Source organism: Thalia democratica, chromosome 1 (genome assembly GCF_965202585.1).
Source record: "Thalia democratica chromosome 1, ktThaDemo2.hap1.1, whole genome shotgun sequence".
Classification (NCBI taxonomy): domain Eukaryota; kingdom Metazoa; phylum Chordata; class Thaliacea; order Salpida; family Salpidae; genus Thalia; species Thalia democratica.
The window spans coordinates 70701143-70773231 of NC_139165.1; the positions used below are offsets into that span (position 1 = coordinate 70701143).

General features: G+C 26.2%; 2 protein-coding genes across 2 annotated transcripts; both read left to right on the plus strand.

Annotated features, from left to right (window-relative positions):
- The first annotated feature begins 7276 nt into the window (after positions 1-7276).
- On the plus strand, positions 7277-21841 carry LOC145830927 (ATP-sensitive inward rectifier potassium channel 1-like). Its single transcript, XM_082938306.1, has 9 exons — positions 7277-7321; positions 13351-13745; positions 13959-14245; positions 16348-16600; positions 16725-16917; positions 17550-17632; positions 18333-18473; positions 18572-18713; positions 19806-21841. Exons 1-9 carry the CDS (start codon positions 7296-7298, stop codon positions 20131-20133), a joined length of 1848 nt encoding a protein of 615 aa, XP_082794432.1. The 5' UTR covers positions 7277-7295; the 3' UTR covers positions 20134-21841.
- A 21390-nt stretch (positions 21842-43231) lies between these two features.
- On the plus strand, positions 43232-46130 carry LOC145849986 (uncharacterized). The gene is made up of 2 exons (XM_082955118.1): positions 43232-45694; positions 45799-46130. Exon 1 carries the CDS (start codon positions 43256-43258, stop codon positions 45689-45691), a length of 2436 nt encoding a protein of 811 aa, XP_082811244.1. The 5' UTR covers positions 43232-43255; the 3' UTR covers positions 45692-45694; positions 45799-46130.
- The last annotated feature ends 25959 nt before the right edge of the window (positions 46131-72089 follow it).

Below are 72089 nucleotides of genomic sequence, written 5' to 3' on the forward strand. Positions count from 1 at the left end.
GAGTTTTTTATAAAGTTATCTTATAACATCAAAGCAAGTTACACAAACTAAAAAAATAACTCAAAATTAACAGTGTTGTAACAAATATTTCAAAGAGTTTACTCAAGGTAAACTTTGCGTCAATTAAATTTTCAAAGTAAATTGTATTTGGCGTACGCAAGACAACAACTTCAGGAGAAACCATTTTGACCAAGCTTAATTGTTTAATGTAAGCACTAATTAACTCTATTAGCCATCGTTTACTTAAACCGCTTTAACTTGCAAATTAACCTGATCAATATCCATGTACACGTTCAATACAGGTTTTCAATGAGAAAAAAAAAACTAAATCAACTAAAAAGAATCAAAATAATTTACGCTTGAATACAATTTTTTTGTATTACGTGTATTTTTAATCAATAAACTTTATGATTAAATTGTTTTAAGGTACTGTGAGCAAAACTATGTACAAACTTATCGTTTTAAGTACTTAAATTAATCTACTGACATTCTGATATAAAATTTTAGAAGCTGTTAATTTATTTGAAGGAAGGGCGTCGCATGAGGTGCAGCTCTGGAGGAGATGCTAAAAAAATATAAATATACTATGGTGTTATGAAAATGTTTAAGTTTTTTTGTTATTTTGTTTACAAACAAGTTGTTGTAGTCAGTAGTACTAAATTAGTTTTTTATAACCAAAGTATGATTTTTTTTCAAATACTTGTAACTTTTTCGCACCCCCTAACAAAATACCACGCGTTGTCACTGTATGACTGTATACCTCCTGTTATATTAAGAATGTACTCCTATAAAGTTTTTAAATATACTTTTTTTTACCTTTTTTTGCTTTGAAAGTAAGCAAAAAGTACATGTTGAGCCATCGTACAATTAATAATCTCATAAAAATGTGTATTTTTGTTTGTTTAAAAACAGCATTAGAGTTTGCTCTAAGTATTACGTTTTTGTATTAACATGAAATGCTAAGATTAATAGTTAGAAAATACTTTTATTTACATTTAATATTTATGATAGTAAGGTTAAAAAAAAAGACCTTAAGAATAAAGTTTAATTTTATGTGTCAGTCAAAACTTCAATAAATAATAAAGCAGGGAGGAAGCAGTTCACAAAACACATCTATAATGGGTACTTACTGCTCAGTTTATAAACAAAAAATAAAATAGTTTATTTCCATATTGATAATTACAAAAAAATTAATTACATTTAAAATTTTAGCAGTTACTAAAAATGGCTTAGATGACTTTAAATGTTTTGCATATTTTATTTATTTTATCCCTTGTAAACTAAAACGTTATGTAATAAGTAAATTACTCACTGCTACCAAAAAACTATTTTTAATCAAACTTCTGCTTTCGTTACTATTAATACCACTTGTCTGTTATGAAACAGCGAGTCAGTTTCTCGTATGTGCAGTTCGTTACAAGCAATGTACAAAAGTGGCAACAAAAACAAATGATGGAAAACAATATCAAGATTTCGATCGATGAGCGTCGCCACACGAAGTAGTCTTTTTGCATGCAAGTACACGCATGAGGGGCTACCTTGAACTTGAGCAATAATTTCTATCCAGTCTGGATGGCACAATAAAAGTGCTTGTGTTTTATGCAGAGCTTCTTTTGCTACAACGCTCGTATCGAATACATTGTTTACTGAATCAACAACTAAGATACTTGCAGTATTAGTTAAAGTATTTTTGAAAAGGTGCGTATAAACTCTTTTGGATATTGATTATAAGTTTTTTTATTGTAAATGGAAAATTTGAGGTAGTATTTTGTTAAACTAGATGAAAGATGCTTACATATTAAATCCTAGATTGTTAACAAAAATATTCGTTGATTTTACATACAATTTTAAATAAAACTCTTTTATTTGCTGTGTTCAACAGCTGTTATTAACTATTTTTTTATGCTACGATATCAGACACTAGTTTTTAAGTTTAAAGTTCTTTAACAAAAAACAATAAATCATTTTTTTATTTTAATAAATATATTATGTGTGATTTTAACTCAAAATTATATATTTTATTTGCTCACATTTTCTGATTGATAATAGGTAGTTAGTAAATGTACGTGAAATACTACATAAAACTAAATATTTATCCAAAATAAAACGATTAATCTATACTTTGTATAAACTAAGCAAGTATTAATTAAAGTCAAACCCTTCTTTAATTCACTAAAATTTTTAAACTGTTTTGAAATTTCGGAAACTTTTTGTTTTATTTCTGTTATAGTTATTTAAAAAGTTTAAATATCTCGCAATTAGCAAATGTATTAAAAATAGCAAATTTTGCATTATCATGTTGTTTGGCTATGTATATTGTAGATGGCATCTTACTGTCAATTAAACACATTCTGTGTGTAATTTAAAAAGTTTAATCAAATTAAGTATCATTTTACTTTTAATTAAATATAACACTTTTTAAAGGCACTAGACCTTTAAGAAATTTATTAGCTTAACTGCAAACTTAGATCCAAACTTGAATTTCTAATCTGAAAATTTTTTTAGTAAGCTGAAAACAGATTTGTTTTTATTTAAAACCAACATTAATAAACGTAAATTAAACTAAGCACTTTCATTAAAATAAAAAAGCGTTGTACTTAAATACTATGATGAACTTAAACGTTTAATAAAAACCCTTTCATCGCTTAAGTTTTACTTAAGTTTGTTAGCATTTGTTAGGAATCTACTAATTTACAAAAAAAACTTTAAGCGCAAAATTTTATTCTTGATTGGATAATTAGTTGTTAAAACAACTTTTGTTATATTATAGTTTTAAAAGTAAAGAATCCTAATGCAACTTTTAAGCAACCATAACAACACTTGAAACTACTGACAGCAGGTCGCAAAGTCACGTGACAATAACAAATGGAACCTTTCAACCTGTCTGTTGTTTTGCATTAAAAGCTGTTGACGTGTGAAGGGTTCTTGACATATCCGATGCAGTGCACATTTACATAAGTTTCCTATCAATACGAGTATTCATCCAATAAGCGTTCTTGTCTGCGGTCGTTAATTACTAATCGGTTTTTCTAGTACCTTAGTTATTTAGATATGTAAACCAACTAAAAATAAGAAAAAGTTGAATTTTATGAAATACTAGGTCTCTCATAAAACTATATTATTTTCTCACTGAAGGATAAAAAATAATAAAGCAGGTTCTGTAGTATTAGATTACATTATTACTGGAGCATCTTTGTTTTTTTTTTGATAATTTCATTACTTTTGTTTCATTAAAACTGTTTCTTTTAAACCGATGTTGAGCTATACTTTAACTTTCTAATATTTCACTCATTGTTTTGGGTTGATAATAAAAAATATTTTCATTATTAGTTAAATAAAATATGGTTAGAAAATATGTATTTGAGTTTTAAACAACACAATTTCATAATATTTTATCTTTTTTTTTATATTGTGTTAAAACATAATATAAATTAAAAATATTAGTAAAGTTATCAAAAACAAAGTTAATCATAATACTAAATTTATAACTTTAAAGAAGTTAAAAGTCAAAATAGTTTAATTCTAAACTTTAAAAGCTACTATTACACCTAAGAAAGAAAATCTTTAAATTCTTTTAATTAAAAAACATCATTTAACTTTTTTTTTCTACCTTTCTGTGTTTCAATCGGTTGTAATTGTAACGTATCATCTAAAATATACAATCAAAAAAAAAATTCAATTTATACTATGTCTTTAATTAAGTACTAGTTATGTTTTTAAATAACTATTGTACTTTGATTTATGCTTGCTAAATAATTTAAGGTATCTAAAGCATAAAGATTAAAAATCTGGTCAAAGCAGCATTATAAAAATATAAGTTAAGTAAACTTTAAGTATTTCTTTTATAACTTTATATATTTAGTATATTTTGACTGTATCTAAAGGAGTTATTTAAACGAGTTATTAATCTTAATTATTTTAGAAATTTTTGGTCATTACTTTTTTTTCCTTTAAGTGTGACTATGTGTATTTTAGGTATTAAAACAATTTTTTTGTAAAGCTATAAAGTTGTAAAACTAATCAATGAAATTTTCATTTAACATATTTATTTTTATAGCTAGTTTAGTTTTCATAGTAATTTACTAAACTTCTATACCAAGTAAGTCTTTTTCATTTACTTGAATATACAATTAAATATTTAGTTCACTTGTTTAAAATATATGATTTTACTGTACAAAACTTTTAGATTAAATTGAAATTTAACTTTTAAAAGAAACTTGGTGCTAAAATATGTTAATATAGTAATCATAAACTAAAAAGTGATCATAATTATTTAAAAAAAAAAGCTTTACTTTTATATCTGATAAATTTTTAAAAACACTTTTGCTTGAGTCAAAAATTTAATTTTTCTGTTAACTTATTAACCTACTAATACAAAGCTCTTAATTAATTTTTACTTTAGTATAATAGTGTTTGCAAATAAAGCAAAAAGTACTGTTATTTTCTAAAAACGTATTTTAATCATCTTAAATTTGTAAAAAAAAAACACACTTTCTTGTTTTCATTAAATTTGAACGACATCGCTTAAAATTTGTTTATATAATAAGTTAAAACGATGAAACATTGAATATTGTTTACAATTTTTAGCAACAGTCGCATATTAACGTAGATAAATAAAGCATTTTAGTTGTAAACTTTCAAGATTGCTTATTTTTATTATAGTTGTTTCATAAAATTATAATTTGTCTCCATAATTAGAACTTCATAATAAAAACGAGTTTATGACACTTTATAAAAGAAACTGTAAAACTGTTTTCAGTTACAAAAGTGTATTTTTGGTTTATTCATGGTTTATCAAAATTAAATCAAATGTTAAAGTCAATGGAGCTATTATGATAAAGGTTATAAACAACACCTTTTTGCGAAAATATTGCTTAGTGTTTATATTACTATACAAGCAATCATTAGAACTTAAATGCAGTATTCATTAGTTATGACTAAATACAACATTAAAAACTGAAAGTATTTAAATAAAACTAAAACCAAAAGGTCTATATTAGCAACTGTACCAAAAAAATTATATTATCTGAAAAAGGTGTTCATGAAGAACAATAAAACTTTATACGTTACTGAGTATTTGCTCAAAGTTAGTCACGTTTTTTTTTTTGTTTTGTTTTGGTGTTTTACTAGACTAAGTGTATGAAAAGGTGTTTGTTTACAACCAGTGTAGCTGCATGACAAATATGTGTTTTGGTTTGTTTTACCTTTTGCTTACGTAATGAGAAAATTTAACTAAATTTACCTACTCAGGCTACTTTCTATGATAGCAAAAGTTTGCATTAAATCAAAGTGTCTTTTTTTCAAGTTTAGTAAGTTTGCAAAAATAAATAAACAATAGGCATGTAGTTGTGAAAAATGTAGTTGTTGTGAATAAAAGCGCATTATACTTATCGAGATAACACGAAAATGACGCTGAACTCATACTCACAAATACAAGTAGCTCATTCATAAATTCTTACTCATGACATACATGCACATTTCTTTATAAAAAATGTTTTGCGATAGTATCGCAAGCGTGTTTGAAAGAATTCTTTTCTATTAAAAAACATCTTTTTTTTATACAGTTTTGATATATTTTTCTCCAAAAGCAGGAAGCAACGCTGCCTAAATTTACATGGAAGGCGAGTTTAGTAACTTTTTTTTGTAGTATATCAATCTACTACTGACTAGTTTTTTAAATCTGTTTCCTTTTAAGTTTTATAAAAGAAAAGTTGTTTTTCTTCAGTTATTACTTTTTCATCAAGTGTAAAAATATCGGAAATGCTGTATAATTTACTTTGTTTTAATACTTGTAGTAGGAAAGTAGTTTCTTGACCTGTTTTTTTAATTCTTTTTTTAGTAGACAACTATATTAAAATAACTCAAAAGTTTAATTTTGTTACTTTTTGAAGTAGGATAAAATTCAAGCTATTTTACTTGGTTTTATTTTGTAAAGAATATTAAGAAAAGTGTTTGACCGTTTTAAGAAACTTAATTTTTGCTAAAAGTATAATATATTAGTGTTTTAAAAATCATTAAATTTCAAGCTGTTAATAAATAAGTTTTAAATAGAATAAAATTTACATAAGTAATAAAAATTTTTCATTACTAAAACCTATTAATCTTAACTTTACGCAATATTTCTGAAAGTATTTTAGACAGAAAACTAGTTTGATATCAATATTAACGCAAATTAACTCTGAAAAATACAATCTTATGTACCATAAATTATAATACGCATGACTCACAAAAAATACGTCATAATAGTGATAGAAAACGTCATCAGAACAATTACTCACTCAGTTAATTTCTGTTCGTCTTACCTTACCAATATTTTATTGTTAGATCTTGAAGTAGGTCAATATTTTTGAAGTTTGCAATTTTCCAAAATAGAAAATTGTTTCTAACCATAATTTTAAAAACTACCACTGAAAAACTCATATAATTTATAAATCTTTAAAATACTATGTGTCCTCTATGTATGCCAATTATTTTAACAAAAGCATTATGTATATAATAACAATATTGCACTCGTAACGTCTATGACGTATAAACTTAAACACTAACGTGTGATAAGAATTAAGTATTTAAGTGTCTGGTAAACCACAAAAAAAATTGCTTCTTTTCAATTTTTAAAAATGTATGTACTCATTCAAACAAACTTTGGTTTTTTTTAATACAAGTTTTCTGACATTTTGAGTATATTTTTTAAATATACACTGGAATAGTACTTTTGTTGAATCGTATTTTATTTAAGCATTTTCTGTTCTTGTAATTAAATTATATTTAGAGTCTTATTAAGCTTTCACAAAACTATAGTAGCTTTAACATTATCAACTGTTTTCAAAAGTATTTTAAATAAAAATGATAGCTTGAATTTGAAACATATTTTAAAAGTTTAGGTAACAATAATCTTTTTTTTTTTTGTACTACTTTTTTTTGGTACCACCTTTTAAGGACCACTCTTGAAAGCTATTGATCAATCTTTATAACTTTAATTAAAAAAACTACCCAAACTAAAGTCCAAATTTTTTAACCAGCTACATCTTATCTTAATCAAATTTATTTTTTGCACAAATTTTATTAAAAGAAATCTATTTATAAACTATTGCAGCAAGTTTCAAGTGTTGTTCGTCAGCACGTAGTTTTTATTTTTGTTTTTCAAAAAGTGATCACAAAGACTTCACGGTATCCCTAAGAGACCTTCCGGACAAATACTCCGAGCAGTTTAAAACTTTTTGTCTTAACTATGCCAAGTGAGAGTGCGCTGCTGCAAGAGAAGCAAAGCACTAAAAAAGGCGCAACTGGAAACCAGCATGGAAAAAACGAACATATCAGTTGAGTTTAGTGAATTATCATTAGCAATGCAAGTATTACTGTTAGCGCAAGTAGTTTAGAGTAGTATATTAAAATCATATATAAACTAGTATATAGTAGTAACTTAGGTTATCATTAGAACTTTATTAATATACTTTTTTGTTACTTCTGTAAAGTAAAGTTTTTTCTTTCATAAATCTAATTTACTATTTTCTAAAATTTATTTATTAACACTACTTTTGTAGTTTTTTTATTCTGTTAACAGTTTTTTTTCATTGCAAACTATAATAGTTATTCTTGTAATTATACTGTTTTTAAATCTTTTTTCATTTTTTTTGTTATCTCCAAGGCATTATTTTTTTTCAATGAAAATTTCAAAATTATATTTTAGACATGGTCAAACTAAAATGTTTTAAGCTCATCAATAAACTCTAAAACAAAACTCGTGATAACAAACTGCCTGCAGTCAGTGGAACTTTTACCATTGTTCATTTGTCAAACTACTTATATTCAAGTCATGGTTGAACAATTATCTCCAAAGCATGTAGCCGGTCGGTTTGTTTTTATTTGTATGATCTCTACAAATGCATAACAAAATTGCAGCAAAAATTTTTGCAAACTAAATTGAAGGTTAAAGATAAAAGCAGCTTGTTTATACTTATTACCCAGTTAAGTTATATGAAAACCAAGAAAACTTATCTTATATAGAGTTTTCTTGCAAAAAATCTTTTTAAAGGTTTTTATGGCAAACAAATAAATTATCAAAGTAGACAAAATATTTAATTAAATTTTAAAACTAGTATTTGAATTTAAAAAAATGAATAAAACATGATATTTTGTGAAAACTACTAAAAAGAGACGTATTACTTCATACATCAACGGTTAACAAATGAAATATAAGAAAATTGCTACTGTGAAAAATTGTTTAACAAAAAACAAAATAAAAAATTTACGTAGCCCTAGGCTTAAGTATGATATTCCAAACGTTATAAATAGGTTTTTCAGACAATTTATCAATATTTTGGTAAACAAACTGTTTGTGTTTTAGTCAAAACTTACTTGATAAATTTCCAAAGTGTTTGGACTAAAAGTATTAAAAGATCTAATCTAACGATTAATGATGTAACTTGTTAGAAACATAAAAGTGTTTATTAATCATGAAGCTCAAAATACATTAGAAAAATAGTTGAATACTTTTTTGGTTTTTTGTGAAATATTTTTAGTTAAATGTCTAAAAGTTATAAACTTAAAAAATGTATCCAAGTTTTATTTAAATTTTCAAGCTGTATACTACTTAATGCTCAAAATATAAGAAATATATAAAACTTTTTTAACTTTCTTTAGATAGTTATTGTTTTTTTATTAGTCTGACCATGTAAATTTTCTTTGTTTTAATCTTATAAATTTAATATAAACTGCCTTTTTTAAGTTTTTTTTTTAATCACAGTACATATATATTAAACTACGTTGAGTTGTTTTTTATAAATGAGTAATATTGAAAACCTCCTTATGCTAGATTTATAGACGTTGTAAAACTTTGCAGCCACTTTTTGTTTAGTTCTTTGGTTCACATTAAAAAAACTGACTTTTTCAAAGTACTTTTTTGTAAGCTGTATGACTTTGTTTCGTTTTCTCTTCCAAACATTTAAACTACTTTAAAATAATTCTAGTCAGTCTCATTAAACAAAATCACAATTGTTGAGCAGAAATATTTTAAATGCTAGTATTAGGTTTAAAATTTTTATTTATGCTCTAGATAAGACGAACAGGTATTGTTTAACGTAGTTTTTATGTGAACGGCTTTACTTAAGAGATCCACTAAGTTTATTTAAATATACAATAATACCAGTTCAAAAAAACAAAATAATAACTTTCATCACATAGAAATTTAAAGCAAAGATTACTAAGCATGATAAATACAGAATACACTTAAGCTTCCTTATTTTTCAAGGTTAATTAGATTAGTGGTCTGAATAGCTATTTCAGAATTTGTATGAAAATATTTTAAGTATATTTAGGTTTTTTTTTAATTTGATTAAACAGTTTGAAACAGTTGCATAAAAAGAATAAAAACTTGGTGCCAAACAATTTTTAGCTTTTTTTTAATTAGGCTTAATTTTAAGGTGACCTTAAAAAAAAACTATTTACAAAAATAAAAAAAGGATTAAATGATACCTTCTATCTAATACAGATTTTTAATTCTTTTTTTTGGTGATTTTTTATTATGACCCTTTTACTTTTCAAATTGTATAAAGCAAATTATTACGAGTTAGTTGATTTTAAATACTTTTCATTGATAAGCTATATAAAAACCTTTTTTTAAACTTTACAGTTATAAGTTTTTTATTAGCTCCTTAGAAGAAAACAAATAAAAATTTCTATAAATAGTTGACCTTTTATATTCTTAGCTTTCAATCGTTTGTGGTTTAATAACAATGTAAAACTACAAGTCAACGTGAATACATGAACCAATGGGAGAAAGCTACTGTAAGTCTTGTAAATTACTATACGTGGACGACACGTTTATTAAAAATTTATTTTATTTTTTATTGAACTTTTCTAGTTCGTAAAAAAATATAATTAAAGAGTGCACAGGACTGCTTTTGTGTGTTTTTTTAACAAAATTTAATCTATAAAATTATTCTACATTTTGTAGCTTATATCAAAGATACACATTCCGTTGTATTATCAGCTTTTTAAACTTTATCTAAAAAATATATATTTAATGATAACAGTGGTAAAGATAACATTAAAGCCTAATCAAAAAGTCATGTGTTTTTGTAACTCCTAAAATATTTGATAAGAAAAATAAATAAAACGTTCTGTAAAAGTCATTTTGTCATTATTCTTTGTTGTTGGTAATACTAAACTAATTAATATTTTTAATTGCTTGTACTTACCGTACGTTTTTATATTGATTAAATAATCCTTTTGTTTAACATTTGCTTAGTTATTTTTGTTTTAAGAAGCAGATTGTTTTTACTATAAAAGCAATTTTTTGCACTAAACCATGTTACGACCGACTTAAAGTTTTTTTTTTTTAATTCATTAGAATAAAAGTCTCATAAGAATTTTACTTGACCTTAACTTTGAAAGTATGGTTGTTCGCTAAAATTTTATTCTAATAGTTGCATCTTTTTTAAATTAAATTATTAATGTTGACATAATATAACCAATTTTGCTTGTTATCATAATTATGAGTAAGTTATTTTATAAACTTAAATGTATAAATTATTAATTTTTTTTTTTAGCCATTTTTTAGTAAAATATTTTTGAAAAGAAGATGTTTTTTGGCTAATCGTTAGTTTGAATTTTTTTATATTTATATATAGTTTAAACTTTAAAGTTCACTTCTAGTTAACATAGAAACTATTCGTTGTCTTATGGTATGTTTAATACATTTTTAAGTAAAACTTATTTATGCTTTTACCATAAAAATTTCATGAGTTTTTGGATTTAAGAGCTTTTAACTAATTATATTATCTTATGGTAACTCACTTTATGTATACACTGTTTTTCTTTTCTTAATTTATGTATCAAGTTTGTAGTTGATTTTGTAACTTCCTTAGGTTTTAAGCAAAAATTACTGGTAACTAAAAAAAAAATCGATGTTATATCTATTTAGACACTAAATCTACACAAAGGTTGCTTTAACTGTTATCAAATTTATTTACTCCTTAGAAATTTTAAGTTTGATTTTTAAAATATTTTTATTAGCAAAAAATAAAAACTACCTTAATTGATTATTATTACTTTAAAAAGTAAATATAATTAAGTAACTAAAGTTTTTTGATAATTGTGTATTTTATAGTGTATAATATATAATTATTTATAATAGTGTCTATATTTAGATTTCTGTTTAGTAACACTTATAAAAATTAAATTCATAAATATTATATTTAATATTCTATTTTAACTATTATTAAGTTGATAGCAGTATTCTAAAAAGGACACCGTAAATTTTTTATTAAATTAGCCTTATGCAACGTTGTTTGATGTATGTTGCAGTTTCCATGCGTCGCTTTTCTAATATTAGATCACTTCAAATTAGTCTCTTAAACGCAGCGTGCACCAAATGCAACGCAAGATTATTGGCTTACGTTGCACCCATAATCCCCTAAATAAAAACTAATTTTCAATCCATGCTCATGGATGCATATTGCTTACATATCAGCTTTTGAGCCAATAGTGTTAAAATCAAATTAGAGCCTTTATTCCAAGCTTACTTCTTGCCAATATGAAAAAATTATGTTGTTTTCTGTTCTTTTCTTATATTTCATGCTAAGTTTAACAACTAAATAACAAGTGAACATTTTTAAATAATCACAATATTTTTGTTATCGTAAAAAGTTTATAACGATAACAAGCAAACGAAATTCATGTACTATGTTTATGCTGCTTTTACACAATCAATAAAAATTGGATTTTGTAGAATGACTTGAATCGACAGAATTTACGTTTATAATTGTATTCAATATTGCATACATTTCTGCTTACTTTTAGTTTTATAAAAACAAAAGTTTACAATATCTTTGTAAAGTTTTTTTGGTTATAAAATAAGGCATGCTTTTATTTTTTACGTCGTTTTCCTATTTTTCAAATTGAATTATTCCCTGCTTGCGCGTATCAGACAGAAATTTATTGGGCAATTAGCGTATGGCATTCACGCTAGAAAGCCTAATTTCAAATTGAATAGAGACACTGATGAAGCGAACGCGTTGGGGGAGAGCATGAGAATCCAATTAAACTTACAAAAGTTCACAGTCTTTCTGGCCGGCGTGAAGACTTTGATTGTTTTGGTTATGACCTGACGTCGTGCGCTTTGTGCGCGCTTGCTTGTTCGTTGCGTCCTGATGACACTTCTAAATGCCAAATTCTTGTATACCTGTGTGGAATATTGGCCCATAGGAATTATGACACGGATTATGAATCAATAACGTCGCATTAAACTTCTGATAGGTCACTCTGTCATCGAGCAAGCTTTGTTATTTTTACACTTACACAAATTGGTTGTGAGTTTTATCTGCTAATACTTTGAGCCTTTGTTAATTTAGATGTCTGAAATTTCTAGCGTTTCTGATGAAAGACGTGTGAGAAAAGCACATGTTTTGATTTTTGCAATTTAAAAATGCATTATTAGATTAACACACTTTAGCTTTTAACATATTTCAACAGTTTCTATGTATTAATATACATAAGAAATAATGAACTACATTTTGTAAAACTTAAAGTGTATGTATTAAAATTTGAATTTCTATTTTTATAACAACGGAATTTTATTACTTTTAAGTTTAGTTTATTTTTTGCATAAAATTATTTTTGACACTAACTATCAAATAAAACTTATAATGTTATTGTTTGTAGACAGTTTGAAAATTTGTGTAAACTGTATACTGATATTTTGTATACTACTGACTAAAAAAAGATATAGTTGATATTTGTTAATTTGTTGTAATACTAAGTTTCAAAAATAAGTAATACCAGTATACCATAAAGTTAACATGAATATAATTCAAATATTTTGATAACATTAGAACACTCTTATACAGTAAAGTATTTCCTTTCGTGCAAACAATAAAACGTTCATGTTTCTTAATTCAGCACAACGTTTTAAAAATCTATAGTTAGAATATAAGACAACTAATTCCTTCAAGTGTAACCATATGTACGTTTCATAAAAAGCTTTTGCTGGAATTTTATTATTTTAACAAAACAAAGTATTCATAACAGCATTTTAATCTTTGTTACCTTTTTGATAAAAAAATATGTGTAAAGTATTATCTATGAATTAATTGGAAAAGTTTGTGTTGTATGAGCATTAAATAAGTTTTTAGATTATTAAGAGAACATGAAATATTATATAATTTATAAATATTTCAAGCCTATAGCAGAAATAACACAAAGTATATTTAAAACTATTTTTATTTTTTGTAATCATTTTTCACTTTGTTTTTTTTAATGCAGATTTAGAATAATAAAAAGCCTTTTTACTTGAAATTACTTTATTTTTACTCGCTCTAATTCTTAAAAACCAATGGCTTCATGTCACGACAGTCTACTTCCGAGCCATCATGAGGAAAACGGCAAGTTTTCCGAAGTCCCCTTCATCGACACCGACGTTCCCCGGTGCTCCAGCGTCGAAGACTTTTCCTCCGGCTCGTCCAACGAGAACAACACCAAGAGCACGGAGCGAGTCGCGTTCACCACGGAGTCTTCGTCGTCGAGGTCGGAGTCGCGATCTCCCCCGAGTCGTGTGAAGGGCTCGAACAACCAGGCACACAGCGAAATGCTGAAAGAGTCCAGGGACGAACTTTTCCAGCTGATTCAAAGTCCGTTGACGCAAGAAACAGCGGTGACAATCACGCCTTGTAAGAAAAGGCAAGAGCGCATAGAAAGTCTGCCTTATGAAATGTCCCCTGATGTTCCGAATGATAATCCCGTTGATGAAGGTGAATTTTCCTTTTATTTTGTTTTTGTTTTGACTGTAATATATAAAAGCTTATTTACGTTAATGACCTTTCGAGGTAGATTTAGTCTTTAAACACTTTGATAGTTACCTTTTCTTTATTTAAAAAATTTACAAACAACAGTTGTTTTCTGTGTCTTATAACACACTTACCTTCCAAAATCTTTATTTTTTGAGACACATACTTTCAAAACAGACAAAAAGAATGCTAAAACCGAAATTGTAAGAAAAACCAGATTCGCCGACAACCTCCCTCAAAAGAAGAAAAAGAACAAAACTTTTTCGTTCCTGAAGAGTGTCCGGTCCAGACAGTCTTCCCAGTCCAACATACTGTGCCGCAACCACAGCGTGCAAATATCTTCCATCAGAGGGGGTACGGACAGGCTGGACAGCTTGGACAAGGCAAAGTACGTCATTCCTCGAGTGGAGTACGGCAGCAGGCTGATTAAAAAGAAGGGAGGCGACTCGAATGTGAGCATAATGGTACGTGGTTTTCTATATTTGTATATTATATGTTTTGTTGATAAAGGAACCGAAGCTCACAAGTGTGCTCAAAAAAGACCTCTTGGTCTTAGTATCTGTTGTAAAATTACATTTTTTTTTCTTTTAGAGCATTAACTTTACTAGCTGTCTTCTGCAAACACTGTGTAAATAATTATTGTATATAAAATTCATTTATTATATGAAGGAGAGAGAGATTTTTAAAACGTTTCATTGTGCATTACATGGTTTGTAAAAAAACTCTGTATAAATTAGTATGGTATGTACAATTCGTTTATAAAAAAAATCTATTTTAAAAACTCCTCCCTTATGCCAGAAAATTTACTTTAACATATGATGAAAAATATTTTTAGAAATACTTCATACTTAAAAGTATTAATATTAAGCTGCAATGTATCTTGCGTGGTCCAATGTAATACGCATGCAAACCTCAACTATTTTGCGCTCTACATGACGAAAGTACAAGCACCTCGCCACCCGAGCACGTATTTTAACACTTTTTTCATGTTCATACAAAAATTATGAATTTATTTCATGTAAGATAAGCTTGATTTGTTATTTGTTGCCGAAGCATGAAAGACTTTTTTTTTCTTTAATCGTTGTCAAATGTTATATTTTGAAAATGACAGTTGACTTTTCCTTCGCATACTTTTTGGCTTAATGTTTATTGTTATTCAGTTTTAAACTTTATATTACGCCTACAGCTTTTTGGATGTTTGATAATAAACAAAGAATAGCTAAAATATTATTTTAAAGTTTGAACCTATTTTCATTTGGCATTATTTTTCTAAAAATAACAAACTTATCCAATAAGCAAACAGAAAAAAATGCTGCTAATTTTAGAGAAAAACTTAATCCAAATCAACACTAACTGATATTTAAACTTATAGCTAATGTTGCTGAAGGCTTTTTACAAAAGCTAAGCTAACTAAACTTATTCTAATTGTTATTTTCAATAGACAAGTCTAAACTATTTTTAACCAACTGCAATAATGTTAATAATTATAAAATAAATAGAAACTAAAGTAAAACACATGCAGAGTTTTGTTGTTAAATAATCTAGAAAAATGTTGTAATAAATATTTTTAACAATGTCTAATTAAAAAAAATGTTTTATCAAAAACTATTTAATTAGTTCAAAATTATGTTCATTAAGTTATAAAAAACTATTGAACTATTGTATTTAACACAAACACACGTTTTTTGGGTAAAAACATCATTTATCTAAAGCATCTAATTAGTTTGTAGTACTGGTATGTGTAATTTTTCAGTTTTTAAAACAAGTTTTGTGAAAGTTATAGTTCAAAACAATAACAAACAAGTTTTTAATGGAGCTAAAGTTAATGAGTTCACTTTTACTTAGATAACTTGACCGTTTGATAAACAACATTGCCCACCTTAAATTTCATAGATTACGCCAAGAAACTGTGCGCGGTTTTTTATGTAATCGTTTTTATCGAAAAAATCGGATGGTTTATAGTGAGCAGTTTATATGATTAATTGCAAGTAATTCAAGTTAAAACTAGTCTAATGCTACCCTTCTCATAACTTTGGTATGAGAAACATGAGTTTTAGAAAGTTATTTTAGTTAGTGTAAGTTGTAAAAATACACTTATAATGCTAAACAACACGCAAGTGCAGCGTCTGTGCATAAAATTCATTAAGTTTGTAAAAAAGGTCAACCGCTGAGCGCTGTGACCTTTAAACTGTATTTTATAATGATATCATTGTGAACGACTTTGCAACTCGAGTGCTGTTTGTTGGCTATTAACATCAAAAGATTTATTCATGTACACATGGAAATTGTTTTGTTTTAGTTGTTACAGCTGTTAGGTTATATGGTTAAATGTTTTACTTGATGTAAATTTTATCTAGTTTGTTGTGAATCAGAACTTTTGGTTAAAATAAACTTTAACGATGTTTATACATAATTTATAATTACTAAAATTAAAAAAATATTTTATGACATGAATTAAAAAGCTAAAACGTACTGCCTTTTAAAATTATATTTTTATGTTATATTATAAATTTTACAATAAAAGTTCTTACATATTTATTTACTAAACTTACGAATATTATGTTAGGAATCTAGCAAACTGAAGTTGTACCAGCGATATTTCAGCGACCTGTTCACAACGCTGATAGACATGCCCATATCAGTGGTTCTACTACTCACCTTGACAGTTTACGTCAGTCACTGGGTTCTGTTCGGACTCGTTTACTGGGGCTTTGCACACTACAACAACGACATCCCAGATAAAAACAACTCCTGCGTTTCCAATGTGTACGACTTCACGACTTCTTTTCTGTTTTCAATGGAGTCTGAAACTACTATAGGTTTTTTGTTGAAGAATAAGTAGTTAATCAAACTATTAGTGTTACTTTATTAAAATTGTGAAAAAATATTTTAATGCAAAAATCATAAACTTATTTTTCCAAAATATAACGGAACAAATTTTAGGTTATGGGTATCGGGGCATAAACACGGTTTGTCCCCACGCAATAGTGACATTGTCTCTTCAGTGCATCATATCAGCCATATTTGACACGTGGATAATTGGAATCGTTTACCAGAGGTTCGCACGACCCGATGCCAGAACTAAAACCACGCTATTTTCCAAACAGGCGGTCATTACCAGAAGAGATGGTAAGCGGTAAGTGATAACAGTTTTACCAAACTATTACCTTATACTTTATTTTTATCAAAACTTTTTGGTACTTAAATTGTTACTAGGTTTAAAAATTATTTTATTGGTTTCTGTTTTTAAATACTTAACCCTGGCACTTAATTTTTATTTTTAGTAGAAAACAAGTAACTTTTTTTTTTTGTAACTAAACATTTTGTCGCTATTTTAATTGTGGAAATAAAACTATTAGTTTTAGTAAATGTGTAAATTTATTATCTTGCTTTAAAACTTTTTTTTTCAATAAAATATTAAAGCTTTTTTTTCAAACTATTTTTAGATCAAATACCAAAAGTTCTCTTTTTACAAAGTGAAACTTAAGTTTCTTTGTTTATTTATAATATGATAAGACTTCCGTTAAGGTAATAATAGTAAAAGTGTTACAAAATCTATTTTAATAAACGTTCTTGATGGGAAGCACGAGGATGATATTGATAAGAACAAAAATATAATAGCTTTCCTTAGAACATTAAACTGCTTATTTATTATCAGCGAAACGCTTGCAGAGATAAAAAGTGACGCTGTCACTACTAATTTGTGAGAAAGTACTATCACCAGATAAACTAAAACTAAACGCACTTATATAAGGTTTGTTTTTCCAGATGCCTGATAGTAAGAGTGGCAAATCTCAGAAAGAGTCTGCTTGTTGCGACATCAATAAGAGCGAGGCTTCTGTCATTCCGACGTGAGTTAAATTTATTGTCTGCGCTTTTATTCATTGACTGCCTCTTTTGCAATAGTATTTTTTTTCGCAAACAAAGGACTCTAATAAACATTAGTATTTTCTTTTGTAACATTAACAATTTTACCTGAATAAAGTCACGTTAAAGTATTTTTAAAAAGATTATGTAAAATTTAAGAATTTAATGTAAATATCTATTCATTTTATTTTTTAGTTCAATGACATTTTTTATTATAAATCCAGTTTAGTTTTTATTTAGTCTGTACTTATTTTTTTTTGTCTTTTTTATATTAGTATAGTTGTAAGTGTAAATAAAAAGTTGTGTTAAAAGCAATTTAAAAACTATTATCATTATTTTTTCTGCATGTAAAAGTAACAAAAACTTATTTGTATTTTTTATTTTAGAAACATGTTTTTTACTTTAAAGTCATTGATTTTTTTTCTATTCCCATCAGTCTGGTCACAACCTAAGACACCTTTCTCAATTCGTTTTTTTTTTTATAGATTTTTATACAAGGATTAAACAATACTAATCAATACTAAAACTTACAGTAGAAGCTTTATTTCAATGAGCTTAGTACGAAAAACTAAAATATTGGTGTAAGACTTGTGTGTTTAACGAAAACCAAGTATCTTTTATCATCTTATATTATCCATTTTTTCGATTTTGTTTAACTTTTATACAAGTTGACTACATTTTCAGATGCGTTTACGGAAGAAAAGGATGTTGGTTACCAAGTTATGTCTGAACAGCGAGAAGTAGAGTTCCACAATGGTGACACGTTATTTTTCACCGCCCCTGTTGAGTACTATCACGTCATAGACAAAGATTCACCTTTATACAGTTAGTTTAATTTGATAGATGAATTTTAACATAAACTACTAACTATTAAAAGTTTGAAAAACAAATTTATTAGATTTGAATAGAATGTTTCTTTTCAGAAGTTCGACCAAGTCATTACGGTCAGGACAGCAAGGCTTACTTCGAGTTGGTGGTCACTTTCACTGGCACGTTAGAAGCAACAGGTATGACGATGCAGGCACAAACGTCTTACCTCAACACTGACATTTTGTTCGGAAAAAGGTGGGTTTAATGTGCTACTACGTTGGTATTTGCATGTAAAAGAGACAATCGATCAAATAAATTTTCGGTCATTGTTTTTTGCATATAGCTAAAAATCAAACAAAGTATTTGTTATCTATTATACATTCCTATAAAACTTGAAATATAGCTTAAGTTTTACGTAAGTCTAGGGGTCAAATTGGATTTTAATAATGTTAATCATTAGTGTATTTGTTTTACAATACCCTTACTTTTAAAAGTAAGTACTTTGTGTCATCTTATTATGTTGTTTGAACTTGAACTATTTTTATACTTAAACCAGCTTTAAAGCACCTGATAATTTTTTTAATCTAATTTTGCGCACGAATTGCTTTGCTATAAATCATTTAAATCAATAACAAACACTTTTTTTGAAGTTTTCATTATATTCTCACTTTTAAAAAACTGAAAGCAGTTTGCTGATTTTATGGAAGCATTTTATCTATGATAATCTTGCTGCAATCAATATGCTTATATCTAACCTTAAAAAGATTATCAACAGCTTAATCTAGTTTTATCTCTTTCATGTTGTTCAGTAAGTCAAACTCACTGTTTTAAAATTGTCTGCTGTCAGTTTCGCTTTTGTTAACTATTCAACTTGTTTTGCATATAATTTTTTAATCTAATTCTAAAAAAAATGTCCTTTTGTTTCTTTCATTATACTAATATACTTTTTAGATACTTGTTATTTCAATAATATATTATTATGTTATCAATTATATTTGAACAAAATATTAAATTTTCAATATTTTACCATCTAGTTTGTAACTCATGATTTTGTTTTCTGTACTTAAACAATTAACTACATCTTAATTTAATGAATATTTTGAGTTTAAAACATTTAAAAGATTATAGATGATCTATTATAACAACAACTTTGATGTTACAAAAGTTATAAACAACTCTTATTATATTAAACCAATAGAAATAACTCAACTTTAGACAAACTAAAAAACATAGTATACATAGCATTTAAATTTTTTCAAATACGAATTTACCTTATTTAAAGAAAAGTAAACAGACGTCTAACATGATCAATCAAAAACAACAACTGTTATAAAAAACAATTTCCAGATTTTCACCGGTCGTAAAAAAGGACGTGCAGCGTTCCAAGTACATGGTCGACTTCAAAAACATGGACCGGGTTGTGGACGAGCCGCCGCAGCTGTACGGAGACCAGACCGCCAAGGCGAACGGGAGGCCGGCGTGGAGCGTGCACACGACGCTGCGGGAGGAGGACGAAAACGAGGCCAGCCCGCTGATAGAGGCCAAGAGCGAAAAGGAAAAGCTCAGCAAAAAAACTGACAAAAACGAGCGAGCGAGGCACAGGACGAGCACTGACACGGCATCTGACGACGTTTTCATCATAGATGATCCCACGGTGGAAGAGTCTCCAGTTTAAACTGGGTGCGAAAGAGCTCGTGTTTTAAATTTTGATATCAACAGCAAGCCTCATTCTTTGTTTTTCAACCGATACGTACCAAATACAGCTGTAAAATTTGTAGTTTCATATGCGGAACATGACTGTTTGAGTTTCCAATGCGTCATGATTTTATAGTTTTAGTGTATGTTGGCATTATGTGTCAGTTTTAAACCAAATTTTATAAGTATGTAAATAATAAAATAGTTTTTAAAATGAAGCTTTAGTTTGATGAGTTTTATATTAAATTCCTATTTTTCAAAGAAAATTGGTAACCTGTTTCTCAAAAGTTAAGCGATTTTTGGCCTGCCATACTGTTTGTTTTAGCTAGTAAGACCGTTTTTTTTTTCTTTCAATAAATTTCAAGAAAAACTCGCAAAAGCCAACTACTATGTTTTCCGAACTTTCACTCGTGTTGTTTGTAGATGTAATACCTCTTTCTATTTAAGTTAATTTTTTCTTATTTCAAACACTAGTGCAAAACGAGCTCGACTGAGAGTCAAAATTTTCTATACCTTTCTGTGGCTTTTACCTTTTTTGTCTTAATTCTCACCACAGTTTTAAATGATCATGTTTGATACTATTAAAGCAAAAATTTTGTGTTTAGTTCACTAAAGTAACTTCTGTATCTATTTATTTATCAAAGTTAGACAGTATCAATTTTTCTTTGACTAAGCTGTAATCAATACAACCACACGTAAGCAATTTTTACATCATGTTACTTTTCTGTACCTTTGTGTTTTGTCGTAAATCTGTAATTTATTAGCTGCTTAATAACGTTTTAGATCAAAAGCCGTTTTAAATTTATGAGAGTTTGATTAATAAAAATGCAATAGTAAATTCATATTTGTTTAGATTTTTAGTATTTTCAAAAAGGTAGCCATTTTTCATAGCTTATTTCAATTCAATCCTGTAGTGTTGTGTAAATTTACAATTTCTCTAACCATAGTCTGTTCGAAACACTTACATGTTTTCAGGGTATATTTAACCTTTTATACGTTTATTTACTTTCATGGTTGTATTAGCTTACGACGGCTTTTCATGTCTTTTAACTACTACATTTTTATCTTTTGAAAAAAAAATCTAGAATACGTTCTTTTCAGCTGATCAGTGAAATTGATTAAAAGTCACGCATAGTGCTTGTGTGCCTACCGATCAAACTCGCATGTTGAAAGTTAAAAGAACAGTCATAAAAAGTCTTCTCTTTGATCTGTTGTGCCTTCATCAACAGTGCTTGTTGTGTCTATACTTACACGCGCGTGCTTAGGATGATACTAACGACTCACTTGTGTGCCTTTTCTGTTAATTAATTCTTCCGGATTTGCGTTTAATCTTGATTGTTTTTCTGTGTTTCTGAAGGCTCATACTTCTTTGGCAGGTATCGTGTTGCTAAATAGTTCAAATTATATTTTGATTTTTCTTTTTTTTTTTGACTTGTTAAAAATAAGCAAAATTAACGTACTTGATATAAAAACTAGTACTACTTGCTAGCTACTTTGTGATTGCTACATAGTTATGAATATATTGATTACCATTTATTTACATTGACGCAAGCAATTTTATTTATTTTTCAGCCATTACATTTTTTTTTGTCTTTAGCTCTTTACTTCCATTATGTTCGCAAAGGTTGATGTAAACTGACCTTCTTATTTTTGCATTTTTTGTTCATTTAACGACGTGAATAAAATGTTAGGACAATTAGTTTTTGTTTATGTTAATGAACTGTTTAACTTTTACAAAAGTATTTTTTCTAAAACTTTAATTTAGTTTTTTTTTTTTGTTTTTAAAGTTTGTTTAATCTAAGTAAGAAACAAGAAACATTGAATGATATTTTTTGTTTGTTTGTCTTGATATATTAGATTATTTAGCATAGTGTATTTACAAGTATAGACTGTATAAAACTTTTTTTTATTTAAACTTGAAATTCATTAAAATTTGTATTTGTAAAACATATTATTTGATAAACCACGGTTTTAAATTATGTTTTCTAACAAATACGTTTTAGTTTATTGAAAATGTTTCAAAATATACAATTTTTTAAAACTAGTTTTATATGAAATATCTTCTAGTAAAAATTTAACGCTCTGTTAAAAAAAAACAAAGCAAAGTTATAAATAAACGTGTGATTTTACTGTTCTTTCGGATTTAATGACAGAAATAGCATTTTTGAATATAAATCATGTCACTTCAAATTTAAATCAAAAGCTGTACAAAATTAAAACATATTTACGTAAAGTCCGACATGTTTTGTTTTTTTAAATATATATATACAATATTGTACATACTTACTATACTTAAGTTTATACATTTCATAATGTTAGTAAACCAAAACATATAAACCATCAGAAAAAAAGTATCTATTAAAATTTAAAAAAAAATAAAGAAACTCTAAATTAAAATACTACTAAATAAAGTTTTGAAACAGAAATGATAAAAATAAGAGTATGTAAAGAGTAGTTTAAGAGTAGTTTCGTGTATCAAAATTTTTGGATTTATTAACCGTTAACTTTTTTTTTCAATTGTCTTTTTATAATTTTTCATTTTAAATACAAACATCATTCAAATGTCTCTAATATAAATTTTAGTGCTACTAAATAAATTATTAAAAAACAAAGATCACGGTGTTTTATTAATAGAATTTTTTTTGGTCACAAAAAAGATACCGCGTTTATTTTTAATTGACTTTTATTTTTATTTGAAACTAAATACTTTATAAAGTAAAGACTAGTATTTTTTTGACATACTGTTTTAAGAACAAAAATAAATCTAGTTTTTATATTATCAATAAAGTTTCGTATTAAAACAAGATTACTGCTATTCTGAAGCTAGTTTAAAACTATAACTTTTCTATTAAAAACAATCATTTTCGGTTTTGTTCTCTAAAATTAACCTAAAGTGTTTTGAATGACAATTTTTTTTTGTTGATAGTTTTTAACAAGAACTATTTTTAAATGTTTTAAAGTTGCTATTTTTGCTCATGTTCACAATAAACTTCATTAAAAAGTCATTGCTACCAGAGAAAAATACAATTAGCTACAAGTTTTCTTTATCTTAACAAAAAAGCTTTGTGTTTTATTTGTTTTTAAAAGTATTAACTTAGTGACAATAGAAACAAATTAGCTAATTTATATATTACAGATACTTGTTTTTTCAATTACCATTTTTACACAAGTTTTCAATTGTATTAGAGCTAATGATGACGTTTATCTTTTAATCAAAGAATATTCTCAATTCAAGCTTGGAATCTACTACATATTCTGTCTCTTTTCATATCTATTACAGTTTGTTCTACTTAAACATTAACAGTTGTTATCTTTTTCTAGGTTATAAAAATAGTTAGCTACTATATAAAACAACCAATAAACCTCTATTATTAAAATAAGCTATGCAAAATAACAAGTCTTATGATAATTTTAGTTTAAAATTTTTGTTAGCTTTCTTCAATCAATGCTTTTAAATAGAAGAAAAGTTTAAGTTGTTAAATGATATTTATCTAACTAGCATTTTCAAAAAGAATATTTGTGTTACAACTACAAAAACAACTTCGACACTTTAATTACAAAAAACAATTTTATAAAAAAACCAAACCTCAGCTAATTAAATATTCTAAACAGGTACATTTTGTAAAAGATTTTTTTATAGCTTTCATTTATACAGCGTCATTTTAAGTTAAAAAAATCGTATAAGGAGTTTACACTTTTATTCTAAAAAGTTTAAAGTGAATTGTAATTTATGCGGCAATTGTTGTAACATTTTTAACATGTTTTTAATATGTATAAAACCAATAAATTTCTTTACAAGTTTTCTGAATCTTAATACTATATTTATGCTATAGTTTATGTTCTTCTCAAGTATTAAAAATTTTTAGTAAGAATAAGACAACGTAAACTTCTGTTTCAAGTCTTAGAAATATTTAAACCAATTAGAAACAAATTTTACTAGTAAAAATTTATTTTAATTCACATAAAGAAAATATATCCTTTAAGGATCACTAAAAAATATATAAATTATAAAACGTGCCAAAATTAAAATTAGTTGTAACAAATCTTATTATGATGCTTAATACGTCATTTGTAAAAATCACTTTTGTTTATGCAGCTTGTTTATTTGAATATTGTGCTAACATTTTTTTATCATAATCTTTGGCTTTTATATAATCTGTAATGAATGTTTTGTAGTATTTTAATTCTATTTTTGAAATAAGGATTCCTCCGAAACAAATTTATTAAACTAAAAGTTTTTTTATGCTAATAAATATGTTAAAGAAGATCTAAAACATTTTTTTTAGTTTTGAATTATTTTAAACTGGTCATCGGCTATTAAATTTTATATTTTTTTTAAAGTTTTCTTACAGATAAACAAAGTGTAATTACGTGCATAATATCGTATTTTACAACAAGCTTTTTCTTTTGAGTATGCTATGGTGTTTTGTATAAATGAACAAAAAACTCTTCTTAAATAACATCTAGGTTTTTGAAGCTATCGTGAACTCTATTATTTTATGTTAATTAGTTTTAATTTTTACGAGTAACTACGATTTTGTACTTTTTTCTGTAAAAATTTGAATAGCAAAAGGAGTAAAATTTGTCGTTTTAATACCACTATGGCAGTAAAAGTAGTTTTACATTTTTCTAAATAGCAAAATTTTTATAATAAAACACTATAGGTTATTCGTTAAATTAAAGGTGATTTGTGCAAGGCCAATCAAAGTAACTATAGTATTTTACAAAATGTTGTAAATTATAAAAATTAAGTACAATACATTTTCAATAAAACTTCGAACTTATTTAATGGTAAAAAACTTTAAGTTGTCTAACAGAAACTAAAAGATTTTTTCAACTTAAGTCATGAAAATAAACCTTACTAACAATAAAGTATTGTTATAGCAACTAAGAACATAAAATTTTCAAACTAATTAGAGTTATTCAAATATTCAAGTTTTTTCGAATAGATTTAAACTTGCTTTTTATAATGCTACAGAATGTTCAGTAACATTTTTAGCATGCTTTAAAAAAATTAAATTAAATATGGTATTTTTTGTGTTATGTGTAGTCTGTGAAAGATCAAAAATATAATATACTTACAATGAGTTACAAGTCAAGATGCGAAACTCCTCGTAAATCTCGATGTGAAGACTCATGCAGACCAAAAAGCAGGCATCAATGCGAAGACCCTTGCAGTTCTCATTTCGAAGACCCTTGTAAACCGAAATGTAAACCACGTTGTGAAGACTCTTGTAAACCAAAAACACATTGTCAAACTGCTGGCCCATCACGTTATCAAGACAGATGTCATTCTCGTTGTGAAGACTCTTGTAAACCCAAATGCCCACCAAGGTGTGAAGATCCTTGTTCAAAACCTAAATGCCCACCAAAATGCCCACCAAGGTGTGAAGACCCTTGTTCCAAGCCTAAATGCCCACCAAGATATGAAGACCCTTGCTGTAAGCCAAAATGCCCACCCAAATGTAAAGACCCTTGTTGTAAACCAAAATGCCCACCAAAATGTGAAGACCCTTGCTGTAAGCCAAAATGCCCACCCAAATGTAAAGACCCTTGTTGTAAACCAAAATGCCCACCAAGATGTGAAGACCCTTGCTGTAAGCCAAAATGCCCACCCAAATGTAAAGACCCTTGTTGTAAACCAAAATGCCCACCCAGGTGTGAAGATCCTTGCTGTAAACCAAAATGCCCCCCCAAGTGTAAAGACCCTTGCTGTAAACCAAAATGCCCCCCCAAGTGTAAAGACCCTTGTTGTAAACCAAAATGCAAACCAAAATGTGAAGTTCCTCCAAAGTCACGTTGCTTTCCTTGGCCATTAAGCATTTTAACGGGCAGCTGCCAAGACATATACCTCATCCTGGACATAAACACGCATTGCAACAAGATTCACACCAGGTTTTTGAGGATATCACCGGAAAGCGAGAAAATCGAAAAGCTCTCTTTATGCAAGACCAACATCCGGCACACACAGGAGGGCAGCACAGCGATTCTGGACGACGAGCTCTTCAGGTTTCCCGCCGCAGGAGAAAACGTCTACCGCAGCTATGAGATAAGCGATGATTCTTGGTGCTCTTTCGTCACTTGCCCGAAGACGAGAGACCTGAACAAGTGGTACACTGTCTGCGCGTACCAGGAGTGCCTTTACATTTTCGGGGGCTCCGACGTGGAAGACCTGCCGATAACGAGGTACGACCCCGAGTGCGACAAATGGAAAAAGTACTGCTCGCGCACGATTTCGGGCCTGACGAGAGCGTTCTGTGTGAAAGACAAGTTCTGGATACTGACGATGCGCAAGTCGCGAAACTGCAAGTACTCGAACCACCACAGCGAAATGTTCGTGCACATGTTCGACCCGTGCCGCGACTGCGTCCTCGAAATGGACCGGCCCGTTTTCGTCTACGACTACGAGTCCACGGCCGCCTTTAAGCACAAGGACAAGATCTGGGTGAACGTGGGCTTCCCGGACAACCGCTTCATCATCATCCACACGGACCGGTGCGTGGACGTGTACCAGCGCATCCTCGTCGACTACCCTTGCGACCTGACCAAGCCGAAGAACTTTATCGTGAGCGGCGACTACGCGTACTTTGTTTGCAGTGAGGTTGAGGACCACCCGTGCCCGCGGACGTACGAGTTCCTGCTGTGCCGCTTCGAGATTTTGTACCGGCCGTGCTGCGTGCTCTTGTTTGACGAGGAGTACCGGCTGCCGATCTGCTGCGACCTGGAGTACGACAGCATGCCTCCGTACTCGACAGTTTTCACCGCCAAAGATCAATAAAAAGTTGTTTGTAGAACTTGGGTGTTGTTTGTATAGTAACTAAAAATTTTCTATGAGTTCATGAAAACTTAATTTTATTAGACGACAGAAGTAAAGGAACTCATTTTATCTGCTTTTAACATTAAAAAACCTAGAATAAAAACTTATTTTTGAAATTATTCTTGTTGAAATGTATGCAAGTATTTTTATCACGATCTTATGTTTGTTAGCTGTCTCAATTCAAGTTAGTTTAAATTTTGAATGTCTTATTTTACTTAAACTTTATATATAATCATTTAACCATAAGAAAAAAGTTTTTTTTGTTGTAAAAAAATTGTAATTTTAGACTTAGTTGTGTTTTTTTCAAACTTAAACCATTATCAAAATAAAATTCGTCAAATAATGTCTTATTTTCATTGATGAAACTATCTGATTAATAAATTCTAACTTTTAATTATCTTTCAAAAAAAGTTCAAACACATAATAACAGTTTTTAAATACTAAAGAAAAACTTGTTTTAATTTCAACCTAACAAAATTGAAAAAAAAACGTTTTAATAAATATTTTTAGTCTACTTTTTAGTAATATACAAGTTATAGTGATTTCTACAGAAAAAAAAGTTTTTTGCCTGCTTTTATATACATAGTTAAAGCAAACAAAAGAATTACGTCTGTTTTATATTCTGTACATAGTTTTTAGGTAAATATTTTCTTACAGCATCTTTATTTTTTTTAATGCATAGCAAAACTTTTTAATCAAATAAAAAAATAATTTTAAGTTATTTTTAAAATGTTTGTGGTTTATGCTAAACTATTTTAACTACATTTTATACGGCAATTCATACACTTCGATTTAGTAATTTAAATTGAGTAAAAAGTTTAACAACTAAATTAGAACTTTTTCCTAGTTTTAACCTAAAAAAATTCACCCAGTCAAATTCGAGATCCGCTTACCGAACGAGGGTAAGGGTTAGGGGTAACAGTGATAGTGAAAAATAATTAATAATCAAATTAAAATAATTCAAAAATTATATAAAATAAATCTATAAATAAAGAAAATGTAAAGAAAAATCGGATGGATTTTGAACGCGGGTGGATTTTGATAGTAAACAAATTTTTCTAAACTTTTTACTATTGATGTACAAGTTATAGTAATTTTGGCAAATAAAAATTACTTAACTTCTTTTAAAGCATAGTCTATACAAAAAATATTAGTCACTTAACTATAAGACAAATTTAAGACGTTAATGGTTTTTACTACACTACTTTTAATTATACTTTGTACGATATTTCGTGCGGTTTCATAGAATGTTTTTTTGATCAAACACTCCTTAAAAGATTTATGAAAACTATAAAACGTCCTCTTAGTATAAGTCGATGTTTGCATTGTGTGATACTAATCTGTGATTATTTCACTTTTGTTGCTGCTTTAACACAAACAAATTCTTTTCATACTTTTTTGAAATAAAACGCTTCTGTTTTTTCTTGTACTACAAATTTTTAACATCAAACATTTTATTTGTATGTTATAAATCGTACCTGTTTTTTATCGAACAGTATGAATTTTCAAATGTGTTTTTAGTAATATTTAACATTTTAAGCCCCTTTTATGCTATTTAATATTATTTAATGTTTAAATTTTATATTTGTTTTATATTATTTTTACTAGGGTGGTAGTAGTCTTGAAAAACATTTTATGGTTTCAACTAAACGTAAAATATATGGTATATAAGTGTATACAATTTAACTATTTTTTGTGTCTTTTTCTTCAAAATAAAATCAACTACTTAAAAAATTATAAAAACAAAGAAATAACTGTAAGCAGTTTTCAAAAAGAGCTGTTTTTAACTTTATCGGACATAATAAAAAATACTAATTTTAGTTTTTATGCAGAATTTTTTTTTATAAAATTTTTATCAAATACATATTATTACTTTGTTCTGTTATTTTTAAAAAACAACTATTTGTTAACTATTTTTTTCATTTTTTTTATAAAAATGTTAAAATAGTAGGTTTTTTCATGTTTTTCACGAGGTTTTATTATCTTCAATTATTAACTTTCTAAATATATTAAAAGCCTGCAGTAGTAACGAAATTATATATTTTGTTACTTAAATACAGCAGGAAAAAACAATATCCTCTTTTTTTCCTCGTCATTGAAAAATCTATTTAGTCTAGCTTTTTATTCACTTTAATGGTTGCCTAATTTTAAATTAGTTATAAGAATAAAATAAATCCATTGCAAACTTTGTGAAATTATTTTCAAAACAAAACAAATATTACCTTCCTCTCACTAAAATATTTGTTACGTATTTTTTTGAATTTTATAACCTTTTCTCGTTAATGTTCAACTGAAGGACTTTTCGAAATAAATTCTTTAATAAAACAGATTTTTTTAAATGTTATAAATAGTGGTTTACTAAGCGTTACTTTTCTATAGTTAAGTACTTATAGAGTTTAATACTTATATTCTAGCAGGTTCAAATATGAAAAAAATAGTTTGTTATTTATCAACTGGTGATTTAATTTTTTTGTATTTTGTTTTTAACAACATTGTTTTTTATTAAATCTAAGCCAGCAGTATACGAACACGTGGTATACAAAAAATAAAAAAATTTTATACTTCCACATTAACAGTATTTTTTTTGTGTATATTAACGGTATGAACTTATTTATTATCATTATTGTTGTTTATTTTAAATACGTTAAACTCAGGTATCAAAACCTGGGCCGCTAATATGACACACGATGAGTAAAAATTAAAAGTACATAAATGTAAATAGACATAGTTGATTAAACTTAAAATTTTAAAAGGAGGGAGGCATATTATAAAATTGTTATTAATAATTGGTACTCATTGATAATAACTATTTTCGAAAAAGTTAAACTTTTTTGAGTACATAGTATCAAGCTTCACCGTCAACTATTTTATTTGAGTTAATGTTTATAAGTTTTTTTTCGAAAGTTCTCAATCCTTTCGCACTAAACTACATCATGTGGTAACTCATTCCAAAACATCATTGTTCTGTGGAAAATAATTTTACAACTAGCTATTTGTAAAACCATGTTTTTTTCATTTTGACATGAAACTAAAACATTTTAGAATTTGATCTCTTGACTAGTAAAAATCAAAATTCGCTATCTGAAAATGGAGTAAGTTGTTTTTTTTTTCTGAAGACTTAGTTGAATAACTTTTAAGATTAAATCCGAACATCTTTATGGAAAAAAAAAGACATATTAACTACGAATTCTATTAGTAATACTGAGACAATATTAATTTTATTATAGTTTAAAATGTAAAACAAAACTTAATAAATTCCACAATTCTAATATATCTATAAGTCTTTTAAATAAAAAAGTTGAGTTTAGTATATAAAGATGAAGGTTTGTAAATCAATAAAAAGTATTAAATTAATAACTAAAACTCAACAATTAATTAGCAAAATTAAGCAGAATATTTTTTTCATAGTACTTAAAATCAGAAATATTTTCAAATAACGTTTTCGGCATATGTTAAACAGTATGTTTGGCAATATTTAAGATTATATAACCTGCTTTTTAAACTTTTTAGTTTTTTTTTTCGCAATAATTTCACTTTTCATTTTGGTAAATGTCTTAATGTTGTTAAATTAAAAATAATAATAACAACAACGAACATTTTTACTAAACAACTTAACATTTTGAGTTCAATTAAAGGTTTTCGTGTTATAATTTTTTTAAGTACATGATTGAATATAAAAACATTTATTAGCTTAAAGTATAAAAAACTTTAGCTAACTAACAAATTACAATCACATAAAAAATCGTTAGCGTTGATTAATACAAGTTATTAGTTTTTAAAAAACTATAAATTACAAGCTACTGATAAAAAAATTCAAAAGTTTCTTTTGAAAAGTTTCAAAGTCTTTCACAAACATTTCTCTTATGTTTTTTTTAGTAATTAAACAAGAAAAAGGTTTCTGCCAAAAAATTTTTTAGGTTAAAAAAAGATCTTAAAAACTATTTTAATACGTTATTTTTCTAGTATATATAGTTTAACTTTTTGGTTCAAACAAGATTAAACCTGACTATACTTCCTTCATAAATTATAAAACTTAATATACACTGTCGGTTAAAATAATCTTAGCCGTCTAAAAATATTGATCACAAGGCTTGATAAAACAAAAAAGAGACTTTATCCGTTTTTTATTTATAAGGTGTTTTTTAAACATTTTGTTATGTATGCTATCTTTAAGGAACTGCTAATTAAGACATAATAACATTTAAGACTAAGTCCACTCTTTTTTTATTTTCTTATTATATGTTAGCTTTAATAATAAGTTTTATTTAATTTCATTTTACGAATATTTCAAAAAAGAAGCTTTTTTTTTTTGGTTAATGTTTTCTATTTAAAGTAATATTTTACACATAAAAATGTTTTAAATGTTCACTGAGTATTTTTAGTTTTTAAAAATATTTTTAGAATAAGCAAAAAATAGTTATAATAAATGTTAAGTTGTTTACCTAACATTGCATCGTTAAGTATTTTTGGCAATATGCTTATTGCTACAATGGCTTCTACAATGCTTTGTAGAAGTTGGAGTTTAAGTAGAAGTTTAAAAGACGCAAAATTATTCATCTTTTATACACCCAATGAAAATAAAATTGTTTTTATATATAAATTAAGATTTAACACTAACAATAAAGTTTAGAGTTAGCTTCACTGCAATTCAATACGCTTCTAATAAACTTCCAAAGTTGTTTTATGTGTATCTGCTTATCTTATCGCAACTTCATTTATATTTTAGGGATAAAACTTTTTAAATATAATAACAATAACCATTAATAACCAAAAAAAAACATCTACATGAATTAGAAAAATGTTTATCTTATCAAAAATTCTGTTATAAAATACAAAACAACTACTTTAATTACAATTAAACGGTTTGTCGTATCATTTTTTTAGGTATTTAATTAGAAGACAAAACTTTTTGTTGTAACTTTTACAGTTTTTAGAGGTAAACTTGTTTTTTTTAAGTTGTTTAATTTAAAACATTTATAGTTATTTAGTAATAGTATGTAATACTAATATCTTAAATTAATAAGGTATTATATCACTGAGTTTCTATTTATAAATGATAATAAAAACGAAGTAGAATAGAAAATGCTCATGCAATGCTGTTTTAACAAGAACATTTGTAATCTTTTTTCAACAAATACTTTAAATAAATTGTAGTTTTTGTTAGATACTAAACATTTATGCTAAAACTTATGACTATACTTTAACTATCTTTTTTTTTAAACGATTATACTTTACACACCTCAACTACTTTCAACATAAATAGACTACAAGTTTTATGAGTATTTAACTTTTGTTTTTCAAACATAAACTATGATAGCGGCTTCAAGTTAGACTTACTTGACTCTACTACAAATAAAAATATAAACAATTTTTTTTACTTGTGATAAGAATTTGTAGAAACTACAATAAAATAGATTTGTCCTGGACAAGACGTTAAAGGTATCCGTGGTGTACGACTTGATAACCGAAAGGTTATTTCGTGCACCAGGTCCTAGGACCAAATGTTTTGAGCGCTTTTTTAACAGTAGTAGATTAAGTATTAGTTGATTTAACACACTGTTTAATAAGAAATGTTTTTTTTTTTTTGATTTCAAACTTTATAGAATTTATTAAGCAAAGTTCTTATGTTATTTTTATTGAAACTTTATTTTTAGATTACAATCAGTCGACGTTACAGTCTATTTTTTTTTTATCAAAATACTACAACACAAATTTCAATAAAGTTATTTAAGTTTCACCTTTTAAAACTGCAATTAAAACTTTTAGGCCAAAACTATCAACTACCAGATTTCACAGCCATACATAGATTATTTTAAGCCTTATTTCTCATTAGGGTGAAACTTCAGAAGCATGGTGTTATGCAATATTTGAAAAAAGTTGATAGAAAATAATATGTTCTATGAAAATATAACTGTAAGTAAGTGATATTACCTAACCACAGTAAACTATAAAGTTTTATACAAAAAATTTGTTTTAACATGCAGTATTCTGTTTCAGAATTTATATGTGAGCAAAGAAAATGTTGTGAATCATTTAGTGTAAAACATGGTTCACATAAAGCTAAATAAAGCTCTATTTTTAAAAGTAAATAAAATAAAAAGTATTTAATATAGCAAGTTTTTTTTTTTTTATATAAAGTTGATTATAACAAAAAATATTTTATGAGAAAGAAATGTTGAAGAAATGCTTAAAATAAGTAAGTTAACATTTTTATATTTCATTTTTTAGTTTAAAAGCATTCATTTTATGTTATAACATGCTAAAAAACTAAAAACAATAAGTATTTTAAATGTAATGGTAGTTATACGCTACCTAATTCTGTTGTTTGTATTTTTTATTTTACAATAAAGACTGTGTTTATTATTTTAGACAGTAAAAATAATGGTTTAGTTAAATATATATAGTTCATCTTGATTCATTGTGTGGCCTCATGGAGTAGGGGTTGTAATAAGGGCTTTAAAAACTCCCCAAGTTTAAGGGCATAGGGGGGGAAAACACCCTTTTTTGGTTTTTGATCTTGTTAAATATAGTTTTTACTAAGCTACAAGATGCTTTTTACAGATTTGAAAGTTCAAAATAATTTTTGAGATCTAGGTGGTCAAAATCGGAGGCAATAATAGGTTCCTATTGGGAGGCGCAAACTAAAATGGCTAATAACTAGAAATCACAAAAAATCTATCTCCTCCTACGTTTTTTAGATAACTGCCTCAAATTTTCAGGAAATGTTCCTTGCATTTCACAAGAATTTCCTAAATACTGCAAGGAAAATTTCCTGAAAATTTGAGGTAGTTATCTCAAAAAACGTAGGAGGAGATAGATTTTTAGTGAAATAGTCTATTTTTGCCATTTTAATTTGCGCCTTATTAATGTATTGTTGGCTCCCACTTTGACCGGCTATATCTTAAAAACTATTTTGATTTTTTTAAATCTTTAAAAAGCATTTTGTAGCTTAGTAAAAACTATATAAAATAAGATCAAAAACCAAAAAAGTGTGTTTACCCCCCTATGCCCTTAACTTTGCAAGATTAAAACCCATGGCTGATGCGATAACCAAAAATTATTCTAAGTTATTAATTATTTAAGTGCTATGTTTTTGCAAATACTACCTTAGTTGCAAGAGCATTTATAATGATAGATCATAGTACCCATAATAACTAAATTTTGACTTAGTTTTAATTGATACCATAAGGTAGTTAATCTTCTCTTTTAAATTTAATCTAACACATATTCTACATTAATAACACTAAACTACTATTTGCTTTAGAAATTTCAAAAAAAAACTTTTAAGGTATAAGAAACAAAGATTTGAGAGTACATTACACACTACCCTTTGTGGTTGCCACACACTTATGCTAGTTTAAAGTTTTAAGAAAACTGAAGCTTTATTGATTATTTTTGCAAAACTATGGTTTTTTGGATACTTTCTCAAACCCCAGGCTTGTTTATGATTTACAGTGTTAAATTTCAGTTTTGGCTCATAAGAGTTTTATTTTGAATATATTCATAAACTTAGCCTAACTCAGAAAGTTATGACTTTAAATTTTTTATTAAAGTTTATTGTTTTTGTTTGATATTATTATCAATTTAATTTGATTAGTGGTATTTTTTAAAGTTCTTGCTATTAATCTTTTTATTTGGAAAGTTTTAATTTTGTAAACTAATTTTTTCTGAAAGAACTCACCAGTTCTTAAAATAAACAAAAGTTTCTGAAAAAAACCTGTTTAACTGTCAAGGAAAGTGAATTGTAAATTAACAGGGTTGCTCAAAACCTTGAACTTGAGAAAATTGAAAAAAAAAAAGGAAAAACCTGGAATTTTGAACAAAAATCACTAAAAAATAAGTAAAGTCTTGATTTGACTCAAAAAATCTCTCATATAGATAATTAATTTTATAATCAAAAATTAATGACACATTAAAAAAACAGGGTTGCCACTTTACCTGGAAAAGCTGGAATTTGACAATTTAGGCAAAAAAACCTGGAATTTGAGAAATTTTGAAAAAATCCTGGTTAAACCTGAAGTTTTGAACAAAAATCACTAAAAAATCCTGGAATTTGAACAATTTTCACATGTTCAGTAGTAAAATTTCAATTTGACTCAAAAAATATATCATATAAATAAAAAAATTGTCATCATCAAAAATATTTTTTATTAAAATCATATTTAAAGTAGGTTTTCAGTATCTTTTCAATGTTTTTATACTATTCAACACAGTTTCTTAACTTAAACTTATCTTTAAGGCCATAGGAGGGGGGTAAGCCATTTTTTTACAAGTTGATCTTATTTTATAGAGTTATTTCTAGGCTTCAAGATGCTTTTTGTTGTTTTAAAAATTTTGAATTATTTTTTGAGATATGACCAGTCAATGTTGGGCCGCATAATAGGTTCCCTATGGGCAGGAAAAACTAAAACAGCAAAAAAAATCCTACATTTTTAAGCAATCTTCTTCAAACTTTTACAGGCTAATCTTTATACAATAACAAAAAAATTTAATAATAAACTCGTAAGAATTAAAGAACATGTGACTCCAACTAACAGTGCGGTATTTAAAAATATTGAAAATTGTGTATTTTGTACTAATTGTAAAAAAATTTACAATTGTTTTGAAATAACTAAAACTTGCAGTTTGTATAATGATTTATTATCTTCAGAAGCTCTACTAGTTAAAAAACTTCAACCAAATTTAAATAATCAGCTTGGTCCTGATAAAGGACCAAGAGTAACTATTCATATATTTTAATAATCCATTTTGTATTAATTGTGTATAAAAAATCCATTTTTGTTAATTACTTGTCATTTTAATTGTTTATGTTTTTTGCAAATGATTTAGTTTCACTCTATTTATTTTATGTTTAGTTAAGTAGTTAGTGTATAGCATTTTGATAAGGGAGTTTGTAAATTCTGAAAGCACTTAAAATGTTTAATAAAGTTTATAATGAAAAAAAATGTTTGTCTTGCAATAAGATGGTACTTAAAAAAATTTTACTTAGGACTTTGAAATTATTTTTTTTGAAAAAAAAAGTTTTTTTTAATAATTTTTACATAAAATTTTTATTTTTTTGTATCATTAAAATTTATTTTTTTTTAATATAAGAAACATTTCCTGAAAATTTAAAGAAGATTGCTTGAAAAATTAAGGAGGAGATAGGTTTTTAGTAATTTTTGAAATTTCCAAAAAATGGATCCCCAAAAAATTTGCTGTCCATACGTTTGTATCAAAACTTTATAAAAAATAAAATATCTCAAAATTAAATGATATTTTGAGTTCTATAAAAACTGGCTTAGAGTTTGTATTTTGTTTAAGCTTTCATATAAAAGCCAAAGCTAATTTTTATATAAAAAAGTGTTGGAACCCCTATGGCCTCAAACAAAAAGTAGACCTAAAAATGTGTAAGTTTAAAAATCTGGAAGAAAATTTGAAAACCTGGAAAAAATTTTGAAAAAATGAGTAGCAACTCTAAAAAAAGCACATTTAAAGTAGCCCTAGAGTATCTTTTCTTTTACAGTCTTTATAGATAATTGAATTATTCAATTTAAAAGTTGATTTTATGTTTGATAGAATAGTGCATTCTAAATATTATTAACTGTATCTCCTAAAATATAGTTTTATATGTTAAAATAAGTTTAAATTTATTGATCAGGTTTAATAAAGTATTGAATTGATTTTGACTAAGACAAACAATGACTACTTTGACTGGAATTTATCTGAGCAGAAAGAAAGTAACTAAGTTTTTTGAATAGAAGTGTAGGTATTATGATAATATCTAAAAGAGTTTAGTATATTTATAAAAAGATAAATCATTAATTATCTATAAAAAAATAATAAAGAAGTATTAGATAAAATTGCAGTTGACAATTAAATCATTGTTATGTTTTTTTTATAATTCTGTATTCTTTTATAGTATTACTTATACAATTACTTATATTAATGACTCATACATTAAAACATCGTAATAAATTTCTTTTACTGTATACTCCTTTGATAGGGGTATCAAACATTCAGAATAGGTTTTTTTGAGCTTTTTGAATTTTTTTTTTAATTTCATTAAAGCCTTGATGTAAATTTTAAGTTCAAGTTTGCTACTTGCAGCTAGATTGACTTAAACAAAATATGGGTAGTTTAACTTCAAATTTCTGAAATTAAGTTATATGATGGTAACATAAACTGTTAATATAAAATTTAAATGTAACAAAGTTGTTGAAGCTTGTTATTTTTAAATTCATATCATTTTCTATATTTTTATCTATATTTTTTTTGATATTTTTTCAAGTTAAGTTATTAACTTGAACATAACTTTTTATTAATTAAGTGTTTTATTTTTAGAAGCTTATTAAATTATAAACAGTTTTTTGTAGTTTCTGTACTAATTGGTTATAAGTAATATGATAATTGTGTTAGGTCATTTTATTACAATAAACTTAAACATTTTATTTTTAACTTAGAATGAAAAGTATCAATTATTATGTTTAAATATTATTAACTAATACTATGTTAGCAAATTAAACTTTTTATGTTAATTAAATAAATTGTTTATTTTTTGCTAATAGAAATACTTTTTTTTGCAAGTATTAGTTAAATAGATAGCTTATAAAAGGTTCTGTGAAAATTAAAAAAATGTTAGTGTAAAAATGAAATACTTGAAAAATTAATAAGACTTTTAGCTAAGTTTTTTTCTTTGTTGTTGTTAAGTAGGTTTGTTTTATAATATATTTTTAATATAGTTATTTTTTGATAACTTTTAATTTAAAGTAAAGTTTTTGAAAACTTTTAGGTTTTTATTTGTAATAAATAACAGTAGTTTACCAAAAGTATTTAGAAATGTTATAAAGTGAATTAAGATTTTTTGTTGGCATACTTAAATTTTATTACAAGGGTTGTCCTACAATTAAGCTAATTAGAACTTTTTTGTGTTTTTTGAATAACTCAGACTATTTTGGTTATCTTTCATGATAAACTCATGTGAATTTTTTGTTAGAATTTATTAGTTTTATTTATTCAGTTTACAATATTACATTTTATTTATTTAGTTTACATTCTACTTTTCAATTTTGGTAATTTTTTTTTTTAAATTATAACTATAAAGTTTTTTTTTTTTGCTTTTTAACTAGCTATACTATAAAAACTTATTTTTAGTACTAAAGTTAAAGTCTCTTATCTAATTGTTTTATTATTCAATTAATAGTATGATTCTTTATAGAAACTTTAATAAATAAACCTTTTTACTCCAATTTATTCATATATTTTTTTTTTAACTTTCTATGTCAATTTTTTTAATGCTTCTTAAAAAGTATGTTTTATAGACATAATTATAAATTATGCAAGCATATAATTGCAATTAAGCTTTAAAACTGTACTCTAAAAATAATGCCTGAGTTGGTTATAACTATCTTATATACTCTTTACTTTTTATTTTAATTTTATAAGAACTGCAACATTTACATTTCAATTTCTCTATTAATAATGCTGCCTGAAGTTTATTTTTATTTAGTATTTTTTTTACTGAAAAATATCTCTTATCAAATACCAATTTTAAATTTACCCATATATTTTCAATTAGTATTAACAAATGCTAATTTTGCTATGCCAACTGAATAATCGTTGTTTGTTTTAAATTAGAATGTCACACTCTAGTACAGGGTTTTCAATTTTTTTTTTCAAAAGACCCCCCTTAAAGAAATTAAAAAAGCTATGGCCCCTCAACCCCAGAATATCTAGTGTAAGTTTCAAAATTACTATTAAAACACCTATGACCTTTTTTTTGCTCTTCTACATCAACTCCAGAATGTCTAACGTAAGTTTCAAATTATGACCTCATGTCCGCCTCTGTAGCCCCTTTACAGCTCACGGCCTCCAAGATAAGTTTAAAGAAAAAAGGTATGGCCTGTAAGTCCTTATGGATAGAAAGACTATAAAGTAAATCCTAATGAAAGAAAAAAATATGTGGTGTATATTAGGGTGCTTATAAAAATAAGACCTTTGAGGTCCCAGATAGAAAGCTTATTTTTGTTTGGCAAATATCACAAAAATACCTGTGTAAATTTTAGCTGAATTAAAACAGTTTTTTAAGAGGCTATTTTCAATTTTCTAAAAACAACTCCAATATAAAATATGACCTTAGAGTTTTTAGCTGAAAGTTGTTTAACAATTACCTGATAAACATTGCGCAGAATTTAAGGCTATTTAACAAAAGTTTCAGTGAAGAGTTATGTAATTATGTACTATTTTTTTCCCTAATATCAGATCAATTAACAAATGATAGATATAATTGTAACAATATGAAGTTATATTGTGTGATTTTAGACTGAATTTGTGCTTTCTTTAACAACAGAAAATTATACTGTAAATTTTAATAAATACAGGTACAGCAGATAGAAAAGTTTTTGTTGATACATACACTAAAAATATCAAAATATTTTTATCCAATACAGAACTTTTAAAATTAATCACTGATAACTTAAAAAAATTATAAAAAATGAGTTATTTCTTTAAGTATTATGTATCTAGTTATAAAATTTTCTATTAAAAGAGTTGTTGAAGTAGATGTCAAATTAGTACTTATATTACCGGTAAACTGATTTATTAAACACTAGTATTCCAACATAAGCCAGTACCCTTCACATATAACAAAAATAATTAAAAGTATTTAAAATATTTTAGAACTAATTAATGTAAAATATAAAAAACAAAGTACTATGCTGTGATCAGGGATCTTACTTTCCTGTATTTTACTTTTGTTGCTTAGTCTTAGACCAATTTAAAATATATGCACAATGTTGTATTATAAAATTAATTTGTTTTATAATAAAGTATTGATTAAATACAACAAATTAGTGTACAAGATAAAGTACAAGTTTTTATAAAAGTAAATATAGTTGAAAGTTTTAAAATGTATAAAAAGGCATTTAATGTTACTTAATAAATATTTTTAACTCTGAGAAGTTTATAAATATTGCTTTGGAAAAGATAGTAGAGCAGAAAGTTAGTATAAAAAAACAGGATTTCATTTTATATGGAACCCTGTATAGTACAATATTGCATCAAAATGTTAAAAAAAATGTCTTTAATAGAAAGAATGCACTCTGTTAAATCAGTTGTAGCTAAAAGAGCTAAGAATAACAGTTTAAAAAAAGCCTTATTTTATTAAAAATTATTTATTTTTGTGTTAAATATGAAGGGTTTGTTTTTATAAAATATCTTAAGGTAATCAACAGTGATTAGAAAAACCCTTCTTATACTACATTTTTTATTTTGCAGTAAACTAAGGCTGAATTGATGTAACTCAGGCTAGCTTTCTTTTTTGCTTAAAGGAGTGGCAACTCTGAACTGATTAATATTTTTAATTTTAGCTTTTACAGGGTTACCACACACTCAATATAACTCAAGTTAGTTATATTAAAATTAAAAACTCCTGCTAGAATTTTTTTGAAAAACTTTAGCTTGTTTTAACAATTATTTCAACTTCTTGATCTTAAGGTTTTTAATCAATGAAAGTAGTTCTAAATCTTAGGTTAGTCCATATAAGTTTTTTTTTCCCTTCATAAAATATAATTTCGCTAGTTTTATAATTTCATAGTAGTTTAGCTTGATTTGCAGTTTTTTTTTTTGTTCTTACTGCTTTTTTTAAACTTTCTTATTAATTTAGACTGTTTTTTGGTCACTCAGACTGGTTTTTTTACTCTGAATCCAAATTCAAACAAGTTTTCATGTTAAAATTTGTAAAAAGACAGTTTTTCTGCCTTAATTATTCAACTTGTTACTGTTAGATGTCTCACCTAATATCAACATACCAAAATTTTGTTTCTCCCAGTACTTACAACTAGAGAAATATTTCTAAAACAACTATGAATTACAGTAATATAAAGTATTTTACAAATTGTTCACTACCAATTAAAATAGTACAGCATAAGAAATATTTACAGAAAAAAAAATTATTTGTAAAACATTCTTGGTGTCAATTATATAAAATAAATCTAATTAAGAGTAATTACTTGTATTGTGTAGTTAGTAAAAGTAATAGAAGATAATCAGTAAAAAATCATTTCAATTTAAAAAGATGTGTTTGACTTAATTTAAAAAAAAATCTCAGTTGTGTGTAAATTATTTAAGTCAAAATACTTATGTTCTCTACATCAATGCTTCTGAAATAGGGTTCCGCGACGCCTCTCAGGGGTTCCTCAAAGCATTTCAAAATTTAAAAAAGAACATTTATTTAAATTAACATTTTATGTAAAATTGAAATTAGGGGTTCCGCGGAAAAGTTGAACTTTTGAAAAGGGTTCCGCCACTAGAAAAAGGCTCAGAAGCACTGCTCTACATTACTAGTTCTATATATTTGTTATATGTTTTTATTTTTTAAAGTCTAATTTTCAAGTTTTATATTGAAAAAAAACATGTACTTCAATATAAACCACTGTAAATTTGAAGAAATGTGGTGTTAGTTAGTTTGTTTTTTAAACAAGATATTTTTTGAAAAAGAGGTAATAGTTTTTTTGTAGCTTGATATCATTTGATTTAATTAAATTTTAAAATAGACAAATCGAATGCCTATAACTCAAAAATACCTAATTAATTCCTTAACGAAACAAGCAAGCATACACACCTATTTATAAAAAAAGGAGTATATACTGTTAATACTGTACTAGATATTTTTTAAGTAACTTGCTTGAATATTTCCATATGTTTTATGATGAACTTTGGTAAAAATAGATTACTTCTTTTCTCTCTGCTGTATTGTTAAATAATGTTTTTTTTTAGACAAAATATGCTAAAAATCAAAATGTGCACATGAGTAGTCAATTTTTATTTATAAATTTCAAATTAATTCCTACTTTTAAAAGCTATTGCATAAAACCACAAGTAAAGCTATGTTTCTTAGTTTTGTTTCTTAATTTAAAATGTTAATTCAGAGTTTCATTTGAACTTGTTTTGTTTATCATGTCTAGCTTGTTTTTATTATATGTAAAACATTAGGTTCAGTAGTAAGTAAAGTATATTACTTATTAGCTGCTAACTAAAAACTAGATTAAATTTTTATGTACTTCTTAAACTATAGTTCTTTTAATAATAAATAATAATATCATTGTATACTTAAAAGTACTGAGTACAGGGGTGCATAGAAATTAGTTTTCTTTGAACGTAAGCTTTTAACTAAAAGTGATAAATTTTAAATAATTTCAATACTTAATTTGTTTTCAAATGCCATTTTATGTAATTCTAAACTAGTTTTAATATATTGTGTAGTAACAAAAACAAGAAGTTTAATGTTTTATTTTTTATTCAAAAAATATTATCCTAGTAATCTATTATGCTCACCATTTAAAATAGTTGTAGGTACTGAACTGTTTCTTTACATTTTACTCCATAAAAATTTCTTGCTAAAAATGACTTATTATATGCAGTTCATAGATCATAAGAAGAGAGATTAAGGTATTCTAAGCATAAAGACTAAAATTTATGTTTACTAACTTAAAATATATACTTGGTATAAGTATTATTTAATATGCCACTAAAATATCAATATATAGTTGCTTCTCTTTTAGGTATTTATAAAAAATTAAGCTAGTTTATATTTTTTCTAGATCTAGGCTAGTTTTTAGTTAAATTGTATTTTTAGTTGAGTTTTTTAATCTATCATCTCATCCTCAATCTTTTTTTATTAATTAATTTTTCATCTCCTTGGTTTTAGTTTTCCAAGGTGAAACTTGAGACCCTGTTCTTTCCTTCAAGGAACACCCAATTCCCACACCCAAACCAACTAACGCTCACTTTAGATTAAACATAAAAATTTGATGTTCACAAAAGATACTTTTTACTAGTTCATTTTTAGTACATGTACTAGACCATTCACCATTTTAAGGTCTGCCTTAAAATTTGTTAAACTCTAGCTAAATTTAAGTATTAGTTAGAATAGTCAAATCGTTTTTGTCTTCAAAGTCAAATGTACTTAAATTTTTAAAATCCTGTACTTATTAAAATAACTAGTTGGTTATAATGAAAGTATAATTTAAACATTAGCTAATAAACTTGACTTGTTAAACTAACTTAATCAAGTTTTTATATTGTTTATGCTCTTTTTATCTAAAATAAAGTTTTGAATGAAAAATTAGTATTTGCTTGACATAAAGTAATTTTATAACTCTCAAGTCAACTATGAAATGTTTACTTGATGAAATTTATTAAGATTTCCTCCTATTTATAAACATTTTTCTACAAATAAAATAAAGGTTACAAAACTAATGTTGATTTTATTACAGACATTTAGAACTGTTTTGTGTATTTAGTTATAATGGCAAACCAAAATTCTGGAAGCAATATGTCTGGTGAACGTCAAGCTAATGATTATAAAGGTAATCAAAAAAATAAAAGAGGCAGAGGTGGCAAGTCAAATGGTGTGCAAAGAGGAGGGAAGTTGAACAACAGAGGTGGTCATAATCATGGTAGAAGTTTTACTGCTGGAAGAGGAAGGGAGAACAATGGGGACAGTAGACGGGGCAGAAGAAACAGAGGAATGAATGATTACAATAACTACCAAAGAAGACCTGTTACATCTAGATTTAATAAAGATAAAACTACAGAAGCGTTTGAAAGACCAGGTTATGTGATACCACCACCTGCAGTTGAAAAAGATGTAAAAGACAAGGAAAATGATAATACTGATGATACTGGTAACGCATGTATTATTTGTGATGATGAAATTAAAGTTTATGCTGTTGCTCAGTGTGATCATAAGTTGTGCATAAATTGTTCAATTAAAATGCGTGTGCTTGCTGAAGACTATACATGTCCATGGTGTAGGATCAAACTTGATAAGGTTATAATTTCAGACAAGCTGCTTCCCTTTTCTGAGTTAATAAATGAAAATTTGTTCCAAGAAAGAAAGTTTAAAAATGCTTCGTACTTTTTCACTTCAAGGGAACTGAAGGATAGTTTTTATGATAAGCTGGCTCCAAAGTGTCCAATTTGTGTTGACAGGCCAGCTGACAAAACTATTGAAGAAACAAGAACTCACATGAGGAAGCAACACGAGCTGTTCTATTGTGATTTGTGTCTGGAGCACGACAAGCAGTTTTTCAGTGAGTACACTTACTATGACAGAAAGCACCTGGCTTTACATAAGCGTAAAGGAGATGGAAAAAACACTTCTCATTATGGACATCCAGTGTGTCAGTTCTGTGACATACATTACTATGACAATGATCATTTGTACAAACATCTCCGAAAAGATCACTTTTACTGTCATATTTGTGATAGACTTGCTGACCAAACCAGTGGAAATGAAGGTACCAAAAACGCATATTATAGGGATTATGAAATGTTAAGAGATCACTTTTTAGAAAGTCATTATCTTTGTGAAGAAGAAGGATGTAAGCATGAAAAGTTTGTTAATGTTTTTGCCACAAAAATGGACTTGCAAGCTCACAACCTTCAAAATCACAAGGCAAACATGAGTAAGCATGAAAAGAATCAACAGCGGCATGTTAAACTTGAGTTCAGCTTCCCTGAACCACCTACTTCCAGTCAAAACAATGGGCGTGGCCATAACAGGCGCAAGTTCGAAAGAAATAAACGTTTTAGGAATAATGCAGACAGAGGGTTTGAACGCAGCTCTGAAGATGCTGATTTGCAGCAGGCTTTGAGAGAATCTCAACTTCAGGCAGAAAGAAATCAAATTGAATTACCACCAACACCCCCGCCCCCAGAAATGGATAATCAAGAGTTTTTTCCTACTTTAGAACAAAATGGCAAATCTGCTAAGCCTGTTGCAATTATAACTCCGGGTTGGCATGGCGGACCTTCAACATCAACAAACATAAACTGTGAAGAAAACTTCCCTTCGTTGGGCGGTGGACCTAGTAAGCCAAAAAATCCTTTAGCTCAACCAAAACGCAATGGAGTTAAGAAGATTATTAAGCCTACTGTTAGTCAACAGGTGAAAAAAACGAAGCAGACAATAAATAATGCTTCTAAAAAGCCAAGTTTAGTAAATAACAAGTCCAGTTTTCCATCACTTTCCTCAAACACCTCTGCAACAAACCCTTTGATGTCTAATAATAAATGGAGTAAGATGAAAGGTAATAAAGCTTCAACTAAAACAAACAAATTCGGAAATCAACCATCACTTTCTAGCCTTGCTTCAACAAACAAGTTTAGCATTTTGAAGAACACTACTGCAGTGAACAACTCTGCACAAATTACCACTACAAAGAAGAAGAAAACCACCAAGAAAATGCCTTTTGAAGATGAAAATGAGCCAGTTGGTTCTGCAGGCTACACTAGTCTGTCCCGCGACTTGATTTCTCAGGACAGTGTCAATACTAAAATTAAGTCAAACGTGGGCATGATTTCAGAAAAGCCCAACCAAGCACCGTCATCATTTTCCACTAAAAATGCTTCCTTTAAATCAAACAGCACAGCAGATTTCCCATCTTTAGGGGGCAGCTCAACTGACTTGCCATTCTTCCCATCAAAAAGTTTGAAGCCTAAAAAGGCTAAGAAAGTCACTGTCACTAGAGTGGTGGCACCTCCCCCACCTGGTTTCACCCAACTTCCAAACAACAGAACAAACATCAGAAGCATGAACACCTGCAGTGGCCCCCCGCCAGGCTTCGGACCCCCTCCTGGTTTCAGTGCCAATAAAAAATGCCCCCCTCCGCCAGGCTTTGCAAAAGTGGTCGTTGGCAAGAAGAAGGGTCAGCTCAACTTAGGAAATATGTTTGATTAAAAGGTAAATAAGTTTTGTTATTTTTATTTTAATGTTTTTTATTAAAGCCATAACATACTTTTTCATAGCTAATCATTTAACTTTGATAAAGTGTTTCATATTTACAGATTAATCGTTCCTCACTAGCAAAAACGTTTTCATCCAAATATTGTACTTTGGAAGCTTGGATGATACCTTTTCTAAACCCGCATTATTCACAATGATAGGTGTTTCACTATAATTCCTTAAAAAATAGTTTTACTGGTGATCATAATGTTATGTGCAAAATAAATTGCTGATAAAAATGTGTAACGTGTTTGAATATTTAAAGTTAGTGTTTATATTTGCATGTAAAGTTTAGAGCTTAAATGTTTTAATGTCATCGAGTTAAATTGTTTTCCCAAAAATAAAAATTACATTTGTTTCAAGTTTGCTTATTTAAGCTTTGTGAAGTAAGTTTTGGCCAATATTTTTAGACAATACTTTTTAAAGGCTTGATATTTTATTACTAATAACTTGAACGGTTCCTTTTTTCTATTAGTTTTTAAAAGTTTAAATGAACTATTAGTAACGATTTATGTTTGTCATGCTTCAAGTATGACTAGACCTATTTATAAATAATTACTGGTTAAAATTAGTATAAAAATAACATGTATAAAACTTTCTATTTGGTAAGACTTATTATAAAAGTTGTTTTATAAGTAATTTCTGTATAAATGTTATTAATTTATAAAATGTTTATTTTTATCAGTTTTAAAATTGTAATTAATTTATTAGTTATTCCATTTTTTATTAAAAAACGAGCTATTTAATTTATTTTATAATATTTTTGGTTAGGTTGATCTTTTTGATTTGATGTGAAAAACTTATTTTCTTAAATGCAGGTTCTTATTTTGAAGTTTTATTGAATTAACTTTATATTATTTAGACTTTCCACTTCTTTTACCTATTGTGCTTTCCATCAAATATAAAATAAACTAGTTTTGATTTTAAGTACTTCTTGTAGGTGCCTTCTGTAAAAACAAAAACTTTTAGTTATATAAAAAACCTAATTATTTAACGTGATAGTTATGCACTTAAACGGTCTGGTGTACTTTTAGTAGCGTTTTCAAATGTTTTCTAATAAAGTGCAATGCCTCATTTTTTTCTTTATAAGTATTATAATAAGTAAACTTTTTTAAACTATTATAATCTAATGTAAACTCATGTATTTCAAAACGTATATTTAAACAATGTTTTTCATGCACGAAACATATTTATCATAAAGTTTTTTTTTATTTGAAGTATATCATACACCTGTGTAAAGAACATGGTATCATAGCTTAGTTTTTAGTCTTTTGATATCTTAGGTTCCAAATGTAAGTTGAAGCTTAACAATGTTTTTTGAGGCATATATTTTTAAGCTTATAACCTCCTGTATGGAAATAAAAATAATTAAGGCGTTAAATTACTTAAAAGTTCACGCCCTTCTACAGTTTTTAAACGGTTTTGTTTAACTAAATTTAAATCTTTAAAAAGAATAATAAAATATATTCTGCGTAAAAAATAGTAGTCAATTTACTTCTTTATAAGGTTGAAAAATTTAGTTTTCAACCATTTGCAATGAAAACTTTTAACAGATGTCTTCAAAATTTTTGTAGTATTTTGTACATAAAAATATATTAATATTTACATTTTGAATAGTTTCTTTTCACAACCTGTTATATTTATTAAAATTAAAAGCATGGTTATTGTTTTTGTATTCGTGAATAAGAATTAGTTTTAAAATTGAAGCATGTAAAACTGGGTGCACGACTATACAAATGTTGACTGTTCAAGTTTTAATAGTTATAAGTTATTATCAAATGGCTCTTTCAAAAAGTACTAAAGTACTTTACAACCGGAATCTAATTAATTCAACCTACAGGAGCATTTTCTATTTATTAAAATTTTAGACTAATTATTGGCATACGGCTAAAATAAATTATAGTTTACTAGTTTTTAGTATTTTTAGTTGAATTTAAACGTATTTTTTTTAGCCATTGTTATCTTATTTTTATACGGCTACAAGAGCTTTTTTCAAATATACATTAATGTTATATATTTTGAAAATAAATAAAATGACCTCAACTTAAAGAGAAGAAATAAGTAAAGATTTGTTTAGGTAATATTTTCCATGACTGTTATACATCTTTCTAGATCTTTTATATAAGCACTGACGAAGTCTTTGACCAAAACTTAGTTTGCATAATAAAGTCTAAAAAGAATGAAATATATATATTACTGTTTGAATATTTTCCCTTATACATTTTTTTAATAATTTAAAATGTCATTTAATCGTTAAAACTGACTTGTGAAACTAAGTTTAACTAATTTTTGTTTTATAGAGTACATGTAAAATAATGTATTAAAGTAAAACTTTATGATATGAAGAACTATTTAGATATGTGTTTATTGTAAACTAATTAGTATGTATAAAAAACTAAAGTAAAAATCAATGTATTAAAATTATTTTTAATTGTAAGTAGGTTTTTCGAAATTTTTTGAAAGTTTTTTTGAGGATTTATCAAAATATTTTACAAAAACTAGTTTATATGAATAATTTTTTAAGCTTTTATTATGTAATCTTTTGTCTAAAAAGCTGACGAAACTGGAGTGAAGCTCTCAAAGAAATTGAGACTCCAGCTGTGAGTAATTTGGTAAACCTTTGTATTGTTCAACAAGCAAATTTTTATTAGTACTTAATTTGTATTTTTCACCTATGAAAACCGTAAAGCTTGAAAAACAGTTGTCAAAATACTTCTATTTTGAAATAAGCAGATATAAAAAACTTATTTTACAACCATTAGCGTTAACTTTTAGCAGATTGCTTTAAAAAATTTGTGTTTTTTATAGTCATAATAACCAATTTGTATTAATAAACTATTAATTAACTTCTACTTGATTTAAAAAGATATTTTAGATTTACCAAAACTGAGTAGACATATTTATTTTATTTGAACTCCTGTTTAAGATTTGTCTTTTAAATTGTAGCAGAAATTAAACTGACTAGTTTCTAAACTCTTTATGATAAAATACGTTCAGAAATTTGAGTTTAATTAATAAAAACTTTTTATTACATTCAAAGGAATAGTAATTAAAAGTGTATAAATTCTAAACTTAATAAATTGGTAATGTTAACTATTCTTTTATATATTTTTCTAAGTTTTATTTGTACTTTGAAAAATCATGGTCACTAAAACATAAACGTAAAGATATAAATATAAGATAATAAACTTTAACAAATATTTCGTTTTATTGTAATATTTTTTTATATATGTTTAATAGACCTTTTGAAAATTTACTTAAAAGAGTTATTTTTTTAAGCTTCCAAAATAATTTATTAAAAACCTTTTTTAGGAGTATTTTTCTATCTTGTGTTGTAATTATTAAGAGCTGATGTCTAAAACGTATAAGATTATTAAATTGATAAGGCAACTTGCACCTTATTCAAATAATATTTAATATTTTTTCCAACATTAAACACTAGGTTTTACTTATCTCTTGCATTTAACACAAGATGCTTTAATTGCATAAAAAATTTATGTACAAATTACAAGTCATTTTTTAATATTTATATTATAACTTAGTTAATAATCTTAACTACAGAAAATTACAAGCTGTCTTCTACTTTATTTTGTGCTAAAGTTTTTAAGAGTTCATTTGTTTTCTTCAAAGTTTTTTCAATGTCTCGTAACCTATAAAAATTTGAACAAGTTAGTTTTTAACTAGAAAACAAACATTAAAAACATTGTTTTATTAAAACTTCATAACATATATTTGTCGGTTGTAAAGCTTTAATTTAAACTTTTAAAGCTATTGTAATATTTGTTCTTTTTTGAGGATTTTAATTTTCTTGAGCAGAAATTTAGCCAAATTTTATAACTAATAATCAAAATTAGTAACATTAGAAAACTTATCACTTAGATATACAACTAAAGAGTTAAAGTAAGTTCAAACTTGTATTTGTGAAGAATCAATTCAGCTCTTACTGGGTCATTAGCAGACTGAGTGTCTAGTGAGTTTCTAGTAAAATCTTGATTTTCTTTTCCCTTAAACCACTACAAAAATTTTATTAACAAGTTTTCATTAAATTTTCGTTTTAAAGCATAATAACTTTTTTGAAAGCTTACAAATAAAAACGTTTTTGGTTTAAACCTTGACTTCTTATGTATTGATTTTTGTGATATATAATTATTATTACGAACAAATTACACAGAAATAGAAAAAGAATCGTTTTTAACAAAGAACTTATATTTAACATTTAATGTAAAATATACTAATTACTTAATAAAATAATTTTATATTTATTTTCATATAAGTTCATTACCATTAAACCAGAAAAGCTTAAATACTTAAATGTATGTTCTACTTTTTTTTTAAACAATAAACGATTAATAAATTAAAAGTTTGAATATTTTTTTTTTGTAAAATATTAACAAAAATGTTTTATTTATATACTTTGTTAAATGTGTAACAGTTATCGACAAAATTATTTTTCAACCACTTTGAGACTTGTAAATAAATAAAGTATGCAAGTAAAACTATTCAAAAAACATCTGATATATAAATACTATATAACCTGTAAAATTCCTATGAATAAGTTTTTATTTTTTCTATTTGGGTATATTCTAATAGATTCTTTATCGTCTTGACTCCTTAAAGGTCTTCTACTTTCTACAACTTTTCTATAGGTAGTAATCTGTATTTGATTTGAATCTAAATTTAATCAAAGTAGTCAAGTATTTAGCTTTACACCAAAATATACTTTGAGTAAAGAAGTTACAGTTTAAATACTTGAATTTTTAGAATAAAATAACTAAAAAAAATTTGTGTAGTTTACTTTAAAACTATCAAAAATGAGTTTTTGAGGCTCTAAAATAAAAAATAATAATATAATTTACTACTAACATTACTTGACTTAAAACCTTACAATTAACTTCTAATAAAAAAATTTGTGAACTTATAAAAACATTACTAAAATACTAAGGCAACGGATTTATATATAATATTAAAGTATTTTTTTAGATTTTTGTTTATGATTTCTATAAATTAAATACCTTACATAGGATTTTAAGAAATATGATCACTTAAAGATAGAGTTTAACTTATAAAAAAATAAAAACACTGTATTATTCAACCTTTAAAGAAAAAAAAAACTATTGGTCGCCGATTTTATTTTGATGAAAATTTAAAATTAATTTCAACAGTTTTAATATTTCACTTGGCTAGTTTTTTCTAAATCACTTATTTTATTTAATAAACATTTTTAATACAAACAAAATAATTTCAAAAATATGTTTAAAGAAAAAGAATGTCATTCACTATACATAATTCTAAATAAGTTTTTAATATGTCCTGGACATGATTCTAATGGACAAAACTGTATCCTGGTGTATGACTCGATAACTGAAAGGTTTTTTTGTACACCATGTCCTTTGACCAAGTAATTAAGCGCTTTTTTTTTTCGTTCAATAAACAATAATAATAGAAATGTAGTATAAATGACAACAACCAAAAACACAAGACTGTTTAAAAGATTAAATTTAAACTTAAACTGCAAAGTTTTTAACAAACAACATTATTATAAATACTAAAAAAAAATTCATTAAACTACCACTTATAAATCTATGAAAATAAATTTTTGATAGCCTGCTAAAATCTTAGTTTACAATAATTAAACAAAACAATTTATCAAAAACTTTTTGTATACTGGTGACCAAATATACAGTTTTTCTTCATTCAGGAGATGAAATTTATAACAAACTCAAACTAAGCTTAAGCTAATTATAATTTATTATTTAACTCGATACGGACCTTGAGTGTGTTTTTTTGAGTAAACACTAAAATATTTAGAATATTTTCAACCAAAATTAACTGCAAGTATTAAGTACTTTGTACTAAAAGTAAATGAAATCATCGAACCACCTTCCACTTGACCGAGTCGACAAGCGCGTTGCTCTGCACTTTGGTGATGTCACCGACGGCAAGTCCTATCAGCAGGTTGATCATCACCACCGGCATCAAGATCAGGAAGATCATAATGAAGAAGAGCAGGAACGTGTCGTAATGCATTGTTGCGTCATCTGAATCGTCGATGTACTGCACAAATGTTTCAAACCAGTTGATTTCGCCCGTCGTCATGAACAAAACGGAAAAAACGGACAACTTCAAGTTCCTGAACAAACCACGCTCCTGCATATAATTGTTGTTTTTAGTCTTTTTTAACAACACTGCTACGAAAGTTCTACTTATAGTTTGTTAGTAGCTTTAACCATTTTCCAGTTTTTATCTACTCCTCATTTATCTTTCAGCTAAAACTTTTTCTTTTGAAAAGTTGTTAAAATTCTAAAGTAATCTTTCTTGTCTTACTTTTTGGTTAGTTGAACTAAAATCACTGTTAACAAGTTAGTTTTAAAACATCATGACTTTTTTTAAGTCATCACGAACCTCATTCTTTAAAATGCTGTGAAAAGTGACCGCAAAAGCGATAATCAAAGCAAGAAAGCAGAAAACAGCCTTCAACACCGTCTTTAAAACTTCAATATACATGGTCACGTACAAGCTTGCTCCCCGAAAACTGTAAAACAGCTATAAAGTTTAATATATTTGTACGTACAAAACAAATATTCTAGAGTTTTATTTAGTTTGTTTTAGATGAATTTTTAAGCACATTCAAAATAGTTATTACTATTTGATAACATTTTTTTTGACAAAATATGATTCAACAAAATTTTTGTACTTAAGTTAAAACTTTGATGACTTATAATAACAATATTTTTAAAATATAAAGGATGCTTCAATTTTTTTACTGTGTTGTTAATGCTTTTATCACAAATATTAATTTCAGAAGACACCTTAAATATTAAAAAAAACACTGATGCTAGCATCAAAAAAGTAAATGTAACTTATAGTTTTCATCAAATTAATGTTTATACTAACTAATATACATACAAAAATTTTAATATTTTGTTAATGTAGAAAATATAATAAAGCTTGTAAATTAAAATAGTATAAAAATATAAGAAAACTTTACCGATAAGCCTGTAAAATTCAAAAATTTAATTCAATTGTTTTAGTCATATATTTCCAGCATAGGTTCGTATACATAAAAAAAATACTAAGCTTGATATAACAATTTTAATCCAAATTACTAAAGTCACTTTTACTTCATGGTAATTTCTTCACTTAATATTAATTTAAATAATTATTTCATAACTAACACTAACTATTTCATGGTTGTTTGTTAAAACTATACTATAATATTGTTACAAACAAATAATTAGCTTTTTTTTTAACTTTTAAGTAAACTTTAACTATTTAAAAAATACTATTGAACTTATAAACTCGAAGATTATCATAGTAAACGATTGATATAGATGATATCATATCTTAAATATATTTTCAGATATAACTTGTTTTAAACTTGGTGTTTTTTTCAATACTTACAAAAACTTACAACTTCAAGTTTATAAAAACCCGTATCCAGCAAACAAACATGGCAAATGATCCACAAACATGTTGCCAATGAAATACATAGCCAATTCCGAATGGTATAACAAACATTAGTGTACAAACAGAAATTGTCATGTCCAAAATATTTTCAGTTTGAAGATTGACCTTTTTCTTTTTTATGAATAGCTAAAAAGTTTTTATTTGTAAAACTTACTTCCAATTGCAACTGAAAAAGTTGATTAAATTGAATTATAAACTTTATTTACAAAATTTTAAACTAGAGTTTAAAGAGTTACACTATAGACAATTTCCTTAAATTTGTTTGTAATTTAAAACATACATGTACCTTGAATAAATCAATAATATTAATGAAAAAGTACATTGACTCAAACACGGTAAGCCAAATGAGAAGGACTTCGTTCCATTGATTAAATGTTAATGAGTCTTCATAGCATGAGTCATTTGACCTTTTAAAGGTATCAATTAAATTAGAGCTATCACAACATCAGTTTATACTTTGGTGCAATTTTTCAAAAAACAAATTATTTAAAACATGATAGTTTTTCAAATGTATAATTTTTTTTTAATTAAAGATTTACACAATTTATTATTTAAACTTACTTAACATTTTTCAATCTAGAAAAGCAAGTACCATCTAACTCAATGTGGACATCAAATGAACCGTTTTGATCAAACACTAAAATGGTAAGAGGAACTGCTCTTATAAAGAATATGATAAAAAATGAGAAGCAAAGGAACTTGCTTACTTTTTTCCTAGAATTTTTTGTTTCATTGTTTGAGTCTAAATCTAGTTAGAATAATTATCAACAATACCACAAGTAAAAAGACAGAGTGGTAGATGTGCTGTATTTAGGATAAAAGTAATGCAAACTATATTTTGACTAAAATTTCGACCTTTTAATAATCACTTTTTAACTACAGTTTTCTATAAAGTACTTAAAAGGGTAAAATATTTAAGTTTATCTTTAATTTGCTTACTTTTTTTTCCACTTTTGTTAATATTTCAATATAAAGAATTTTCAGTTTATGTTTTGTGTCCTTAAAAAATCACCTAAATACTGTGAAGTTAAATTTTTAATTAAAGTTTTTATACTTGCAAGTTTCAAATTCATTAATTTATTAGTATAAAACTATTTTAAAATATTTAAGTAAGTCCAAACAGTTTTTATCTTAGTTTTAAGTAAAAAAAATAGATTTACGTTTTGAAAAAGTCAACAATCTCAGATCAGTATAATTTCAAAAAAAAATATTAACGTCAAAGTAAATCTATTTAAACAGTTTAAATTTTTATACAAAGAATTTAAAAAAAATATTTTTAAGCTGTTTAAAACTCTTTTTTCAATTCTTGAGCAATAAAGACTTTTTTTTACTAATCGACATCTTCACAATGTTTCAACAATGAGAAATTTATACCTTTATTAGGGTCACAACTTGATTCTCAAAATATAGTATGGGTTTTATAACTTAAAAATCACTTTAACCACAGTAAGATTTGTTTTTATTAGTCTAAATAGTAAAAACCATACAGCAACCATTTATGTTGTATGTAAGCATGAACAACAGGATGCTGTAATAACTCCACTCTTCCATAATTTACCATAGTCTGTAAATAATTGTAAAGTTAGTATGACATACAAAATGTTGTTTAAAAGCTTTTACTTTTTTTTTATTTTACAAAACCACAAATTGTATGAATCAAGTTATTTAAGTTAAATTGATTAAAATAAATTGAAATGAGTAAAAGATTATAACCTTGATAACACTGAAAGGTTCTTCTTCTTTCATTGAAAACTTTTCTTGATGTTCAATAGACTCATCTTCTATTTCATCACTTTCATTTTCAGATGTGTCTTTTAAAAACTGAAAATAGGTTTGATACAGTAATAATGTTTGGAGAAAAAGGTAATTTTAATACTAACCTTGAAATTTAGTTCAACCCAGTAATCTGTATGGTGTACATTCAAACTTGCATACTTCATACAGCGATCAAAAGCCACCTGAAAAGCACTCCTTGATAATAAAAACAAAATAGTTTTTAAAATCCTATTAAGAAGTTTTTAATTTTATAGATAAATAGATTTTTAAACACAAGCTTTTATTTTTTAAAGTTTCACTGTACGCATTTTTTGTCATTGTGATTATATAAACTATACTAACAATGCAGCTCTCAGGAAGGCTACTGACAAGCAACTTCATATGTGAAACAAACTTTCCTTCTTTATCATAAAATCCTTCCATAATTTCATCGTAGCGTTCGTGCTAAGTTTATATATAAAGTTCTGGGTTTGTTGTTATTTTAAATGTACTTTAATTATATGCTTGCCAAATCTTTATTTTCACAAACCTTTATGAAAGTGTTTACAACATTTACATTACGATTCATTATTGAGATGGTAAATGCTGATTGATCTTCTTTGTTTATAAGTATCTTTGCTCCTACATTTAGTAAAAATTCAACGGTAAGTACTTGGCCTTTAGCTGCTGCCAAGTGCAAAACTGTGTTCTACAAATTATATAAGTTTTTAGTATTTTATTTAACAATAAAAGTAAATTTGACATATAATAACATAGAGAAACGTCATAAATTTTGTTAAACTAATTTGTATTTTAAGTGTTGTTTCTATACCTAGAAAAACTTGGTTCGCTCAGATCTTTTATTTAGAAAACACTGAGAATTAATATTTTAAACGTTTAAAAATATATAATTAACTATTAATGAATTTTATACTTTCAACAAATAAATGTTTAGTATAATTTATAACTTTTAAATCTAATATACTTGTTATACTTCTATTCAAAAACTGCACACCCTCCTAAAAGCTCTTTTTTGTTGTAAGTTGGTTAAAAATGAAACTTTTACAATGTTTTTATATCAAAAAATGTATATATTTACAAGTATTTTTTATAAGAATTTACCCTATCAGCATCTTGAAGATCTTTCAAAAATGAGTCGACAGCAAATAACGTTTTCAATGTTTTCGTAAATCCCATTACAGACGCAAGGTGAGCCGGAGATTTTCCATTATTTGCCTTCAGAATGTTTGCACCCCTAAAATAAGTCACTTAATTTTTATATTTGATATACCATCATAAATTTACCTGCTCAAAAGTTCAATAACGAGACGAAAATGCCCATACTTTGCTGCAAAATGCAAAGGAGTCAGCCCATCTAAGTCCTTTTCATTGATAGTTGTAATTCCCTTTAAAAAATTTGTTTTGATAATATCAATTAAAAGATTATGCTTTCATAAAACAAGTTAAACTTCTTTAGTTGTCTAACTTTTTTATGGTTGATTAACTCCAGGCAAATCGACAAACAATTGTGTTTGCAGGCAAAGTGAAGTGGAAGTCGTCCCTTGTTTGTTTTCGCTTGTGGGGATGCACCGTGATCTAAGAACAACTTGACAGTAAAATGGCATTTGCTGATGCAAGCGTAGTGAAGAGGTGTGCACCCTTCATTGTCTTTAGACTCAAACAACGCAGCAAAGTCTTCGTTCTTTTAAAATATATTAACAAGCACGTTGTTTAGAACATTACTGCTCGAATTTGTTTCAAGATTTATACGATTCATATAGCTTATTTAGATTTTCAATATAATTTTTTTGTTAATTTTTGTCTAGACTGAAAACAACAAAATAGACTTCTTGTAAAGTGAAGGCTGTGGAATTAAAAAAGTTACAAATATTAAGCACTGCAAAATCAAACAAAACACTTTAAATGTAAAATTACAAATAACTAAAAACTTTCAATCGTGAAACAAACTAAATTAACAAATTTGAAAGAATTTATTTATCGAAAATATCCAAATATATCCTATTAAATAAACATTTGTAAACGATGTTTTTTATTGACTACTTTTATCATTTTGTTTCAAAAGTTTTAACATAATAGTAAAAACAAATACTCAACTTAATAAATAAAAATTATTTATAAATGTAGTGAAAAAGCTAAAATAAAATTCATGAAAATTACTGAAACAAATTAGTTTTTTAGTTGAAATGTTATTTTATTGTTATAGGAAAAATAAAAATTCAAAGTCATTAAACTTGTTTATTTTTAGTTGTTACTATTCGTCAGACTTATTTAGTTTTTTTATGTATCTATAATCTATTGGTCCTAGACATGACTTTAAACTGTTCTGGTGTGTGACTCGATAACCGAAGGGATTTTTTTGTACACCAGGTCCTTGGATCAAAATTTTTGAGCGTATTTTTTTCTCGTTCAATAAACAATATTGACTTTTAAAACAACATAACTATTTTAAATTATTATATAACGATTTTACTTATACTTTAAATTTTCTTTTTTTTAACTATTTAATATCAGCTTATTCGCTTTTTTTTCATCAATGGTTTTATTACCTTTTTTTTATTTGATAATAAAAATTAATTCTAAAAATCGACAGAAATAGTTTGAAAAAGTGTTACTAGATTTTTTTTTGAACGATATTCAATACTTCATTTTTAAAAATTACATTAGTTGATTTTCAATATTAATTAAAACAAAATAAGTATCTAAAAGCATCTAATGATGAAACAATTTCTAAGTTTGGATGAGTGTTTTTTGTTTTTGAGTTAATGAGCTTTTACTTGTTAAACTCTGTTGCAAACATTAACAATTTTCTTTTAATAATATCGTATATAAAATTTAATCTACTTTGTTTGTTTTTTAATTTGGTATAGATTTGAACTTTTTACTAGTTTTATCAGATTTTGCCACAATTTAAATTTATTGTTCTAAATTTAAGTTAACGCTTTCTTTACATACAAAATTAGCATTCATTATATTATTGAGCAGATAAAATGATTAAATAGTTTTTATTTAAAAGCTTTACTTATATTTAGTATAATTTTTAACAAACTCTTTTAATAGTTTTGTTAATAGTTTCCTTTAGCCTTTTTATTTTTTTTTGTTATTTAATTTAGTTTTTATTATTCATAATATTAAGTCTTTTTACTAGTCTTCTTTATCTTTTTATTATGTGTTTATATATTTTTTAAACTTAAGTTTTTCCTTAATGCCGCTACAAATGTTTATTTAGATTTTCAGATATTTTCTAAATTGAGGATCCTTGCAATATTATTTATTAATTGAGTAAAAATTGCTTTATAAATATGTTTTAAAAAACTACTTTTGTAACAAAAAAATCTTTATTTAATAAACCTTGAGTTTAATATATCTCTAACTTTACTAACGGTCAAGCTACATTTTCTTTCGCTTGCATTATTGAATATTTCTCGAATGAAATAATTTATAGTTTCTTCATCTGGTTTTAAAATGGTTATTGCGATCAAATGAAAAAAGTTCCTTTTCAAATTGTTCTGTTATGTGTAAAAAATATAAATAAATAAAAATTGTAAATTTCAAATACAAGTATTCAAGTTTCATGATCATCATTGTCAGTTGCTTTTAAGAAACATTTTATAATTATAATTTTACAAATTACTTTTGTCATAAAACAAGCTCCTGCTTTAAGTAGCAAAACAAGCGATTTGAAACTTCCTTTGCGAGCGGCAAGCAGTAAAGGAGACTGAACTTGTTCATCTGGAACGTTTAAAAGACATCCTTGAAGGATGAGAAATTCTACTAGTTGATAATGGTCAAACATTGCTGCTCTGGTAATATCAAAGTTTTAATGCATAAATTATTGTCTTTTAGTACTAAAGTTTTATTTTTGTATCAAAATACACAAATTACTTCTATATATTAATTAAGTTTAAAAGCTTACTTTAATAAAAATCTAAAGTATTTAAAGTTTAAAACCTACAACTTTAATTTATATAAACAATGTGTTTGTTGTATTTTTGTTTTGTTTGTAAGTACAGTAAGTCTGTGTTTATACTATTTAGTTTTACTAGCTTCTAAAGTTCAAACAAACTTGTGCAAAGGGGTATATCCGTGAACATCTCTTGTGTTCATTGTGTTTTTTGCTTGTTCGGGGCACGCTTCAAACGCTTGTTGCATTGATTTCATCGATCCTTGCGAACAAAACATATGAAGAATTGTTGACTTTTCACGACCATAGACATCATCTAATGTTGAACCATATCTTTACAACAAGTTAAACGTTTTTTTTTGTGATTAACAATTACCGGTTTGAGTTTTATATACCTTTTTTTTTAGATTTAAAAGTTTATAATACTTTAAGATTTGTAGAACTTTAAGTTTTAAAAACATGTTTTAATATCTCAACGCAACTATATTTTTTTCTTTATCTTAAAACTAACTTGAAGCAAATTTTAATAGCTTGTGAGCTTCCTTTTGAAACTGCAATATGTAAAGGAGTATAGTCTTCATTGTCCACACTGTTAAGTACCAACTCTGGAATCTTTCCCCATTTTGCACTTTGACTCAAAATAAAATCTAGTATTCTGTAATTTTATGGGGGCGTGAAAAATTAGGAAAAAAGAACTATCAGGTAAAACTGTAGTAGCTTAACTATATAGCATTTTATACATAAATCTATAAAAATAAAAGACAAAAAAGTACTACTTTTGTGCACTTTGAACTTGTATAACAAAAAAAAAAGACAAAATCGAAGAAAAATTTAATTCTAAAATGTTAAAGGACAATGTATTTTTTTATACAACAAAAAAAAGAAACTTAAAGTTCATTTAATAAAGTAATCTGTATTTAAATTACTTAATATAGGAGAAAAATTAATTTAAAACATAAACTAATATTTTAGAATTTACTTGTTACATTCAGTCAACACAATAGTTTTTAGAGACTCATTTATCTTTTTTAATTTGAAAATTTAATATTGTTCTACATATTTAGTTTTAAAGCAAAGAATTATTTTAAAGTAACAACCTATGTGAATCAGCAGTAGCGGCGTAGTGCAAACATGACTTATTTTGCTGACAAGTTTCTAGAGGAGACAATCCGTGGAAGATGAGGATCTTGAAGACCTCGAAACTGTCGTTCATTGCTGCTATATGCAGCCCAGTTTCGCCTTGCCTAGTAGTAGCTCTTATATCGACCTGGGGCAATATTTGATGTTTATTTTGAACATTGTACTAAACTTTCGAGAACAAGCGTTTTTGATGAATTAAAAACAAAATTGTTTTTTTTACTGTATTTATCAACCTTATTTTTTTCTTTACAAAAAAATTTTTTTTTGTTAATTTAACTTACTCTGCTTTCAATAAGAGTGTGTACAGTTTCTTTTGAATCATTAGCACAAGCAATATGCAGGGGATTAAAGCCAAAGCTGTCAAAAGCTTCAAAATCTGCGCCATTTTTCAGCAGAATGTTTGCACATTCTCTTCTGTTGTGTTTAGCTGCCCGGTGGAGAGGTGATTCATGAAAAATGTTGACTGAAAAAATAATTTTAAACACAGCAATAAAAATATAATAACTGCTAAAAATATTAACTGCATTATAAATTTTAATCGGTTAATTTTTAGTGAAATCAAAACGTTTTGCCTGTGATCTGTTTTTACTAAATTAAACTGTATATTTTTTAGATCAGTTCTAGTATTCTAATGAATGAAAATATGTGTTTAAAACTTTTAGAGAAGACTGTAAGAATTTGTATAATGCACATGCGTCCTTATTTTTTTCTGTTTTATTTGTTGTTACACCAGTATTTTTTTAAACTGATACTCAATACGAATCTAAATACCGTAAAAATAAAGTTATTTTATTTGTTCTAAAACTTTTTAATTATATGTATTGTTTTCTATTTTGTATTTTTAACTTTTGGTTTTAATATATTAGTTAGTATTTATATACTATGTTTAAAGTTTGATCATACCACTTCGATCATCAGACCACACGGTATCGTTCTTATTAAAACTTGTTAATCAGTCGTAACTGAAAAACAAGCATTCATCAATATACGAACAATTTCTAATGTTTTACCATGAAGCTACCGTTTGTTTGTATGATCAGTGACGTCAGCTTCCCCCTTTGTCGTGAAACATTTGATACATTATTTAGTAGGCAAGAGAGCTGATACACTCGTTTTTAAAACGATCAATGAAAACATCGGCGAAAGTCTACAGAGCCAAAACAGGACTTTTGTATGCTATTAGACAAGCTTAAGTTAATATAAAGGTTTGATAATACCTTTTTGATCATCAGACCACAAGCCTTCGGTAGACTGAGACCCAGGTTTCGAGAAAGATGACGTCTCTGATCGTAAAAAAACGGTAGTTTAATTAACATTATAAACCGTTTGTAGATTGACGACTGCCGGTTTTTCAGTTGCGACTGACTGATTATTTTCAATAGGAATAAAACCTAGGCCTCAGTCTAGGTTCTGTAGACTTTCGCCGATGTTTTCTTTAATACATTAGTGATACAAACATAGTTCTCGACTACTATTTAACGAGCAGATTTATATTTTAATTATTGTAATATTAGCAGCTGTCTGTTTATTTTTTAACTTAGGTATAATTATTTCTAGTTTAAGGTTATTTAAAAACCATTGTTGATAATCTTTGAAGATAATCGTATTGCTTCTTTCAGAACTTTAATGTAGTTAAATTTTACCGCATAATGAAGTACCGAGTTATGGTTGTTATCGATAACTTCGACTATGTTTGGTTCTGATTTTATTAAGTCTTTAATGTGTTGCCCATCATTACGATAAAATGCCTATAATATAACAAAAATATTTTTAGTTCTAATTACTAAATATTATCTGAAAGCATTTGATCAAACTACCTTAATTGATAGAAAAAAATTTTAGTGCATTTTTCATTAATTTCGAAAATAAAACCTTACTAGTATAGTCATAGGAAAAAATATTAAGTAATTCTAACCTTAAAAAGCTTTTCGCTTAAAATTCTATCTTCCATGATTTGATATAAATTGAAAAAAAAAAACTGTATCAGAAATCAATATTAATACTAGATTATGCCTTTCGTTTTGAGGTTCAGCTTGAAAATAAACAACTTTTCTATATGTTTTTCAAAGAAACTGAAAGCAAACTACATTTTGATAAATATAATTTGATATGAAACAATTTAAAAAAAATTTTTACAAAGTTTTGACATTGTAATTTTTTATATTAAAGAACTATTTATAAATTCAGCTGTTTAATCTTGAAGTTGAATAAACTCTTTTGAATTTTTTTTTTTGAAAGCTCTTAGTTTATGTTAGCTTTTAGCAACTAAAATAAAACAGAAAACTAAAGTTAAATGGAACTACCACTTAAGGTAGCTTTTATCTTACTTTTCATTCTAACTTCATTTGTATTGACGTAGAAAAAATCTATATATTTGTTTGTCCCTATTAATGTGGTTTATGTGCACTTTTTACATTACACATGTTTCTACATGTGATAACTTTAAACTGAAAATTTTATTGGTATTACATTACTTGTATTCTAAAGTCCAATAATATTGAATCAACCGTTATTATAAGAATTAATAGACTTTAATAGTCTCAGAATTCACCTAATATTCTTTCAAAACTATACTATGTAAGCTTAACTTAAGTAAACGAGTATTTTTTTGTTATTTTTTTTATGTACACTATTTTTTGTGTATGATTTAGTTCAAGTTACTTCTATTTGGTCATCATTAAAAACATATACTTATATAGTTAATACTTAAAATTTAATGCAAAGGTATAACAACGATTAAAATATATTTTTTACTCTTAATAGTTATTAAAGTATTATATAATGTCTGAAACCTAAAGTTAATAAACTACAGTTTGAATTTGCACATCAAGTATAAAATATTTATATAAAGGCTCCTTAAATGTGAAACTCATTAGCAATTTATTGTTTAAATCTCAATATATCAAGTCAAAAATATTTAATGGAAACTTACTGGGAATGATAAACAAAGTTTTTTATCACAAAGCATTTTTTATTCTGTATCCTTAGCAAAACTAAAACTTCTAAACCTTGTCTAAACTTATATTTTTATTTAAATCTTTAAAATTATAAAAGCTGGTTTAGTTATGTACCTAGTTTACGACTAACTTATAACTGATATATATGGTTGTTAGCTTTTTTTCTGATTTTTTTTTTATCTGGTTTATAAGATTTATTTGGATAAAAGATTTAAAACAAAATATTTTTAAACTTCACCTTAAAATTTTTTATTTAGTTTAAACACTTTTGTGACTTTTTTTATAATATAAAAAACTGAGTAATGTCGAAAAATCTTTCAAAAGTTAGTAATTGTTTTAAAAAATATACTCTTATCAAAGTAAATCAGTATTTGTTTAATCCTTAGGAAAAAACGAAGTTATTTCTTGAAACAACTTTACAGTATTAAAAAGTTACAGTTGCCTAAGATCTATTAATACCTTGAAGTACTTGTTGTTTACTTATTGGCTTAATATGCCGAAGAACACAAAGGGAAATACAAACTTTTAAGTTATGGTCTTTCGAGTGTGAGGCTTGTGTGAGTTTAAGGTGTTCGATCAATAACGTGTTTACCACATTTCTTTATTTATTGAAGTACATTTCATTAAATAACTACTTGCATAAAGTAACCAAGCAGTCATTAAGCGAACTAAAAAGGAAACCATTAAAGAATGTTTTTATTATTTTATTTAGTTCATATGATTAACACGCTTAATGCTGTTACCAAAATGGTTGAAAGTTTATACAAAGTTAACTTAAAATTTTACCCAAACTACATTTTAAGAATTTGTAAATGCTAATAATAGTTTTGTTAATCATAATAAAAAATTAAAATGGCTAGGAAAATGCTAAACTTTTATAACTTAGTTTTAAAAGCTGTTGTAGATTCTTTTTCAAAATGATTTAATTTGTTTTACATTTTAAAAATTCTAAAAAAAAAAATCTTTTTTCTTTAGTTAATAGTCACGACTCCTTATTTAATAAAGTGTTGTAGTTCTTTTTAATCAATAAATTTTTATTGCACAAAATTTTTCATACTTACATTTTACTTTGCAAACATTCAAGATTACTAGGACAAGTTACGTTTCAAAATTATAGCTTTAAATAATAAAATCATCCTAGACATGAAAACTAGATATAACTAAAACTACCTAAACATTTTAACAACTTAGAATAAGTGTAGGTGAAACTGTGCGTTTATCTTTAACTAAAAACACAGAAATATGTTTTTTTAATTTGGGTGGAGCTAAAGTTAGTTTATACTGTGAGTGTTAATTGTTATTCCACTTAATAGTGGTTAATTTGACTCGTCCTTTCAGTTCAAGTGACTTTTCAGTCTTTTGTTTAGCGAGTTTTTAACTTCCACGCAAAGTGTTTGATTGCTTTTCAAATATTTATAAGCTTTCTTATAGACAAATACTTATCTTAGTTTTTCCTTGTCTGTAGTAGACTTTTTTTAAACATTAGTTGCAATAGATGCATAAATTTTAAAAAGTTTATTAATACTATCATCAACATCAGGTAGTGCTAGTTCTTGTTTATTTTGTATTAAAACTTTTTTTGTAAGTTCATTCATTTTTAATAGCGAAATTATTTGTTTGTTTTTTAATTTACTGAATGACAGTTTTTTCCACAAAAAAAACTAGGGTGTTTAAACAGAAACATTTTTAATTTAACACAAAAAATCTTACTGTTTATCTTGAGCGCAGTAAAAAATTTATTACTTTTCACTTCCCATAAAAGAAAAGTTTCTCCTTTTAATTTCGTAGCAAATATACCGTCATATAGGGTTATAAGATTGACAAGCAATAAATCAATACAAGAAATTACTGAACTTTCCACGGCAATCGAATCAATTGTGACGTAATATAAACTGTTTGACAAAGTAGAGTAGATGCTATAAAAAACATGTTTAGGAAAATATTTTTTTGGTTTTTTATGTTTTTGATAGTTCAAAAGTTCTAACTTTGATACTAACGTTTTTCTTTATTAGGTTTTACATGAAGAAGAAAGATAATTTTATAACAAGGTTTTATTTTGTCTTTTACATTTATCTTTTATAACAAGTACAAATTAAGAAGAACCATAGAAATATTTTTTTTTTTAATGAATAAATACTTAACAAACATATGAACTAACAATAAAAACAAAAACTTTGATATTTAGAAAAGTTATGAGCAAGGTAATACTAGACCTATATTTTTTCTGCTGTCATTTATCAAACTTAAACAAATTTAAAGCCTGACATCATATAGCAAAAATAACGATTTATGTGTCATTCTTTTGTATACTGTAAGCCTTTGTTCAAGTTTACCTGGTAAGATGGTATATTCTCTTTATGTAATCGCATTTAAGTTTCTTTGTTTGAATGGCCTAATTATTACGGATTTCTGACTTGTAATCTGTTGGTAACCCTGAAGATAAAATTTAATGTTTTTGTGCGATTGGCAAAGTGAAGGTCGTTCATGCGTGTATGTGACGTAATGATTATCTATCAGCAACTTGGGGTCGAAACGAAATGTTCCGATGTAGGGAACCGGAAATTCTATTAAATTATTGCCTATTACAACCAGGGTTTTAGCGGTCTACAAGTGTTAAGTACCAAAGTTAATAGAAAGTAAGCTTGATCTTTCACTAGCTACCAATATTTACAACAATAAGCCTATTTATAAATGTTGCATACTTTTAAATTAAAACAGTAGAAGCATTTGCTTGCTATACGTGATAAGCTAATGATTGCTTGACATGGTTCAAATAGTTAGATTAGATACTAGTTTCAATTTTTACAAGTTGTTATTTTCAGTTTAAGTTGCATATGAGTAAAGTGTTACTTTGAGCGTTTTAAAAAAAGAGAGGAAAGATTTATTTTGAGTGTTGTATACTTTTTGAAAAAAATATGTTTATTTTTTGTACAAAAATGAGAGATGAAGCTTTTAGGTGAGTTCAGTTGTATATTGTTTCCCTAGTATTAAACATGAATTGATCATTGTGAAAAAAAGATTAATATACATTTGAAAATACATCAACTATTATTTATGTTCTTGAAAAATTATTACTCTCTAAATGGAATGATATAACAATTTTACGTTATACCTTATCCATCAACCTGATTGCGTAACTGTTTTAATTAGCAGCTTTAAAGCTTGACATTATTTTAGCGTCAAACATTTTTAAGAACTGTAAAATCCACTTAAGCTAATATATTGTTGGTTTTTTAAGGATTTTAAGGAATCAAATAAACTGATTCCAAGTTAAATAAAAGGGTTGAATAAAAATCCAAACAAAAGTGTTTTTACCTTTGATGCAACAAAGCATAAAATGTCAATCGTTTATTAATTCTTTGTTATGTTACCAGTAATATGCAACTTTGCAACTTAAAGCCAAGAAATATAATTTTCACAAAACAAAAAATAACACTTCTGTGAATAAAATTTAATTTTAGAAACTATTCCTTAGTCACGTTTGTAATGGTATTTTAACATCAAAGGAAACTAAAAACACAAAAATAGATAAGCATTCCATTTGTTATCAGGTATAGATGATAATAGTTGTTTATATTTGTTTTGGTGATCTGTGCTATGTTAATTGACCACTAGCAATTTAAAATATGTGATTATTTGTTGTTTTTTAATAGTTAACAGCCTGTTTACACCTTAAATTGTTTGTTTACTGTTATATAAAAGTTAACGCATTAAAATTGGACTAAAATGAATACTAGAAAAATAAATTGACAACTATTAATTTCAGATGTTTCATTTTTTTATTTTATTAATCAACCGTTTTTAAATTGATCTTCTTAATCTAGTTTCTATAGTATTGTATTTTAAAAGAGATTATATATAAATTAACCTATTTAATAACTAGTTATAAACGTTTGATTCAAAAATTAAAACTTTCTACACTAGCTAACACGAGTTTCTTTAACGAACAAAACAAAATTACTGGAGACAAGTACATTTTCTGAGTACATTTTAATAAACTCAAATAATTTTTTGTTTGTAAGTTATGTACACATTTACATATTATTATGAAATTTCGTGCGAATTTATTTGTAGTAGTTGATGTAAGTTTAAGTCGTAAGATAATTTATGATTTACAGGATACATATACCTCTTCAAACATAATGTTTGCGTTTGGCTTTGTATGTGATTTACGACTAAGTAAAATATTAAGACTCCTAAAATAGCTTAAATAGGAATTGTAAATATTTACGAGCTAATTATCGATTCATTTTAAAACTTCTCTGTTTGAAGTTTGTATAGATGTAAAAACAGCACTACCTAAAAAACACAACTTTAATTTCCTGAAAGAACTCTTTTAAATTCTATAACATTTTTTTAAAAATTTAAAATGTATAGAATTAAGTTCCTATTTGTCTTTTACCTATAAACTAAACTTTCATGGTTTTTGTTATAAAGAAGTTTATAAAAATTTAATATTTAAAGAAACAATAAAAATCTATTAAAAAATCTAAAAGTTGTTTTGTTCTTAATAAAAGTAAACTTAATCTATATACTTGTATTTAAACACGTTATAGTTATAACTTTAAAAAATATATTTAGGTTACTTAAAAAGGGATAAACAAACTTAAGTTTTTATTAAACTTAAACTTATTTGCACTATTTTTTTAAAATCTAATTGAATAAGTTTATCATCTCATGCTTCAAAAGTTAATGTTAAATAATATCATGTTAAAATGTTAAATGATAATGACTTAAAAAATAATTAATGCTAAATTTTCAATTGTAGTTCTTTAGCATTAAAATCTATTGTGATGTTATTCAAGCTTAGAAGTCTGCTTTAAAACTAACTTTTTTGTATAAATAAACTTAGACATTTCCTGGAATGTTTTTTTCGGAGAAAAGAAAAAATAATATCTATTTTTTTAATACTTTAAAAAAGTGATTAAAGATTTGTTCATTGAGGAGATTTTTCTGTTTTAAAGCTCAACTAAACTCAATTCATAGGTTTAACACAAAAATTTGATATTTGTATGCTTTTCTTTTCAAGTGTTTAAGTTTACAGCTTAAGTACCAAGTTATATTTTTCATATTTATTTTAATATAATGGTCTATACTGGTTGTTTGAAAAAAAATACTGACTTATACTAATCTGAAAATACTTATAACAGACTATAATATTTTAATAGTGTAAAAAGTGTTATGTTATAAATCCGTTAAAGCTCTTTTATAAGTAATAAATAGCTAAAACTATTTAAAGTAATTTTGAAACTTTATTTATTTTTATTTTTTACTTTAAAAGTAGCATAAATAAATATGAACTCTACAACTTAGTCCAGTATAACTAAAAATAAGTTTAATAAGTATTCAATAGTATAAAGCAGGTGTTTGCATTCATGAAATACCTTCATTCGAATATTTTTCTAAACATTAATCATACCAATATCTTTAATCATATTTTATTGTTTACGTAAAGTTAATATTTTTATATTTGATTTATCATTAACTTTAGTGTACTTTATATGTTTTATTTTTTATGTAATTTTATTAGGCCTTCTTTAATATTTATGAAACAGGCTAAAACTAATTAAAGTACTTCTTTATATTTCAAAAACAACATATTTTAACATCTTGTTTAACATGCATCCTAATTTACAGTAACTTACTTATTCAATTCGCACTTTTAGCAGAAAAAAGGTTAATTAAAAAAGGATTTCAATTAGTACATAATAAAACTTTTTGTTTGAGATGTTGATTAATTGTTTGAATACTTAGTTTAATAAGATTTAATTATGCGATACTTGGTTGTTTATTTGATGACTTTAAGAAAAGTCAAAAAAGCTAACAAGTAATAAAGTTAAAATTATTGTCTTATAACTTTTCCCATGATAAAAGTTATCACTTTTGTCATATACTTAACGGTTTAACATTTAATTTTAGTATTTAAAATTTTAAATGTCAACAATTATAATTTCATGTATATATAATTCTTTTTAAACTCAAAAAACGTATAAATCGAAAGTAGTTTTTTTCTAATTGATAAAAAATTAAATATATTTTATTATTTTTAGTAAAAATTTACTGCTCTGAAACACTTACGTCATCATGGATTTAAAATAAGTGAAGCTTATTAAGTTGACATAAATAGAAATGAAAAAATGCAAAGTAATCATAACTAATTAATTTTCTTATTGCTAAAAATTAAAAAGATAAAACATTCTAAACGAAATAAACTTTTGTAAATGTGTTAAGTTGATGCAAAACTCAAAATAAAAACAAACTCATTTTTTGTACAAAATCAAAAATGCATTTTGTTATTGATGTTTATTTATCCAAACTACTAATAATAATTAATTTTAATTGTTCTTTTTTAATATTTACGCATCAAAACAAAACATTTTGATGCGTAAAATATTTGTTTCAAATTTTTTCTGATATTTTTCAAAGAAAATAACTACAAAGTATTAACACTAAAGCTTTAATTTTAGTTTACAATTGTTATTGCTAGAAGAGCTTATTTTGTTGACTCAAACTCAGCTATTACTATATTTTTATATTAATTTTAAACCTCAAAAATATTTAAAAACATTTTTGCTAGTTGGTGTTTTGATATAGCATGCTTTTAACAATAATGCAAAAAGTGCTTGTTGAAAGGAGTTTTTTAAATATCTCAATGCCGCGTAAAAAAGATTAAATAATTTTTATTGTGTTATGTGTACTTGCGTCAGACTACATAAAAAATGATTGTCAAACACGGTCGGAAAGGTAAATTATGCATGACGGAAATTTATAAAGTACTTTAGCTTTCATCAACATGTTTTAACTGAAGCAATAAAACAATTTTATAAATAAATTGTTAACAAAATGCAGTAGCAGCAGTTTACCAGCAGGAAAGTGTCAGTTCGATCAAAATTAAATTTGTTTTCATAAATCAGTGTAAATGATACAAGCCATGCATTATTTATTTTTTGCAAACTCAAATAACACTGTGTAAACGATAAACAATCAAAAAAGAGTGTTAGAATAAATTACTATGAAACTTCATCGAAAGAAGCAGAATTTAAGTACGTCTGTATAATCTAAAATTTTATGCAAGTATTTCTATGGAATTACATGGTTTTTATCAGAATTTCAGTGAGACAATCGCAATTATGAACTTAGATAAACGTACGTTTTTTTTAACGCCTCGTCTTTAAAAACTACAAAAGACATTTGCTAAAACAATCAAGAGATTTAAAGCTAACAAATTGCCGTAATAAAGCTGAGCAAAAAAAGCCGCCTATCATTTGTCGTAAAATGTAGAGAGCTACTCAACTTTTTCCTTTTTTTTTACGTGTTTTTGTTTGCGAAAAAAACTTTGGTAGTTACATTCGGTAATCTCAATGGCCACTACTTCTTTAAATAGTCGCAGTTTTATTTAAATAACAACCATAAGTAGAAAAATTTTGTTTTATGTGCTTTCAGATAATATTGAGTTTTAAAATGTTCGGAGATGCTTTATACTTGTGTTGAAAGTTTTTTTTTGTGCAGTTTATTTAAGAACACAATGATTTTTTGTAAATAATGATAAGAGTAAACAAAACTATGTTTAAATTGAATTTTTTTATTAAGTTATTAATCTATTATAGTTTTATCTGATCCAGACAATACATTTACATAGTTAGCGTGTTCAGTAAACAAATAGCTTATATAAACACCGGTATAATTGTTGTACTTCCTCAAAACGATGAAGTAATTCAATTAAATGCAGACGTAATAAGCTAGCGAGCTTGATGTAACATTTCCGTGTCTTCGCGAGGTCAATTAGTTTAATTCAATAACAAAAAAATCATATAACATTTAGAAAAAATGTTTAAAAGTTTTGCATATTTAGTAAGTCCGCTACGTTTATTAAGTTTTTTTTTATGAATTTTAGCTTAACAAAAAAAAAATATCTTTTTTAAAGAGTTTTTTACTTAATGTGAACACAATATTTTTCAAATTTAATAAAAACTAATTATGTTTTTTAGATATCATACTGTTTTATATTTTACTTATTTTAAACACTAACACTTTTTTAATTGGTAACTTACAAAAGTATTTTATTAATAAAGATACAATAGAAGTTTTAACTTATAAATCAATGTATAAAGAAGCAGTGTGAAAAGTTTTTGTTGCTAGCTGGGCTTAGTTTCTTTTTAGTTTGAGAACCACTGTTCCAGTTAGAAAGGTAGTTAAAAAAAGTATTTTCACCTTTTTAAGTAGTTCGGCAAATCGTAGTTACGATGTTAAAGTTTAAAAAGTGGTTAGTATATCCGATTAATTTCAACCACTTGAGAAAAAGTGCAACTTTTAGCAATTGGAAGTTTGTCATTATCTTTCAACTGCCGCAAGTATGTATTATCTTACCTGCGCTAATATGACGCAACAACGGATTGCAGCTAATTTGTTTATGTGATGACTTTAAAGCTGACGATATGTTTGAAAGCAGACGAGCGACTTGATTGAGCAGCAAGGTATAAATGCAATTAATGTTTCAAGATTAATGTTTTGCCGTGATGTATTAGTAGTCTGTTCCATAGTGTAAATATAGTTGCCCTGCAGGATTACTGTTGTAAGCATGCCAAAATGTTTGAACTTCTGTGCCGGGTTTACTGCTCAGTAAAACTGAAATTAACTAAAGTTAGAAAAAATATGTGTGGCTAAAGTTTATTATATGCAGATTTATTTTATGATTCATTATTTCACCTCTATAATTAATAGATTTCAAAAGTTTTTACTTTTTAAATTTAGTTTGGTTTCAAATAAAAATTGTAATAAAGTCAATATAATTTAATGTGACTCTATGTATAGTTATGTATACTGAAAACAAACTTACAAGTATTCATAAAAAGTTTTTTTTTGTATATTATCAAATTAATGTAACTATTTTCGGCTTTCAGTTTTGCTGAAACTTTGATGTTTTAAATTTTTTGCAACAACAGTTTGATTTTTACTTTTACATAAAAACATTACCAGACTAAAAGTCTTAGTGATTATAAGTTTAAAGAATTCTTTTACTGAGTAAAATATTTGAAGCAAAACTTCGTTCGTGTTTGAAAACCGTAGTAAATCCTGTTAAAAGCTTTTCCCTTTTCATTATGACTTAATATGC

Bases quoted from the DNA above. Each gene is read 5' to 3' on its own strand.
- LOC145849986 (XM_082955118.1), top strand. From the start codon at position 43,256: ATGGCAAACCAAAATTCTGGAAGCAATATGTCTGGTGAACGTCAAGCT.
- LOC145830927 (XM_082938306.1), top strand. From the start codon at position 7,296: ATGGAAAAAACGAACATATCAGTTGA. The intron at 13,746-13,958 runs GTGAATTTTCCT...CTTTCAAAACAG, and splicing joins TGATAATCCCGTTGATGAAG to ACAAAAAGAATGCTAAAACC. The intron at 17,633-18,332 runs GTGAGTTAAATT...CTACATTTTCAG, and splicing joins GAGGCTTCTGTCATTCCGAC to ATGCGTTTACGGAAGAAAAG.